The 54,753-nt window shown below is 39.7% G+C and overlaps 1 protein-coding gene across 3 annotated transcripts; it reads right to left on the minus strand.

The window, feature by feature from the left end:
* Positions 1-13,214: 13,214 nt before the first annotated feature.
* On the minus strand, positions 13,215-54,106 carry capn10 (calpain 10). 3 transcript variants are annotated; one of them, XM_041181897.1, is made up of 13 exons: positions 53,763-54,106; positions 51,810-52,030; positions 49,400-49,531; positions 42,861-43,048; positions 41,522-41,739; positions 41,256-41,397; positions 38,816-38,982; positions 35,692-35,987; positions 35,087-35,289; positions 34,398-34,650; positions 32,200-32,396; positions 28,556-28,601; positions 13,215-14,843 (listed from the first exon to the last, which is right to left on the minus strand). In XM_041181897.1, exons 2-13 carry the CDS (start codon positions 51,948-51,950, stop codon positions 14,814-14,816), a joined length of 2,013 nt encoding a protein of 670 aa, XP_041037831.1. In that variant the 5' UTR covers positions 51,951-52,030; positions 53,763-54,106; the 3' UTR covers positions 13,215-14,813. The 3 variants fall into 3 exon arrangements, with proteins under 3 accessions (XP_041037831.1, XP_041037824.1, XP_041037836.1); XM_041181890.1 differs by having other exon boundaries at positions 41,522-41,760; XM_041181902.1 differs by lacking the exon at positions 51,810-52,030 and having other exon boundaries at positions 41,522-41,760.
* Between the last annotated feature and the right edge of the window lie 647 nt (positions 54,107-54,753).

A 54,753-nucleotide genomic window follows, 5' to 3' on the forward strand; every position in this document is an offset into this window, starting at 1 on the left:
GCTTACAGCTGCCTTTTGATCTTACATTGCCTCTGCCCTGCACACCTGAAAACTACCCTACCACCACTGATTGTTTCATCAGCCTCATTAAACTCCACTTTTTAACAAATGAAACTCCTTTAATAGTACCAATTTTATTAGTAATATAAACATATGGCTTGGTATCTGCTGGATTAGCGTCAAGTTTTTACCCCATTTTTTGAATGCTCTATTCAAAAAATGCAAATGCCACTATCTCCCTTACTCATCAAAACTAGTACATATAGCATAGCACCCAAACTAGCATCCAATTCAGACAGACCCGCAGACTAAACCTCTATTTTAAAAGAAAAATATTTTCCAGAATATTATATACATTAATAGCTTCATGACATCCCCCTCCTTATCAAAAAATGAACTGTCATGATTCTAAAACACGACTTCATTTTAATAACCCATCTCACACTATCTCCTATACTCATTACACTAATACATTACCAGATGCATGCATTAACATAATATATACACAGAAGTAAAAATAGCTGGAAAAACTCAGCAGGTCTGACAGCATCTGCGGAAAGGAATATAGTTAACATTTCAAGTCCATATGACTCTTCTTCAGAGTTCTGACGAAGAGTCACATGGACTTGAAACGTTAACTGTATTCCTATATGTATATATATATATATGTATAGAAGTCCACGGTATCAACAGAAATCACTCCAGTGTCGAAGTTTTTTTTTCAATGTCCCAATTTCCTTTAAGCTTCAAACTCTTGATAATGCATCTGCGAACAAATTTCCTCTTCCAACAATATATATAATACGTAGATTAAATGGTTGTAACAATGGACTCCATCTGAAAAGCCTTGCACTTTTGTCACAAAATTTGTCCAAAATCTTCAAAGGATTATGGTCTGTATAAACAGTTGTTTCTGATGAATTGTTCGCAATATAAATTTCAAAATGCTACATTTTGAAACTCAAACTTCCCTTTTCAATCATTGAATATTTTCTCTGTTGTACATTCAGCTTCCGTGAAAAATACCCTATCGGTTTTTCAATTCCAGTGTCATCTTCTTGTAACAGTACAGCCCCAATAACGTTATCGCTTGTGTCAACGGCCAACTTGAATTGCTTGACATAATTGGGTACTGCCAATACTGGTGTCATAGTTAATACAACTTTCAAACTATCGAAAGACTTCTGATACTCCTGTGTCCATTGAAACTTCTTGTTCTTTTTTTAATAGTTCAGTCAGTAGAGGAACCACTTGGCTAAAGTTTGGTACAAATTTCCGGTAAAACCTACTCATGCCCAGAAATCTAAAAACTTCTCACTTTGTTGTAGGCAATGGGAAATCCACGATAGCCTTGACTTTTACATCTCTCAGAGTCACTTTACCATGTACAATGGTTTGGCCTAGATACGTAACTTGCGCTTTTGCAAATTCACTTTTAGCCAAGTTCATCACCAAATTAGCTTCTTGTAGTTGAGCAAATAACTATTCCAGATGCTGTAAATGCTCCTCCCACATCTGACTGAAAACAATTAGATCATCAATATAAACTGTACAATTGCTTAGACCCACAACTACTTTGTCAGTCTTTGAAATGTCGCTGGTGCATTCTTCATACCAAATGGCATGACTTAAAACTGAAATGGTCCACTTGGCGTTACAAAAGCTGACATCTCCTTTCCCTCTCCGACAATGGTACCTGCCAATATCCTTTTAGCAAGTCAATCTTTGTGATAAATTTAGATTGCCCCACTTTCTTACTGCAATCCTCCAACCATGGTATGGGATGTGAGTCCGCTTTTGTCACCACATTCATCTTTTGATAGTCCACACACAGTCTTTGCATTCCATCCAGTTTTGGTACCAGTACAACAGGCGAATTCCAGTTACTGCAACTAGGCTCAATGATATAATTTTGAAGCATGAAATCAATTTCTTTTTGTACTCTGATAACTTTGCGGGATTTAATCTATAAGGTTGTTGCCTCACTGAAGATGATATTTCTATAAATACATCACTTAAAACTAAATGTGTCTTTCCCAACTTATTTCCACAAATAGGTTTGTGTGACTGCAATAGCTTTTCCAAATCACTTTGACACTTGCTTGGAAGGTAACTCAATATTTCATTTAAATTTTCAAGCACCCCCTCATTATCCAATTTGATTAGAGGAAAATCAATTTCAGAGTCCTGCACTTCTACCTCTTTCTCATAATCCACCATCACTAACACCTCTTTTTGTTCCTCTTCCCTGTCAAAGTACTTTTTAAGCATATTTACATGACACATTCCCTGCTTCTTTCTTCTATCTAGAGTATTTATTAAATAATTTACTTCACCCAATTTCTTTTCAATCCTTTAGGGCCCGCTATATCTTGCATTTAATGAATCCCCTAGTAGTGGTAACAAAACTAATACTTTCTCTCCAGAAACAAAACTGTGAATTTTAGCCTTCTTATCTGATTTCACTTTCATCACTTGCTGTGGGATCGTTAAATGTTCCCTAGCCAACTCACATGCTCTGTTCAATCTTTCCCTGAAATCTGGCATGTAATCCAGGAGAGTAGTTTCTGAATTTTGATCCACCAATTTCTCATGAATCAATTTCAGTGGTCCCCTTGCCTCATGACCATAAACTAGTTCAAAAGGACTAAAACCAGTTGATGCATTAGGTGCATCTCTAACAAAAACGGAATTTCTGTATCCGATCCTGTGCATAATCAGACAGTATGCTCTTATCATAGTTTTTAAAGTTTGATGCCATCTTTCCAAAGCTCCTTGTGACTCAGGATGATAGGGTGTTGACTTAAACTGTTTTATTCCCAAACTGTTCATTACTTCATTAAACAGCTGTGACATGAAATTTGATCCCTAATCTGATTGTATTTCCTTAGGTAAAACATATCTTCTGAAAAATTTAATTAACTCCTTCACAATCTTCTTAGTTGGAACATTTCTTAAAGGTATCGTTTCAGGAAACCTAGTAGACACATTCATTATTGACAATAAATACTGATTTCCACTTTTAGTCTTAGGAGGAGTCCCACACAATCAATCATGTTCTTCAAATGCTGGTATTGGAATTAAAGGTGCAGGCTTAATCACTGCTTGTGTTTTTCCTGTTACTCGACATATATGACAGGTTCTACAGAATTTGACTATATCCCTATGCAATCCTGGCCAAAAAAAAACCTCTGTATCTTTTCCTGTGTTTTCCAAATTCCTAAATGTCCCCCCATTGGAATTTCATGAGCAATCCTCAGAATCTCATTTCTATAACCTAATGGGATAACAATCTGATGCACCTCCCTCCAGCTTTCATTTGCTGAGACGTAATCCAACCGCTACTTTCTCATTAATATATTGCCTCAAAGATAATAACATACTGGAATACACTTTGCTTTGGTTTCTGAATAAGTTTTCTGATATAACTGTTTTAATTCCAAATAATTTTTCTGTAACACCGCTAACCTCTTTGAGTTAAACTTCAACTGAACTGTCCTGCATTCCTTCCTCCTGAACAACGTTATCAAATACAGTGCCAGCTAATTGGATTTCGACACCACCTTCTTGCCTTTGAACTGCCTGCTTATTTTGTTCTTCCCTATGGGCTTTCGATCTCATTATAACACTTCTGTAGCATTTCTGTCGGAACACTTCTACAGACTGCTCAACTACCATAGGCATCATCCACATTTGCAATCAAACTATATCATTACCCAGAATAAATGGAACCCTGCAATGGGCAATTTTCCACCACTTCAACTATGACTTAACCGGTCTTCCATCTGCTCTGTAAATTTACCTTCCACAACGGAATAGATTTAGCATCTCCATGAATCCCAATTATTATTACCTTCTCCTGCAACACTCTCTCTGAAAAACAAATATCACTATCCCACAGCATTAAGAATTGACTGGCCCCTGTGTCTCTTAAAATAACAACTTTACCTACTCAATCCTGTACACATGGAAAGACTTTCCCGTCACATACAAAATCTTTAAACATTTCTGCAACCTGCTCTTCAGAATTCTCTTGAGTAAACTGTGAACACATTCCCACTTCTTTACCTTTCACTGATTCTCCATTTCATCTGTACACAAACCACTGGTTTCTCCTGTGCCTAAACCTCAGACCCCACAGTACTTTTACTTCCAGAGCTTTTCTGTACCTCAACAATTCCTACAGATTTTTCCTGCAATCTCCAACACACTGACTTTGTGTGCCTCACTTCATTACGATGAAAAGACCTCAATTTTCGAATGTCACTTCTACCTTCAGCACCTTCCTTTTTGTTCTGAGAAAAAAACTTTCTGGGAACTTCCAGCTGCTCCTTCTCTTCCATGACCACCTGCCATCCTTTCACCTTCCCACTTTTTATCCTTTTCCAATTTGAAAGTGTGATAGAAAAAAGGTTTAGCTCTATGAACTAACTTATAATCATCAGCTATCTCTGCTGCTCGTCCTACAGAATCAACCCTCTGTTCCTCCACATGAGTTCTCACTACCGAAGGGATTGAAAAGAATGACTTCCCTAACAGCTGCATAGGCTGTCTCTATTTTTAACGCCCATATCCACCGGTCAAAATTACTTTGTTTTACTCGTTCAAACTCAAGACAAGTTTGCCCAGGCTGTTTTCTCATATTCTTAAATTTCTGCCTGTATGCTTCAGGAACCAACTCATCTGCACTCAAAATAGCTTTTTTGGCCACATCATAATTCACCAACATTTCTTCTGAAAGCGAAGTATATACCACAAGTCCCGTACCTAACAACTTAGACTGTAATAATAATGTCCAGTTTTCCTGTGGCCATTTTATCTGTTTAGCTAGCTTCTCAAATGAAATAAAGAATGATTCAATATCTGTTTCCTCAAACTTTGGGAGAGCTTGTACAATTTTAAACATATCCCCACTGGGTTCTACTCAGAGATAAATCCTTCCTCACCTACTGAAATCCCTTTTCTAACTGCCAACATTTTCAACTCTTTCTCACTCTCCCTTCTCCATCTTCACAATTTCTAATTCCCTTTTAACAGTCATTTCTCTGTCCTTTGCTTCTAATTCATTTGCAACTCTTTCTCTCTCTCCCTTCTCCATCTTCGCAATTTTTAATTCCCTTTTAAAAGCCATTTCTCTGTCCTTTGCTTCTAATTCAATCTTCTTCATTTGTAACTGAAGTCTCACTATCTCCAGCTGTGACTCACTAGTGTCAGGTTTCACTTCCAACTGTAGATGCTGTGCTATACTTTTAACTATATCTGATTTCCTAGCTTCCGGCAGGTAACCCCAATTGTAACTTATCTGTCAACTCTGTTAACTTACTTTTGGTTATTTTCTCCAACCCACTCAGAGTTATCTCTTCAACTTCCAGACACATCTTAGCAATTGCCAAAGCCATATTGCAGTCTCACCACTTCAAAAATACCTCACCAACTCCTGAATTCAAAGAGCCTCTTGTACTCGTAAGCGTAAGATTCACCAATTCCTAACCAATCGAGGAATTAGAAATATAATTTATCCTGGTACAGCCCCCAATTGTTATGATCGATGCAATTGGTCAAGCAGAGTTATTTATAAAACCCCAGAGGGAAACTTTAAACAACTGTCATAACCTATAATTTAAGTGTTCTGTTTGAGATGTGACTCTAAACTCAGGAATCAGACCACTAGTTCTCAAGGTTTTACATTAAAATAAATGAAACATTTTATTAATTTACATAGGTTAAAAATATATATACACATAGCTACAAATTACTACTATTATAACTTTTAACAAATTCCCAAACTAATCTCCATTGAGGCAAAAGCAACCCATAGAATTAACCAAACACCAGGTAAAACATTTTCACCTTATGAATTCAAAATGAGGTTCTTTTCACTGTGGAGCCAGTTGGAGGCTTGCAGCCGCCTTTTAATCTTACATTGCCTCTGCCCTGCACACCCGAAAACTGCTGAAGTTATACCTACCACCACTGATTGAATTCAAATTCTCATTGTCTCATCAGCCTCTTTGAACTCCACTTTTTAACAATGAAACCTCTTTCATAGTACCAATTTTATTAGTAATATAAACATATGGCTTGGCATCTACTAGATAGGCATCAAGTTTTCACCCCACTTCTTGAATGCTCTTTTCAAAAAATGCAAATACATGCTATCTCCCCTACATATCAAAACTAGCTGGCTCTAATTCAGTTAAGACAGACCCGCAGAATAAACCTCTATTTTAAAAGAAAAATGTTTTCCAAAATATTATATACATTAATAGCTTCATGACAATGTCCAAAGCATGAGGTGTGAACAATAGTAAAGGCAGAACCTGTATCCACAAGCATAATTTGAATTTAATCCCCTGTATTTTAGCCAAAATCTCTGGTTGCCCATTCGCATAGTGCTGGAACCTCATTACCAACCAAGCAAGGCTTGCTTCTAACCTTGCGGCCTGCTGCTTTGACCTGCTGAGTCTGTCGAGGACCGTGTGGTAATTTCACACACTGGAGAGCCTTTGTCTCCTTTTGTCTGGGTCTGCATAGCCATGACCGCTACTAATTTTTACAAATTCTTTCACAGGACATGGGCACCGAGGCCAGGCCAGCATTTTTACTGCCCATCCTTAATGCCCCTTGAGAAAGTGGTAGTGAGCCACCCTCTTCAACCGCTGTGGTCCATTTAATGTAGATACACCCACAGTGCTGTTAGGAAGGGAGTGCCAGGATTTTGATCCTGTGACTGTGAAGGAATGGCGATATATTTCCAAGTCAGGATGGTGTGTGACTTGGAGGGGAACTTCCAGGTGGTGGTGTTCCCATCTATCAGCTGCCCTTGTCCTTCTAGGTGGTAATGATCATGGGTTTGGAAGGTGCTGTCTAAGGAGCCTTGGTGAATTACTGCAGTGCATCTAGTAGATGGTACACACTGCTGCAACTGTGCGTCGGTGGTAGAGGGAGTTAATGTTTGTGGATGTGGTGCCAATCAATTGGACTGCTTTGTCCTGGATGGTGTCCAGCTTCTTTAGTGTTTTGGTGGCTGCACTCATCCAGACAAGCAGGGAGTATTCCATTACACTCCTGACTTGTGCCTTGTAGATGGTGGACAGGCTTTGGGGAGTCAGGAGGTGAGTTACTCGTCGCACGATTCCTAGCCTCTGACCTGCTCTCGTAGCCATAGGATTTATATGACTAGTCCAGTTCAGTTTCTGGTCAATGGTAACCCCCCAGGATGTTGATAGTGGGGGATTCAGTGATGTTAATGTCATTGAACATTGAGGGGCGATGGTTGTACACCTGTACACCAACTACAAGGCACAAGTCAGGAGTGTGAAAGAATACCCCCCATTTGGCTGGATGAGTGTAGCTCCCATAATACTCAAGAAGCTTGACACCTTCCAGGACAAAGTAGTCCGCTTGATTGGCAACATGTCCACAAACATTCACTCCCGCCACCACCGATGCACAGTAGCAGCAGTGTGTACCATCTACAAGATGTACTGCAGAATTCACCAGAGCTCGACAGCACCTTCCAAACCCATGACCATTACCATCTAAAAGGACAAGGGCAGCAGAAAGATGGGAACACCCCCACCTAGACATTCCCATCCAAGTCACTCACCATACTGACTTGGAAATATATTGCCATTCTTTTGCCATCGCTGGGTCAAAATCCTGGAACCCGCTCCCTAACAGCACCGTGGGTCTACCTACACCACATGGACTGCAGCAGTTCAAGAAGGCAGCTCACCGCCACCTTTTCAAGGGCAACTACGGGTGGGCAGTAAATGCTGGCCCAGCCAGCAAAGGCAACATCCTGTGAATAATTTTTTTAAAAGTGTAGCCTAACGTAATTTTGGCCCGATCTGCTTAAGAAAAGTACTCTTGAAAGGACTCTGGTCAAACCCTGCTGCCAGTGTGGGAGGAGGCTGTCTGTGATAAGACATAGAACCCACATAACTGTCGGGCAAATGCTGCTTACGAGACCTCATCTTTTCATTAGTATCCATTTTCTCAACACCTATCACTTTAAAGGAGTGCATCTAATTCTTCATTTGCTGTTCTTTGATATATATCCGAATGAAATCTCATCTTTAATCTTGAATCGCAAGCTGCAAGAATTATTTGCTTACAATCCTCTTCCTCGAACACTGGGTGACCCAGCCTGAAATACTGATATTGCATGTACAGTCTCTGACTTAGGAATCCCTAGCTCCTGAACATAAGCCTGAAATGCATTAAGTATCAAGCTGTTCAAAGTCATCCTGTACCCCGCTATTCCTCTCTGAGGATTCATCTCATCCTGCATTTGTACCACCGCTACTGGGACTGAAGCTATTGAGGGAGACGAACTCTATCTCTATACATCTCCACGATATTCCAAATCTTCCTTATCAACTGAATCCTGGGACTTAGTAGTCACTGCTGAAAATGCCGCCTGCTGTCTTCCTCGTTTCTTTTTCAATGTCTACATGAGCTATTATCTGTTTCCTTGTGAGGCTGCTTAATCAATTCCTGGAGTGTCCTACAAGCATCCTCTACTTTCTGTCCGAGACCCTGTTTCCTTCTAACAATGTTTTAATGATTGCTTTGTGTCCTGCAACTCATGCATACCATTCCCTGCTTGTTAAGTCATCATCTTCTGACGCTGTAGTATCGCTGAAGATTGCGCTACATCCCTTTATAAATTCTGTACCTGCTTTTTTAGCTTTTCATTCTCCTCTTCCACCCTTCTATTGTGCACCTCATCTCTTTCTGCACAATAAAGAGCTGTGTATGTCATCAACCTTGGTGCCTTGTCTGTTCTAATTTTTCCTTGGTCCACCCATTTCTGAATTAACTTTATCGCTTCCTCTTAGGGTTCTCTACTCCTCTCACTTAAGCATTCCATTATTAAATCCTAGACTCCCTGCAAGTCCACTCTGCTAATTCTTCCAACTCTGCTATCACTGTTCCCATTAGAGCCACTATAGCTCCTATTACCCATGTAAACTCATACATTTTAACGAAGCCTAGCTCCATGAGACCCAAATGTCTAAAATTCTGAATTACTATCACACCAAAACTGTTTAAAACCCCGCTTTCCTCGTCTCATCTCTTAGAGAAGGCTGGTGATCAGGCAACCAACTCACAAGTTGGTTTGCTCTAGATAAGATACCTCTAGACTTGGAAAAGGCTGTTTTTTATTCATCAACTTGCCCTTGGAAAAATATTGTCCCTTTTTTCCTTGTCCTCTGTTGGGATTTGGACTCTGTTCTAAACCCCAGAGTAAGAAAATTCTTTATAGAGAATAACCTTATGGACAAAAAGGACAATCACTAATTTAGAATGCAAACTAACAAGGTTTATTGGACAACAAAGATTAATATTTAACTTCCACTAATCAAGGCACAACACAATACATTTTCTTCCTGTGGATCCTGGGACTTCGAAGGTCTTTTCTTCTTGGTTCCTTGAACCTGGTCTCTTGACTACCGACGTTCTTCGAAATTTTAACTTCGTCAAATCCCCTTTGTCGCTTTAAGAATTCAACTCCAATTTCTCAGTCTACCTTAACTGCTGTAGCTACATGTTTTACAGCTACTGCAATCCACAGCCTATGACAATTTAGTCACTTCTGGATTGGAGCGGCAATCCACAACCTAAGACAATTACCCATTGACTAGCAATGTCCTCCATAAATGCTAACTATGAACTCCTAACTTTCCTTCCCAGCAAGAGCCGTCCTTAGCAAGTGTCCTGAGACAATGCTATCTCCTGGAAAGTGCAAAGACTCTTGGCAAATGTCCTATTTTTAAACCCTTTTTGCAGGCAACTTTTGCAACATTCAACCAAGTTGTGCAACTGTTTCAACACTACCAAATGTTTGCAATCCTTGACCAATGGGAAGAGTGTTTCTGGCTTCCTACAAAAAACTAACCTGAGCTTTCCTTAAAATGCTAGCCCTCAGGCCATCCTTCTAGCCAATCAGCATCCCAGTTTTGACTCCTGTTTACTGTTAATGCTGAACTCACTGGAACCCAAATGTGCAAACATGCCCCAGCATGTCATTTCTTCAAGCGACATTACAATATTTAGGCACTTAGGGAGATGCCAACTCAAAGACTTCTCAACAACGTTCCAATAGTACATACAAATTAAGGCATTTCATCACTAAGCTTGTATATAATACAATTTGATAACTTTGGCCTTATTAATTACACAAATATGTCAATGAGGTGAATTCTAACAACTAAGACCGCCTCTTTCCACCTCTGTAACATTTCCCAACTTCTCCCATCTCAGCTTATCTGCTGCTGAAACTCTCATTCATGCCTTTTTACCTCTAAACTTGGCCATTCCAACGCACTCCTGGCTGGTGTCCCACATCCACTGACCTCTGCTACCCATGTCTTAACTCACAATAAACCCCGTTCACCTATAACCCTTGTGCTTGCTTAACTACGTTGGCTCCCAATGTTTAAAATGAGTTTAAAATGCCCATCCTCATTTTCAAATCCCTCCATGGTCACATGGGAGAAGATAGAAAATTAGAGTGGGGTGAGACCACAGGGAAAAAATAAAGAGATAAAAACAAAAAACTGCGGATGCTGGAAATCCAAAACAAAAACAGAATTACCTGGAAAAACTCAGCAGGTCTGGCAGCATCGGCGGAGAAGAAGAGTTGACGTTTCGAGTCCCTCGAAATGGACTCGAAACGTCAACTCTTTTCTTCTCCGCCGATGCTGCCAGACCTGCTGAGTTTTTCCAGGTAATTCGGGAAAAAATAGATTTTGGATGTGGATTTTACTTTGTGAGGAGGTGGTTAGTAATGAGACAATGTTTGGCAAGAATGGAAGGTTGAGCATGAGGATGTTTTAGGAGGCGATAGTGCAGGGATGATAATTAGGATACTGGTTATAAGGTTGAGATATTGGCCCTGAAAATTTGCAGGCATGTTCCCAGAAGAGCCTTCCAGTGCTGACTACCCTGGAGCTTGCAGGGTTAGTGTTGTTTTATGGGCCAGCAGGCTTTGTGTCAACATCCTGGGGGGTTACCATTGACCAGAAACTTAACTAGACTAGCCATATAAATACTGTGGCTACAAGAGCAGGTCAGAGGCTAGGAATCCTGTGGCAAGTAACTCACCTCCTGACTCCCCAAAGCCTGTCCACCATCTACTAGTCAGGAGTGTGATGGAAAACTTTCCACTTACCTGAATGAGTGCAGCTCCAACAACACTCAAGAAGCTTGACATCATCCAGGACAAAGCAGCCTGTTTGATTGGCACACCATCCACAAACATTCACTCCATCCACCACCGACGCATAGTGTCAGCAGTACTACCTGCACAATGCCAGGAACTCATCAAGCCTCCTTAGACTGCACCTTCCAAACCCACGACCACTACCATCAAGAAGGACAAGGGCAGCAGACACATGGGAACACCATCACCTGGAAATTCCCCTCCAAGCCACTCACTATCCTGACTTGGAAATATATCCCCGTTCCTTCACTGTCACTGGGTCAAAATCCTGGAACTCCCTCTCTAACAGCACTGTGGGTGTACCTTATGTTAACCATTAAATCAACAGGAAGGAAATTCATTCTCAATTACTTGTCTAGACCCATTTTTTGATCAATACCAGAGCCACTCAGTCTGACAACTTTACAGCTCTCATTTAATCCCTAGTACATGTATGCGATAACTTGATTGTGTGCGATATAGGATCATAGAAAACAGTTGGAATGTGTTGCAGCAGTGCTCAGTAACTGAAGATCTGAGAAAGATGAAATTGATTATAATATTTTTAAAATGTGGCTGCCCTCTCAAAAATAGGCAGGAGACTTGTCCACTGATGTCCCACTGTCTTCAATTTTAACCAACACTCTGAGCAAGTAGCCACAAGTCAAACCAGCAGGGTCCTTCTGCAGAGTACTGATGGCATAATTGAAGTCCAGCTGCAAATTTAACTGCTACCCTGTCTTGAGAAACCATTGTGGTTTTTCTGCCCAACAAATCTAGCATAAAGAGTTAGGGCCAGAAGTGGCAACTTTTAAAACTTTATTTTAAACCTGCTTTGTGGAACCAGGTATGCCGCAAAACTAAAGTTTAGCCACCCTCTGCCCAGGCATCCCCTCATTTCTGATTGTGAGACCCTCCTGAGAGTTGGAGACCATTTGCTCCCGCCAGGTAAGTTCAGGCCTCTGCTTACCTTGCTGCCAGAAGTCTTCTGCTGCTCTTAATTCTCCCCCACCGACAGCTGCTGCTTTCCACTAGAAACAGCAGAGCAGCCAACTGGCAGCATTCAAATGAAGCTCAGCAGTCAAAATCTGCTAGGCTTCCAACTCAAATTACTGAGTGGGATAGGAATCAAAATCAGCTTCAAGATGTGGGATTCTCCTAAGTATTGTACTACAGCATAAACATAGACAATCTCTTTAGTTTGGTACCATTTCGTTAAGGAGTCAAAGTCATTGTAGGGAATATTGGCCCAGGTCTAGAAAACCACTGATCCTGGTTCTCAAGTTATACATGTATATATATTATTGTTTGGTAGCTTCTTCTGAATTAAATTCTTAATTATTTAACTTTTGCTTGGTCCCTATTGGGAGTTCATCAACGTGTTCTTTTTGTTTAATCTGGCTTCTAGAGATTTCAAATAAATTAGTGAGTCCAAATATCCACCATCATTGGCAAAAAAACTTTCTGGTATTTTTTCTATTGAAAATACATGTTACCACTACTACTCATGTGTTCTTTCACTGTTTAATAAATTTGGCAGTTAAAGCCTAAAACAAAGCCTGATGTTATTCTGCCGCCTTATGAAGACAATAAACATCTCAAAGACACAAGGTGCAACCAGGCAAATTACTAATTTACCTAAATATGAGGCCATGAGAAAATGGTCTGGGACAGAGAGCTCGTACTCACCTATGAGAGTAGTCTGAAACATTGACACAAAAAAATCTTGTATGAAGTAAAAGGAACTCAAATATTAAGTCACTTTTAAGTTCAAAATGTCTAGCCACCACTGCTTACCATTTGTAAATCAACTGGGCAATGTGTTTAAGTCTTCTTTTGATTTGATGGAATGAGAGAAATGCAATATGCCATAAGTGCAAACATAAAAAGTACAAGAAAAGTACATAGAATGGACTTTAGTTATAATACTTAAAAACATTTTGATGTGGATGAATCTGTTGGGAACTAGTTGAGTAGATTTACCATTGACAAGATAAAGAAATGTATTCTAGAAGATTGTTTAATAAATATGATCTAATATAAAATTACAACTGAGAGAGAAATCTAGACCAGTGCATTACAACAACTTATGATTCAGTCTGTAAAGGAAAAGGCATTCAAATTTTTGCACAGGAACAAACGCAACTTTCTCCAATAAAAATTCACTGAAGTTTGTTCAGTTTTCAGTGTGTAAAATGTATCTATCCATAACATCCTCTAGCTAGCTAACTAACATCCCTGAACTAGGAGTAAGGAAAAATATTATTCATTGTGTTAGGAATAGATGAGATGAGCTAATGCCTTACATCATTAATTAGAATAACAGAACCTCTGTACCTTTTATTATAAGAAGGGGACAATATTTTTTCTAATATAGTTTCTACAAAATTGTTAGAAATATTATGATGATTCAGGGAAAAAACATGATTTTTCCACCTATGTGCTCTCCGGCCCACAATTTTCCTCCCATTCACTTTAATAGATCAAAAGTTTTGGCCTGACAAGTGCAGCAAGGTTAAACTTAAGCCAACGCTTGGTAGTTGTACAGTGCATCCTATTCAGGCTAGCATTTTGAAGTACTCACTTGTTATTAATAGGCAATTTCTAATTGAAATTTCCAAGTTTCTAGTTTAAAGGTTACTATTCTAGTATACAGCCTGACTTCACAATGATTTAAAGTACGCCATAAAGCTAGCTCAAGATTGGCATATAAAAGCACCAAAACTGTATCAAAGTAAGTTAGAACTCCGCACCAAGCAAGTAACCATATCAAACCTGTACCAGTGCAAACCATTTCTTTATTACACTGTTTGCAAGTATTAAGTGTGCACCAGTTCAGCTGATATATTATTCAGAAATGTAGTATTGTGCAGGAGGTCACATGCCCAATATTCTATGGAACAAACCCAAATATTCTTACTGTATGGTCAATACTGAATTAAAAATATCAGATATAATATTTTGTTATTAATCTGTCTCTAGCTGCAACTCAGGATTTACTCACTGAGAAAAAAATGCAAAGTTGCTCATGCACTAAAAGGGACTGTACCCTTGGTTAATATTCTACCTTAGTACAGTCCTTTGTCAAACAAATTAGGAGAAAAATAATGACATCAGTGAACAGCAGCCTAAGTTCCAGTTTTGTTTTTAAAATGATGGAAAAATCCAGCCCATAGGAGGTCACAACATAAGCAGAACAGAATCAGACCTTTAAAATTCAGTGAACTGTCTAATACGGTGTGTGCTGAAAGTACAAACTGAATTTAAATGTCATTCTCATTTGCCTTCAATAACATCAAAGCAGCAGGAGACTGATCAGCTCTTTGTCCATTACTGTGTGCAGAGCTGCTGGCTCTTTGAAGTAGCGTCCATTCTGAGGCAGCTTTTGTTCTTGCTGCTGCACATCAAGCACATCGCCAGTCTGCTTAAAGCAGAGTTGCTTATTTACAATGACGAGCCCTGTCACATTTTATTAGTGCCAAGAGGGTCGGGTTTTGTGATGTGCAAATTGTACAGAGTGAATGCCTCCAGATTGACTCTCTTCTGATTAATTTTCTTATTGTTTTCAGGCAGGCGTTTTGAAGGACTTTGTGTTGGTGTTCTACCTTTGCATCACTGAGGTATAGGAAACCTCAAGGAAAAATAAGAGAAAGTTATTGTTACTTAACAACTTGAAAGGTACCATATGTATGTAATTTGTAATCATCTTCACTAATATCACTGGTTGCTATGGGATCAGAAAATATTCAATTCAGAGACACCAAACAGGTATGCAAGCAGTAATTCATGAGTAGATGTGTAGATCATGAAATCTAATCTTTCACCCCATGCAAAAGTGAAAGTAATCCAATCTTATATTACAGTGCCACTTCATTTCACAACCTAAATGTTCATTAGTATGCAAATAATAGAAAAGAAATGTGCAAAAATGCATCACATTATTACAGAATCCACATTAATACTGCCAACAAAAACAAATATCTTACGTAAAGTGCCTTAAGCCCTTCAATTTCCTACAGGCATAATTCCTTCCCTTAACAATACAAATACAGTAAGTTTTCCCTGGGGAAATAAATGTTCCTGCCAAAGTCACTCCGTAAATGCAATGTATTTCTGCACTACCCCCACCTCTGCCACCCTATCAGTAAGACATAGATGCAATCTTCATTCCTGTTTTGAGAGATTAACAGTTTTACTTTGAACAACATAGCTCTTCTGCTCATCAATTTTGTACCAAATTTTGAACCATTGCAAGGCGAAGGAATGGATTTTCAATGGGAAATTGATATGTGTTTGTTGGAACTCTGTACAAGCAGACCAGAAAAGAAGAAATCCATGAAGTAGATTGCTACAAGAACTGACAGAGGGAAAAGTAAAATAACAAGAGCCTGGAATTTGTGGTTGTAATAACAACGAAACTATCAACGTTCACTATTATTACTGTGTAAAACTGATGGCAACTCCTGACGTTCACACATGTGCAGTTAAATACAAATTCAGCAGTTGCTGTCAGTGAAACCATGCTTCTCTACAGGGTTTGTCATTGCAGTCTTCTCTGATGCAATCAGCACCAAATCAATGATTGATGTGAACTTCAACTTTTTAAGCACTATTCTCACTGTTAAAATCATTGAAGTTATACCTTGTTGAATGAGATGTAACTTATACCAAGTCATAACTACTGTTGAACAACCTCTCTGGCCCTGGAAAACTAATATTCAAAGTCTGGTGTGTTATTCCCTCTATTCCATGATAAAAATTCCATAGATTTTTAATTTTAAGTTTACTTATATTTCAATTTCAGCCTTAATCACATATACATTCCCAAACTTTATTCATTAAAAAGTGAAGGACAATCCAAGATGGGCAACAAATGCTGGCCTAGCCAGCGATGCCAACATCTGATTGAAGTCATCAAGGAGGCTGAGCAGTTACTGTTCCTGGATACCAGAGATCCCCAGTAGATTGCGACAGAATGAAAGTGACATCGTGATAGGAGAAATTGATGCCACAGAGTACACTAAATCTTTGTGAGCAGCTTTCTTCGAAAGCAGCAGCGAGCAATGTCCCGTTATCCCTGGCTGCAAAATCCAGACTGAGGTCTTTTGCCTAGTTGTGGTTTTGATTGATCTCATGACCTGCTTCATTACATCTCTCTAAAGAATTGCTAAACACAACTAAAATGGGGAAAATTCTTGCTTTTAAAACTGTTGAAATTTTTAATTGCGTTCATTTGCATCAGTTGGATGTGTAGCTGATTCAATGGACAGCCAACTGTAAATCTCAATTTTACGCAGGACTCTTAACAACTGAAAATAATAAAAGCAAAGTTTCCTTTCATTGTTCATGGTCCTGTTTCATACTATTCAATACAAATTAGTAAGGATTCCTCAATCACTCAAACAACTTAATTGACAGTGATTCCACTCCATACAAATGAACTCTCAGTTCCTGAAAAGAGAACGAGAGAGAGAGAACGGGCTCACCAAGCAAAGATGCTGGAGATGAAATTAACAGCTCAAGAAGCAGAGGGGAAATTCCAAAAGGAAATGGAAAGGGGACAGAGGGAACTAGCTATATTATGGGGAAATAACTTGGTGAGGTCCCAAACACTGCTCCCCGAGAAGCCAGAACAGTCCAGAGAAGCTGGGCAACCATTACAATTTCAGCAAAACTCTGCAGTGTTGCAGAAAGCTGAAAAAATTTCAGAGACCCTGCAGGGGGGCAAAAGAACCCATCAGGGATAAGGTGGCTCAGGGAAAATAAGGCAGGATCTGGCTAAGGTGGACTGGGAACAACTACTTGTGGGGAAATCTACAGAAGAGCAGTGGGCGGGGGGGACGTTCAAAAAGGAAATGGGGAGGATTTCAGCAAAGCCTTTGACAAGGTCCCACATGGGAGACTTATAAAGAAGGCAAATGCACATGGGATACAGAGTAATTTGATAAGATGGATTCAAAATTGACTTAGCTGTAGGAGACAGAGGGTGATGACAGAAGGATGCTTTAGTGACTGGAAGCCAGTGTCCAGTGGTGCACCACAGGGATCTGGGCTGGGTCCCCTATTATTTGTCATTTACATAAACGACATAGATGACTATGTCGGGAGTAGGATTAGTAAGTTTGCGGATGACACAAAGATTGGCCAGGCGGTTAACAGTGAGGTTGAGTGTCTTGGGCTACAGGAAGATATAGACAGGATGGTCAAATGGGCAGATAAGTGGCAGATGGAATTTAACCCTGAAAAAGGTGTGAGGTGATACACTTTGGAAGGAGTAATTTGACAAGGAAATAGTCAATGAACGGCATGACACTAGGAAGTTCTGAAGAATGAAGGGACCTTGGCATGTGGTGTCCATAGATCTCTGAAGGCGGAGGGGCATGTTAGTGGGGTGGTGAAAAAGGCATTTGGGACACTTGCCTTTATCAATCGAGGCATAGATTACAAAAGTAGGGAGGTCATGTTGGAGTTGTATAGAACCTTGGTGAGGCCACAGCTGGCGTACTGTGTGCAGTTCTGGTCGCCACATTATAGGAAGGATGTGATTGCACTGGAGGAGGTGCAGAGGAGATTCACCAGGATGTTGCCTGGGATAAAACATTTAAGTTATGAAGAAAGGTTGGATAGACTTGAGTTGTTTTCGTTGGAGCAGAGAAGACTGAGGGGTGACCTGATCGAGTGTACAAGATCATGAGGGGCATAGACATGGTGGATAGGGAGCAGCTGCTCCCCTTAGTTGAAGGGTCAGTCACGAGAGGACACAAGTTCGAGGTGAGGGGCAGGAGGTTTATGGGGGATGTGAGGAAAAACTTCTTTACCGAGAAGGTGGTGACGGTCTGGAATGCACTGCCTGGGGGGGTGGTGGAGGCGGGGTGCCTCACATCCTTTAAAAAGTACCTGGATGAGCACTTGGCACGTCCTAACAGTCAAGGCTATGGGCCAAGTGCTGGTAAATGGGATTAGGTAGGTAGGTAGGTTAGGTATTTCTCATGTTTCGGTGCAGACTAGATGGGCCGAAGGGCCTCTTTTGCACTGTGTGATTCTGTGAAAGCTACTTGGATTTACAAGGGCTGAGATTAGGCCAGTAAAAGTTAAAGAGGTCAGGAAAATGGATTTCAATAGATGAAGGGAGTGAGCCAGAGACCAAATTGGCTAATACCTTCTTTGCTAAATTAAGCAGGGAACAGGACCATTCCCATGCAGCAAAACTAACTGTGAAATTGCTGCCTCATATGGTCAAAGAGCCACGTGGCAGGGCAATAGAAACTAGCCAGCCCCATGCCAGCCAGGGTGTTCCAGAGGACATGGGACCAAATAGGGACCAGCCCACACCAACAGTAACTACACTGGGGAAGTCGTTACCCTGTGAGCAAGTCCAAGCTTACCACCGGCCAAAAGGCAGAGCAAGTGTGGCAGATAACTCCCAGGCATTCAAAATGGGAGGGCAGTACTCAGTTGATGAGCCATGGGGAGGCAGAAAGGCTATGATGGGAGTAGCAAAGGGTGAAGGAGATGCAGCCAAAGAGGGGCTAGCGAAATTCTTCTCCCAAGGGTTAAGTAGGGGCACAGAAAGTCCCCAGATTCAGCCCGCAAATTTAAAAAGAAAGGAGAATGTACCCTGCTGGATAATCAGGAGGTCTGGGCTACCCAAACCTGCCTTTCTAAATTTGGAGGCAGATCCGAGAGATTCCCCAAGTATCCCAGAGGTAATTAGGGAGTGGAGATGTCCTAGAGCAAGGAAAGAAAAATTGAGGGCGATGCCCCACGTAGCCAAATAGCCTGAAAAAAGTCAGGTTATTAAGCCTGTAAAGGGTAAGGACTTGCCTAAAATATGGCCAGCAGAAATCTTCTTACTGACCTTAAATAGGGAAAAGGGGAGTTCCCAAACCCATAAGCTGATAGTGAGATGCCTCCCCCAGCTGAAAAGCCACCAGAGTGGGTCGCTGGAGCTGCACCTCCACTCAAGGGCAGCCGTATTCCAGACAAAATGGAACAATTTAGAAGGGTACCCCTTCCTAAGCCAAAGGCCCTGGCCAGAAAGCCAGTGATTGATTTCTTTGACCACTTTATAGCGAATTTAAATGTGGAGCAGAGAAGTTCCCAAATTGGCCCAGAAATGTGAGGGTGATGCCCCACCCAGTTGAGATGCCACCCAGAGGTACAGCCGGAGCTGGACAGCACCTGAGGGCAGCAGTGTCCCAAACAAATTGAGACAGGTTGCCTCTTGGCCTCTTGACTCTCCTCATTGCTGGCCAAGACCGGAAGGTGCAAAGGCTTCAGCGTAAAATGGTAAGTGAGCAGTTTAAACCACAGTCTACAGCAGGCGCACCTGCACTGTCGGTGACCAGAAGACCTGTGCCAATACGTCTTATAGATAAAAGCAGGTTGCAAACAAAACAATGAACTTTAGTCACAATTTAGCTGACAGGACAGCTTTTGCATAAGATCTTAACAAGTGAGTTGTACAGTGCAAGATCATGTTTGTTTATTTCATAATTAGATTACATAAACCAGGTGGTTATGCTACTCCTATATAGTTTGGTCCCAGCTGGAGTGTTGTGTTCAATTCTGGGCACCACACTTTTGGAAGGACATGAGCATTTTTGGAGAGGGTATGGAAGGGATTTACTAAAATGGTTTCAGGGATGGGGGAATTCCAGTTATGTGGATAGGCTGGAGAAACTGGGGTTGCTCTCCTTAGGTCAGAGGAGGCAAAGTGGAGATTTGATAAAGGTATTTAAAATCATGAAGAGTTCAGATATAGTGATTAAAGAGAAACTGTTTCCTCTGGCCGAAAGGCCAATAGCGAGAGGGCACAAACTTAAGGTGACTGGCAAAAGGACCAGAAGTGACAAGTGGAAAAACGTGGTTAGGATTTTGAATGCACTGACTGAAAGGGTGGTGTGCACAAATTCAACAGTAGTCTTCGAAAGGGAGTTGGATAATTATGTGAAGGAGAAATGTTGCTGGGATTATGGGGAAAAGAGTGGACTGCTCTTCAAAAGAGCTGGTGCAGACTTGATGGGCAAAATGGTATCCTCCTGTGCTATATTATTCTATGATCCAATATATGAAAGCCAGGTATTAAATTGGCATCAGCATAGCTGTATGTAAAGGACTCATTTAAAAAACTAGAAGGACTCCAATGGTACTTTGTAAATGACCAGACAAAAGAGGATAGATGACCATTGCAACAATTCCAGGCTGGCTGGACATCATTTGAACACCTGTCTACTTAACTTGGTTACATTGTGGACGCAGAAAACAAGTGAATTATCAATAATTGAATCTTGTCTTCATCGGGACCAGTTGTTGAGGTGTGGTTCTATGTTTTAAAGGTCTTTTAAAGCGAGGCAAAAGTTAGAATAAGAGACAAGACACAGCTCCACAAAAAACTATTCCAACCTGGCCTTTCATCTTCTGGAATCTTCATCACTGCTCATTACCTCACTGCTTCATGCCTGTTGCAAGTTTACAAACTGTGAAGCAGATAACCTGGCTTCAAGAGAAAGCCATACTACACTACAATGGTAGCCATCAAAATCCTTGAAATTTTGCAGACAAGCTGGAGCCAACCACAAGGAAATAATTTTAATTATGGGGTTAGTCTAAGATAGAATGTGGTAGTTGTGCTCTTATTGTTGTCCAAGCAATTATAAATTCATATCAATATTGTTAAAATTCTAATGTCAATTTTTCCAGTGTATAATCAATGATAGTCTTATAATGAAAACAATGGTTCATGCCTGAAGTTTCCTCAGGAACAAGACTCAATATAAAGTTAAAATGTGTGCAGATAAAAAAGCACTTCCCAAATTATTAGACTTGCAATTTATTACCAATTGATAAGCTTTATATTAAGTGGATAACGCTTTAAAATGTTTAAAATATTAATTGCCAATATTGAACAATGCAATTTCAATTCAAAATGAATGCAAAAGAATCATGCAAATGATAAAATTTCAAAGCAATAGAATATATTATGGTATTATTATTAAAAAATCACAGGGTCATAAACTTTAAAATTACCCGGGCCAGGAGTTTACCTTTGGTGCGCGGGCATGCGCCCAACACGCCGGAACGTAAAATGTCATACGATGATGTCGGGCGTGCATTTTGACGTCATCGCACAACGTCGCAATGTTTTGTTTGGCGGGCATGCGGCAGAGTCAGCTGCGCGCCCGCCGATAACTGAAAGGCCTTTTAAGGCCATGAAGAAGGTAATTAAGTTGAAATTTACGCTGTCCGCCCAACCTAACAGTTGGCAGGCAGGCGAAAAGGCCAAGCGGCCTTTACATTTTTTAGGAAACCTCATCCACAAACAGGATGAAGTTTCCTAAAGCTATTACAAATTAAGTAAAAACTTTCTTTTGAAACTAAAAACCATGTCCCATCTCATGTAACACAGTCACATGAGAGAAGACATGTTTCATTGAATTTTTATTGTATTTCTTAATTTTTCAAAAAGAGCTTCAATTTCGCTGAGGCAGCTCCGTGCCTCAAGGAGATTGAAGCGCTCCTTCGCGTGCCAGGCCCACTCTCCCTCCTCACCCCCGCCCGCACAGGTAGCACTCAGTGCTGCCGCTCGCGATCCTCGCAGGGTGGGCCTTAATTGGCCCACCCACGTGAAATCACGGTACGGAGCCAATTGCGGGCAGTGATCAGTTTCCCAACCGCCCCTGCCAGCTCCCGCCAAGCCTGCCCAATGCGGGAAAATTTCAGGCCCTGGTGCTGTTGGTATTCTCAAGTTTACAGCCTGAAACTCTACAGCACTGTACAGCTTCAGCTATCTTAGACCTACACTCTGCTGATTTAACAGCGTAGCTCAGCATTTGATCAGTTCCGTTGATTGTTGCTCTGCAATGAATGGCTTGTTATAAATCCTGAGCTAACTATCTTTCACAAAAGGTCAAGTTCACAATCAAATCAATTGTTTGCAAGAGATTTTCTAATTGAAGCAGCATTAGTGTTCATTGTAAGCAAAAGATTTGCCACAGCAAGAAAGACAGAACAGTTCAGGAAAAGGATCCTAAACTGTCAGGCCAAAATGGATAAAGGCTCTACAGTTGAAAGTGGAATGGAGGAAGGAAGGAATACAAAGGAGATCAAAGTCAGAGTGGTGTGGGAAGAGTGTGTAGGAACACAGAAATGAAGGATATTGAGGTAGGGAGATTTGAAATGAGGACAAGGAAATCAAAGCATGCCCTAGTATACCTTACTGCAGTGACCATTTTAGTTGGCTGTGATGAGCTGTCCAAATATCCAAGAGGGATATATCCTAATTTCATAAATTTTCAGCAGACATGCATTTGTGATATTCAGGTGCACCCAAAATGGATAGAGTCCCATGACAATCCAGCTAATGCAACTAATTTAAAATCCACATAATCATTTGGTTAATAATATTTGCAGATCTTTTATGATGCAGGCTTCTATCCTCACCCAAGCCTGTAAATATTTCACACTGATGGCATTGTAGATGGCAAATGGAAATTCAGATTACCATCAGCCACACACACGTCAGCATGCTCTTAACAGCAGGGTCTATTAATAATATTTATTTTTAAGATGGCTTTGAGAGTTCTTAAAACATTGATTCTGTTGTTTTTGCTGGTCTATTTTAAGGCTTGATATTTGTTGGTATTGTTAATGAAATGCAAGATTTGCCGTTATTCATGTTCTGCTTACTGAATGATTTATTTTCAATGCTAAGGTTTTGTTCCTCAACAGCCTAAATATAGACTCTGTTCACAGTTCATTGATAATATAATCCAGAGCGTTGACATTAAGTTAGGTCTAGGTTCTCACTGATAATACAGTCTCTACACTGGCAATTGCACCAACAAAATAACCCAAGGATCATCAGTAATGTAACTACCGGATGATCAGTATATTGGCAAGACCAGCACACCAATAATTCAGCCTTGCAGCTGGGGAGAACATGAATCGAACAGCTGGATCACACAGTGTACTAATGATTCCAATCTTGTGCTGTTTATACATTCTGTTGACATGAAGTCTTCACTGTTAAAACTATTGGCCAGGACCTACTGCTATAGTGCACTAAAGATGTTACCATCACAACAGCAGGTATGTAAACTTTCCTTATGCCCACTTTTGATATTGGAGCCATTAAGTTAAAAATCTTTTCTACTCCGTCCTTCAAATTCAAACTAGCATATGAGAATCAGAATCCAGTCCAGCATTTTAAAATAAAGTGGACTGAATTACATCAACATCCTAAGGATCAATTATTTCACTTCCTAGCTGCATCAAGTAGACATTAACAAGTAGACTACATTTTCTTACTCAAGCATTATAAATAAATCTACGCTTCAAGAGTGTAGAACATTAAACATCCACTACAGTTTTGGACAGACTCAGATCAAATGAGACTCATTTTTACTTAAAGTGAATGTTGTGTGGAGTGATAAAGATCTATTCCTATCCTAATTCTCCAGCAGCAGATAGATGGTTTCCTTTTTAAAAAAATAACTTAGTGCATTGATTCACCTCCTCAACATAAAAGTTTCATCCTCAGCTCCTAATGCACATGGACACACTTGCACTTCAGCTACACGTCCAAACCAGTTGTTGAAATTCATAATCCAGGCAAGCAGTAACCTATTTGGCTGCTAACTGAAACTTTAGTCATTCTATTTAAAGAGTGTGCAAGCCTGGATATACACAAAGCTCACTCCAAACAATTAGAAATTTAAATCCAGAGGATGAGGCGAACTCCAGATCTCTAAATATAACTAAATTTAAATTTAAAGGGTTTTCAAAAAGCATTCAGCAGGCCCAATAGTTTGGCTCTGCAGTGGATTTGTCCTCCATATGATGTAAAATGGTATGTTGGGAGATTACCACTTCTAGCAGGCACCTCAAAGTACTAGAGAAGTACCAACAGCAATGCCTTCGCAAGATCCTCCAAATCAGGTGGTAAGAAATGCGGTCCAAAGGCCGCTCCCAAACCAACATGCTCAGCATCCAGGACAAAGCAGTTCACTTGATTGGTACCCCATCCACAAACAATTGCTCCCTCCACTGCTGACGCACAGTAGCACCAGTGTGTACCATCTACAAGATGCACTGTTGGAACTCACCAAGGCTCCTTAGACAGCATCTTCCAAACCACGACCACTACCATCTAGAAGAAAAAGGGTAGCAGACGCATGGGAACACCACCACCTGGAAGTACCCCTCCAAGCCACTCACCATCCTGACTTTCTGACATTCTGAAATATATCACCATTCCTTCACTGTCATTGGGTCAAAATCCTGGAACTCCCTCCCTAATAGCACTGTGGATGTACCTACACCACATGGACTACAGTGGTTCAAGGAAGCTCACCAGCACCTTCTCAAGGGCAATTAGAGATGGGCAATAAATACTGGCCAAGCCAGCGAAGCCCACATCCCATGAATGAATATAATTTTAAAAATCAAGGTATGTAACACCTATGTCTGCCACCAGACTCCTGAAGCAACTGCTTTACTCAGTCATGCCTGGTGGCGCCCAGGAGGACAGCAGAAACACATTAGGGATGTCCTCAAAGCATCCCTGAAGAGATCAAACATCCTCAACAACTCATGGGAAGCCATGGCTTTTGACTGACCAAAATGGAGAAGGTTCATTTGGAAGACACTGAACAGATTAAGACACTTCATCGGGAACATGTAGAGGCAAAGTTGAAGCTTTGGAGAAAGCTCACAAACCTCCAGACTCCTCATCTGTCCGACCCTTCAAGCACCACTTGTCCCACATGTGACAGAGTCTGCAAATCGCGCATTGGACTTCTCAGCCATCTCAGATCCCTTCAAACCAAAGTGGAAGCAAGTCATCCTCGATCCCGAGGGACTGCCTAAGGAAAAGGCCACTTCCAGAGAAGCTTGTTCTGGATTTATACTGCAAGTTTAATATATTAACAGTTCCCTCTCCTCACGTTCTGTCTTCCTCTCCATCATCAGTTTATTCTTCAAAAAGTTCATCCTTAACCCCTTTGTCCTTACGGATACTGACCCAACTCAGGCCTCTCTTTCCTCTCCTGCCTTTGAATGTCTTGCCACCTTTCTCCATTCTCCCCAATGCCCCCACAAATCCATGCCCATCTTTTCTGCAACTCCATATTTGAACCCTGATCAGATTTCTGCCCTTGCCAGAGCCTTTATCAAAATCACAAATTACATCTCACGTGACTGTGCTAAGCTATTCTTCCTCAAGCTCTCCAAAGCTTTTGACCACACCATCCTCCTCCAATGTCACCCCTCTATTGTCCAGCTGGATGGAATTACACTCACCTGTTCTATTCCAATCTACCGAGGTAACCAGAGAATCAAATGCAATGGCCTCTCTTTATGCTTCTGCACCGTTACCTCTGAAATGACCCAAGGATTTATCCTGATGCCCTCCTCTTACCTTCATGCTGATCATGAGCAACATTATCCAAAAACACGTCAGATTACACATGTTTGCTGATGATACCCAGCTCTACCTCACCACCACCTGTCTCAACCCCTTCACTGCCTATGATTTGTCATGCTGCTTGTCCGACATCCAGTATCAGACAAGCAGAATAGCCTCCAATTACATACTGGAAAGACTGAATCCATTGCCTTCGATGCCCGCCACAAATTCTGTTGCCTAGCTAACGATTCCATCCCTTTCCCTTGCCTCTATCTGAGGCTGAAACAGACTGTTTGCAACCATGGTGTCATAGCCTCTCTATCACCAAGACCTTTTTTTCCACCTCCATAATGTCGCCCCTCTCTACCCATCTCAGCTCATCCATTGCTGAAACCCTCATTCATGCCTCTAGATTCAATTATTCAGATGCCTCCCACCTTTTATTCTCTGTAAATTTCAGGTCATCCAAAATACTACTGCCCATATCCATGTTCCGTTCACAGATTGCCCTTGTACTCACTTACACCAGCTCCTAGTATGGCCACACCTCGATATAAAAATTCTCATCCTTGTTTTAAAATCCCTCTATGGCTTCACCTCTGTTTATCTCTGGAACCCCTTCAGACCCACAAGCCTGGGAGATCTCGCTACTCTTCTGATTCTGGGCTCTTGCCCATCCATTTTTTTTTTCCGCTCCACCACTGACAACCTTTTGAGCTGCCTAGGCCCTAAACTCTAGAATTCGCTGTATAAACCTCTCTGCCTCGCTGTCCTCCTTTATGACGCTTCTCAAAATCTCTCTTTGACCAAACCTTTGGTTGCCTGTGCTAACATCTCCTTAAGTGGATCAGTGTCAATTTTTGTTCAATATTTGCTCCTATGAAATGTCTCAGGATATACAGATACAGTATAAATGCAAGTTGTTGTTGCTGGTTGCAAAATAGAAATTGGTTCACACCAAAGCTAAAGTTTCAGTGTAAATGTAACCTCAGACACAATCTCAAGAGAAAAGTGAAACTAAAACACTTGATTATAGATTGCAAGTGCAACACATTTCCTATGAATAAAATGGAAACAGTTCTGTCTTTCTTTTGATGAAATTCAAAGCCTAGTGTTGCTCCAAATCTTGCGCTACAGTGAGCCCTTCTGGTGGAAGTTGGTTACTACCAGCAAGGCAAACAAATGGACTTGTGTGAAGTGACACCAAAGTCTTTCCTAGCTGTCAATTGTCACTCCAGCCACCCATCTCAAAAGACAAGTGTGTAGATTTTCTTTTCATAGCCATTTTTCTTCAATTTTACATAATGAAATTAAAATCTAACTTTATTACTTGTCACAAAAAAGAAATATTGAACAATATTTGTGGGTTTACTTTGAGGTAAACCACATTGTGGAGGAAAAAAAAAAATCAAAGATTGATAATTAACTGAACAAAATTATGATCAACAGTTTACCAAAGACCTGACTGGAACTGTAAATAAAGTGCACAATCCTAGCCTTTAATAAGTGATCTGTATTATTTGCAGTAACCGTGGAGTCCACCTGCCTACAGCTGCTTCTCTGTAGCCTTTAACGGTAACAGGAGTTCATGCTATTGGATGCTTTGATTTCTCATGTGACTTCACTGCACAGGGACAGACTGCTTCTGTGGACCAACATACACTGAAGTACAAGTTTTTTGTTACTAAGCATAAGTAAATAACCACAGATCTTTCCTTAACCATCACTATGTCACTGATGAGTTACTTTGTTGGACCACAATTTTACTGCCGGGCTGCCAACGAGGAACTGTATCACCCAGAGGCACAACGGCTGTAAGAAAATCATGCCAAAGATTGGCCTGGTCATGTCTATAATATAATCAGGGAAACCTTTACTCAGTTAGTTCAAAAAATTACTTCTGGAATAGATTTTTTGGATTTTGCTCCTGCTCCAAAAGTAATATTGGGACTGAATAAGAAAGGTGTCTCAAAGTTTAAAGGTTTTTTTTATTTAAAAAATAAGATTGCAATAGCTAGATTAGGTTACATTTATTAACAAAAGAGTTAAATTGAAATAACAGAAACCTAATAAAGAGAATGTAGAACAAAATAGAATTTAAGAGAAAAAGGAAGGCAGGCAAATAGAAAAAAGGACCATGAATTGCCTGGAATGTAGTACATAGTATGAGAGCAAAGGAAATGGAGGAAGCCTTATGGGGCTGGAAAACTGGAGAGGACTCAGAAATACAAGGTCTTCATCCCAAAGAGCTCCAAAGGCGATTCCTGCTGGCATCTGAGGCAAATGGAATTTCTGTTTATCCCAAAGGGCCATGATGCCGAAAGGATGCGGGACCAATGGGTGAGCTTCCCCCACTAGAATTCTTGCAGCTTTAGACTCCAGAATATCTAACAATCTTGATGCTGGAAAGAAACAGGCACTCCTTTCCTCGGAGGAGCACAAGTGGAGCCCACCTGGACGGCCAAGCCTGAGCCTTGGTCTGAACATACCATAAAACTGCCAGAATGGGGTTAATTACGAGCAGGCTCAAGAAAATCTTTTAAGCCAGTACAACCAGGTCAACCCTGACTAGCTGTCTAGCGCCACATCTTCTTCCCATTCCCTCTAGCAGGTACACAAGTTGTGCCTAGTAAGTGCCCACCAAAGATATTTAAAACAAATCATTCTACCTTGACCCCAAATACTCTGGCAGGGTCGTGTGCAATGGTCAGTAGTACAAGCAGTATTCTTGTACAGTGGCAAAGGGGGTCTGAGAATTTTTGATCCCAAAGTAGTTTAATATCGCAAAACTAAAGCTACTACAGATAAGATAGAAATAAACCAATATCCACTGATAGCTAATGGTTTATAGGATACAGTTTAATACAAATTAATTTAGAACCTTTTCCCTCATTATATATATCTGTATACTTCAGCTTAATTAAAAAATTCATTACCTCATTGACTGTTTGTCCTAAGATCTCCTGACACTGGAATGGCTTCCTAAAGAGAGCAATAAACATTATTCAATATGAAATCATCTATTTTTCAATATATCTGTATTATATATCATACCGATGATCGGAATAAAGACTCAATAACATAAGCACTGATTTTAAATTAACCCAACTACTGAAACAGGACAGATTGGGGTTGGACACTCCGTCCGATTTTGCGCTCCACTGACTAGGTGTAAAAGAGGTGTCCAACCAGAACCCACTGTTATAGCTCGACATTTTGAGGCTTTAGCATACTATTGTAAATAACCTCATGAAAATAACTATCAGTAAGAAGAAACTAGCTTAGTGGATTGTTGTTCCTCTTTCCTCTCTGGGTCCTTTACATTAGCTACAAAAGCAAAATACTGCGGCTGCTGGAAATCTGAAATAAAAACAGAAAATGCTGGAAATACTCAGCAAGTCTGGCAGCATCTGTGGAGAAAGAAAGAGAGTTAATGTTTCAGATGAAGGACCTTTCATCAGAACCCTTTTATATCTGGCCCACCTTAGATGAATGCCTTCTCTCATCAAAAGATATTGCAACGTGTTGAAGCGTTACCTTTTCAAGCATAAGTTAAAATCCGTGACTAAAACAGAATGAAGCGCCTTTTCCCCTCCTAGGTGACTGGATGCAATACTGTCATTTTACTTCTGGGGCCAGATGATAAGAGCAGCAGTAGTCCCTTGAGCCTGCTCCACCTTTCAATAAGATCATGATTGATCTGATTATGGCCCTAATTCCATTTTTCTGCCTGCTCCCCCCATAATCCTCGACTCCCCGGATATCAAAAGTCTATCTCACTCAGCCTTGAATATATTCAATGACCCATCCTTCCCTGCTCTCAGGGTAGAAAATTCCAAAGATTAATGACCCTCAGAAGAAATTCCTCCTCATCTCCATCTTAAATGGGAGACCCTTTATTTTGAAACTGTGCCCTCTCATTCTAGACTCTCCCCAGGAGGGGAAACATTCTCTCAATATCTATCCTGTCAACCCCTCAGTCAGAATCTTTTCAATGAGATCACCTCTCATTCTTCAAAACTGTGATAAATATAGGCCCAATTTTCTCAATCTTTCCTCATAAGACAGCCCCTTCATCCCAGGAATCAACCTAGTGGACGTTCTCTGAAGTGCCTCCAATGCAAGTATATTCCTCCTTAAATAAGGAGACCAAAACCGTATGCAGTACTCTAGGTGTGGTCTCATCAGTGTGCTGTGCAATTGCAGCAAGACCTCCCCACTTTTATACTCGATCACTTTTGCAATAAAGGCCAACATTCCATTTGCCCTCATAATTACTTGCTAGCTCTGCATACTAACTTTTTGTGATCCATGTACGAGGATTCCTCTGTACTGCAGCATTCTGCAGTCTCTCTCCATTTAAAGAATATTGTTTTTCTTCTCTTCCCACCAAAGTGGACAACCTCACATTTTCCCCACATGAAATTCCAACTGCCAAAGTTTTGCCCATTCACTTAAATTTTCTTGATCCCTTTGCAAGCTCGTTGTCTCCTCCTCACAATTAGCTTTCCCACCTAGCTTTGTATCATCAGCAGGTTTGGCTACAAAACACTCACTCTGTCCTTTCATCCAAGTCATTAATGTAGAGTGTAAATAGTTGAGGCCCCAGCACTAATCACTTGGCATTCCAGTAATTACAGTTTGCAACCTGAAAAATCACCCATTTGTCCCAACTCCCTGTCAGGCTAATATATTACCCCACTGCTTGTCACATACTCAAAAGAGGTCTAATAAATTTGTGAAACACAAAATTTCCTTTCATAAAACTATGTTGATTCTACTTGATTGTATTATGATTTTCTGAATGTCCTGCTACAGTTCCCTTAATAATGGATTCCAGCATTTTCCCAACGATAGGTGTTATGATAACTGGCCAATAGTTTTCTGCTTTCTAACTCCTTCCTTTTTTTCAATAGAGGTGTTACATTTGTGGTTTTCCAATCCACTGGGACCTTCCCAAAATCATCCACTATCTCTGCAGTCACTTCTTTTATGATCCGAGGATGCAGACCATCAGGTCCGGGGGACATTTCAACCCTTAGTTTTCCTTGTACTTCTTTTTCTAATGGTAGTGACTGTTTTATGATCCTCCCTGCCTTTTGCCCCTTGATTTTCTACTATTCTTGGGATGAAGACATATTAAATACTTGTTCAAAATCTCTGTCATTTCCTTATTTCCCATTATTAATTCCCCAGTCTTATATTCTAATGGACCAATGTTTACTTTTGATACTCTCTTCCTTTTGATATACCTGTACAAGCTTTTAAGTTCTGTTTTTATATTTCTTCTACATATTCTAACTTCTACAGCTTTTTTTGTCAATCTTTGTCGATTTACAAAATTTTCCCAACCTTCCAGCCTACCACTCATCTTCACGACATTGTACACCTTTTCTTTCAATTTGATCCAATCTATAACTTCCTTAGTTAGCCACAGATGGTGCATCCTTCACGTAGAGTCTTCCTTTCTCAAGGGAATTCCTTTGCTGAGAGTTATGGAATATCTCCTTAAATGTCTGCCACTACATATCTTTAATCCACTGCAGCATACTCTGTCATCATAAACATAACAATTACAAGGGTAAGACACTAATTTCAGATGCAAGTTTCTCATCCTCAAACTGAATGTGAAATTCTACATGTTATGATCACTCTTGCCTACAGTATCCTTTACTATGAGATCATTAGTTTATCTTGTCTCATTACACATTACCAGGTCTAAAATAGCCTGTTCCCTGAGTCGTTCCACAATTTATTCTCAAAAACTCTCAGAATATACTCTATAAACTCATCTTCAAGGCTACCTTTGCCAATTTGATTCGTCCAATCTATATGAAGATTAAAATCACTCATTATGATTGCAGTACCTTTCTTACAAGCCCTCATTATTTCTTGATTTAAGTTTTGTCCTACAATGTAGCTACTGTTCGAGGACCCTATGAACTACTCCCACCAGTAACTTATTTTCCTTGCTATTTCCCATTCCCACCCAAACTGATTCTACATCTTGCTTTTACAAGCCAACACCATTTCTCACTACTGTACTGATCTCACCCTTTATTAACAGAGCTATTCTACCTTCTTTTCCTTTTTTCCTATCCTTCCAAAGTGTCAAAAAACCTTGAATACTCTTCAAATTATAGCTCAGATAGACAAGGATGGCATTATTCTTGATGTCTAGTAGGATCCCAAATTAAATGTTTGGATCTCTCTAACCTACTCACTACCCAAATCATAATTGCTAAATGTGCCAAGGACCAAGGAAAATATGAAAAGACACCAAGAATTGCAATTGTCACTATCTGAAATGGATCTGGTGCTGCTAAATTTTACTGGTACTTTTGTAACACAATTTATTTTTTAATGTGTATTTTAATTTAACATAGAATTTATATTGGCACAATGAGCTTGGCCAAAATATGTATGTCACCTCACACAAATGAAAAGTTACCAATGATTTATATTATATAAATAAATCCAGTGCTTGCCAGAAAAAAATTAAGTTATTGATATATTGATATCACAAGTCAAGGTCAAAGAATTTGGATCCAGTAAAATTAATAAGTAATTCTTTTCCCACCTGTCTATTTTGGTTTCTACAGTGACTGTAAATTGTGCCTCACTGTTGGGCAGGTATGTAGAAGGAATGATCTCATAATTCCCTGTTGGTAGAGTGCAAAGTTGAGTCATTTCCTGTGTGTAGCGATGAGGCACACAAGTCACCACAGGCTCGAGAAGCTGAGGGGATGCTTGATTCAAGTTTTTACCACTGTGTACCTGTGTGAAACAAGTAACATACCTGAAAGATCTACAAACAGTTAAGTTCAGAAACTAAGAAAGAAATGGTCTCTCAGAATAGGAACAGTAACAAGATTAATTCCTCCCTGGCTATGAAGAAACCTTCAACATGATGGGGATCAATGGTACACAATTCCATGTGGAAATAAATGAAATTTTTGGTAAATTATGCAATGTAGTACTGCTGCTAGTTGTTATTATGGGTTACTGGGACTGCAGCTGCTGCATTCAAGTACAAATGAAATAAAAATAGTAGAACATTAGGTGTTACACCATTATTGCTCATCACTACACAGTAGGAAAATAACGCCAAGCCACTAACAGGGAAAACCATTATTATTTGTATACAACACAAAAATGCCAGTTTCACCCAGTTGCTCATAGCTTTGCCTCTATGTTAGAAAGTTGTGGGTTCAAGCTCCTCCCTAGGACTTGAGAATATTTTTGAGGCTGCCAATCTTGTTATAGTGATGATAGACTTGATAACTCATCAAATCGCTTCAGAGGCAAGCACCGCTGAGTGAGAAAAGCTGCTTAGTTTGTCCAGGAGTTGCAGACCCTTCTGCAAGGTCTCAGTTAGAAAGGAACAAACTTAGAGACTAACACAAGTGTCATCTTAGCATTCCATGACGATCTTGGACAAGTGAGCAGTTTTGACAAAGGAGATTAGAGCCTGATAATGCTTGATGTGGTCCACGGAGATCTGGCGATGAACAGCTAAAGTAGCTGCGTGCCAAGTGGTTTCAAGTTTGAACCTCTCAGAGTGAGTTAAGATGGGGGCTGTTCCAATGGGAACAACCAGGATGAGAAAAAGCAAGAGTTTTACTAAGAACTAGTGCATCAAAGTTGGAAATGAGGGATTGATTGAGCAGGTAACATCTGAAGTATTGTACCCAATGACCTACATTGGAGGACCGCGATTCAATTTAAAATTCTAATCTTCAGGTTCAAATCCTTTCATGGCCTCTCCCTTCCTATCTCTGTAAACTCTCTCAGTCTTGCAACTCTCAGAGAACTCTGTGGTTCTCCAAACTCTGGTCTCTTTTGCATCTTCCACTTCCCTTGCCCCATCATTATTTGCCATGTTTTCAACTGACTAAGGCCAGGAATTATCTCTCTAAACCTTTTGACCTTTCTCACATCTTTTAAGACAATTGCTAAAGCCTATCTCATTGACCAAGCTTTTAGTCATCCTTCCTAACATATCCTCCTTTAGCTTGGCATAATATTTTGTATGATTATTCTTTTATGAAGTGCTTTGGGAGATCTTTCTAAATTAAGGTGCTGCATGAATGGGTGTTATTGTTGTTTATGAAGCCAGAAAATCAGTTGCTAAAGATAAACATAAAAACTCTCATATTGTTCAAAGTAGATGTTAGAAACTGCCAGAAGTTCATATTAAATGGGACAAATGGATCAGAATAAGATCAATATTCACCATATATACATGCAGCTTTTGCATTCAGTTATATTATAAAATCAGGGCATTGAGATTTATAAATAGGTATTCGTTATTCATTAAAAATGAGGGTTAGTATTAAGCAGAATTCACTGTAAAGATTATATTTAACTACAATAAAAATTTGGCAATATTGTAATGTATTGCCACACCACAATCAAGCCCAAAAGATAGCAATATAAATTTAAATCATTAACAATAATAAATTCAAATGATCAAACATGGTCTTAGAGATTATTTGACCTCAAAGTTCCACATTATTAAATCTCTTTGTGACATCACATAGACTTCATTACAATTTCCTGCTGAATTACAGAAATGTTTTCCAGATTTCTATTATCCAGCTTATATTCCTGTGGTTAGAAAGGCCACCAGTTAGCATTTCTAGTTGAACAGTTGGTTCACTTCAAATTCAACATAACCACTTTCAATCTAGGTCAATCAAAAGTGCTTTCAATTCGGATCCAAGGCCTTAATTCAGACCTGTTAGATTTCCAGTGTCATTCAACACATGGGATTACCTGATAAACATGAAATCCTATTGGCAGAAACTGTCCATCAAAATTTTCCTGGCAGAGTGTGATTCTAACATTCCCAGCACCAGTATCAGACAGGATTGAGAATGGCAAATGTGGATTAGTGTTGTATGTTGGGAAGTTCCTGCTTCCACCTGCACTCTTTCCATTGATCCATGAATCTGTGAACTGCATTATCTCCCACTCCCCTTCAGAATTCTCCTCAAACTGTGTAAGTGGATGAGCTGCTTTCACTACACTGAGGGCAGAAGAATATTTAATGAGTTACAGTTTTTGACACCATTATGAAGATTGTTTCATAATATTTGATGCAAAATATTATTAAAGGGGGAGGGGAAGTAAAAAAATGTTTTAAATTGCATTTCTTACACAGTCCACCATAGAACCGTTTGAGCATTCTCTTCCCCAGCATAATGGTGGTTTGTTTGTCATAAATAGTGAGGGCTGATCAGATAGCATCTGGTTGTCATTCACTATATTAAATGAAGCTGTTATTGTGCTTGATTATTTTTGTATTCCTCAGCTCTAATAATATAAAACCAATCCTGAAAACCTATTTCTAAAGATAAATTAGATTCCTTATTTTTATGTATTTATGCCTCTAAAATTAGCAAAAAATAATTTCTCTACTTCACTTATTTCACATCTTCAAGTTTGGTTCTCTTTGTTCTTACCTCAATGAAATTTTAGATGTTGAAAAAGCACGTAGTAGAAAATGTCCATCTTCATCTTTCATGAATGTACTGGGGATGACAAGATAGTAGCCAGGTGTTAGATCACAGTGCAGTTTCACTTCCCTGTCATATGTATGGCATTCTGTTGAAATGGTTGGTGCTTTGGCAACAGTTTTCTGCAAATTAAATCGTTTCTTCTCCACCTAAAATTTTAGAAAAAGATGATAAATGGTTGGTTGAAAGACAAAAACAAACCGAATTATCCATTCCCTTTCTCAAAAAATATCAAAACCAAACCCTCCATGTTGGCATACCGTTAGTCTTAAGGTCATCTCCTAATTGGGACTGGATTTTGCTTCCTTCTGGTTTCATAAAGATTGAAAAATCTTTCTGCTTCATGTTTCTATTCGTAATAGTAAGTTCTACATGTAAACTTTCCAATTTACATCATTGCTACTTAGGGTCGTCTTAGATATTCTTTCAGTACAGTGGTGCTCGTCACTACCATCACAATGCGACAAATGACTGACAAAAAACAATGATTTTGATGTTATTATATATTACACTTAATTCCTGCTTAGCTGTTTGTTTTGAGCTATAAGTACCTTCCATACATGTAGTCCTATTGCTCGGTAACGTTTCTGATGGAGGATATCAGTGGTGAGCCATTCTTCATTATTTTGACAATGCACAGCAGCATTCTCTGACCAAAAAGCTTTGCCATTTTTGCTGCTGGAATCGTGTCTCATTTGTAAAATTGCGATAACGACTTCACCTGGATCCAGAATTCTCAGCCAAAATTTGGGGTTGCTACAAAAACTGCTGTTGTTACGGCAACCACCTGCAGATTGACCTTTGACCCATTCTCCTGAAAGTTGCCGTGCATGGCACAAACTTTTACCTAAACAAAGAAAGCAAAATTCAAGCTACAAACACTATCACTGTAACAAATAAAAAGAGCCTTCTAAGATTTTACCAGTCAAGTTTATCCTGACACAGACATACTTTGTTCAGCATACTGACCAGGCATCATTCACTGAGTACCACCGTGAACATTTATAAATAGCCTGGCAGTAGGTACACAGATAATAAATGCTGATATAAAATTTCAAAATATATACACATACATAAAAGTTTGGTTTCCAGAAAAAAAAACTTATACAGAAAAACAGTAGAACTCAAAAAAAGAACTTGCATTTTATATTACAATTTCAATTTATGCTGTAATTTAACACAAAAAAAACCACTTCCTTAGCATCTCACAAATCATTTTACAACCAATGGGTTATTTCTGAGGTGCAGTCATTTCTGTAAGTAACCAGCAAGTGGAAGAACGACCAGAAAATCTGTTTTTTGTCTTGTTGCTGGACAAAGGATTGTCAACAATCGTAGAATCTTACTCTAGCTGGGGAGTAGTATTGTCTCCCTGACCAGTATTTCTGCACAAATGAAATTGTGGCGGTCAGCCTGGACAATGGGCCCCACAATGGCTGTCGGCCAAGTCCAGTCCAGCCCTGCCAGCTGGTGAGTGACGGTAAAAGACGCAAGGTTAGTGGATTTTTCTACACCCGGGGTTCCTTTGGAATTTTGAGTGAATTCAATTGAGGATCGTGGGGGCTCGGGACAGGGCCAACAGTTGGCCGGATCTCAACTGTTTTTTATTTTAGGTTGACAAACGAAAGTCAGCAACTGTAATGAATTTGTCTCAAGATAACTTTTTTATTTATGTACTTAATACGTTTGATGTCAATGGAATAAACAGTCACTGAACTGAAATCTTCATTTATTCAGTGTGCTTTTTCCTATGTTATATTACAGCAAAGAAGGAAGCTAATCAGCCTCTATAGCTCTTTGAAAGAGCCACACGGTATGTCCGACTTCCCTCTCTTTCCCCATTGCTATGCAAATATGTCCTTTTCAAGTAAATATCTAGTTCTCTTTTGAAAGTTATTACTGAATCTTCTTCCACCACCTTTCAGGTCGTGCATTCCAGATTATAATGCACTGTGTAAAAAAAAATTCTCATCTCCCTCTAGGTCTTTGATTATCTATCATTCCTGCCAGTGGAAATAGTTTCTTCTTATTTAGTCCCTGCTATGAACATTACCAACAAATTCATAATTTTGAACACCTTCAATAAATCTCCACTTAACATTCTGTGCTATAAGGATAACAATCCCAGCCTCTCTGATCACTCCACATAATTGAAGCCCCTCATCCCTGGCATCATTGTGTTAAATCCTCTGCATCCTCTCCAAGGCCTTGACATAATTTCAGGTGCCACTTTGACCACCCTTGGTTATAAGGGCATGGAGATAGTGTGGGTTTGAGTAGCTGTGTTACTAATGGTAATCCATGGGAAAGAAGATGAAATGTCATTTGGGTGTCCACGTAATTTCCCAGCATTCACTCCAGTGTAGCTTTCAGTCATTTACCACCCATATAAGACTTGGAACCAAGGCTTCCAAATGCAATCAAAGACTTTGCTGCTAAGATTCATAGCAGCACCTGAGGCTATATTTTCTATTTCGCTTAATGTCAATTGTTCTGGTAGTTGATGTTGAAATTGAGACAACAGGCTTCCTGATAGGGATATTCCTTTATTTGTTTTGGTACAAGAGGAGAAGAATGGAGGCATCCTAGGCAGGTCAGGCTGCATCAATGACTCTCAATGCCAGCCTCACTGTGGCTGGGAGCTCAGGCACATGATGTAACTGATGCTGATCCTGCAAAGTTAGGTAGGATCAGTTCACTACTACTCAGCTGGATGCTAACAGCACACTGGCTGGCTAATGCCTGATGGGAGCCCCAATCAGAAAATCCACCCTGTAAAGTCAGGTAATGAAAGAGGTTTAAGATTGTCTGAGGGCTCTTCTGCAAGGCCCACAAATGTATGGTAGGTTAACAGGCATCAATTTGTGACATGCTCAAATGTAATTTCTTCCCAGTGTCTGTTACTATTGTATAGCCTTACTTAGGTAGTTTTAAGATCAGCCATATTCTTCCACGTTACCAGATCCCGCAGGGTGTGACCATCATCTCTTCTCAGCTGGAGGGTGTCCTTGAGTGCAAAACAAGACAATCCTCATACAGACACCTCAAACAGTACTGCCTGCACGTCAGAGTCCATCAGTCAGATGGTTTGGGCCCTGCATCACCTCATTTTTATCTACAGAGTAATTTCCTATCTCTACATTTATCCACTGTTTTTGCCATCTCAGCCATTATTCAGTCCTTCCACCCACCATTTCCCCCAAGTTCACTTGCTGAAAACCTATTATATTTCTAACTTTTCCCAATTCTGATGAAAGATCACAGATCTGAAACAGTAACTCTTTCTCTCTTTCCCTCCCCATAGATACTACCAGACCTGCTTAGTATTTCCAGGATTTTCTGTTTTCATTTCAGAGGTCCAGGATGCACCATATTTTGCTTGCGCATGGTTCATTATTTTTATCTACTATTGACTTTTGGCCACTTGAAACTCACTTTCGGTCCCACTTAAAGCTATTCACTTTTAAGCAGTTTCATCCCTTTAAATAGTTGCTGCAATCCTTCAGGTGCAGGAACAATACAAGAATTCCCATTACCCCTGCACTGTATGAATTCCTAGCAGCGGGTTCACCTGACATAATAAGCCATGATCTGAGGCTAACATAAATCACATTGAAAAATATTGTAATGTACGTTGTTTGTAAAGCTGCCTAAGGTTTAAATATTTAACCCTACCTGTTAAAAGACTGAGGATGTGTCCCTCCATATTTACTGGGTAACCCACCGTTACCTCATCAAAATCCCTGAAAAACTCATGCTCCTCCACCCAGAACTCCCCCTCCTCTGCCGTGGACTGCAGTAGTGTAGCGATAGCAGGGTCCAATTTCTTCCAACCATCACCCCTGTAAAATAAATCACTGATCAGAAATTAGGACCAATTTATAATTAATTATTGGTCAATCTCACATGATGTAAGACCAAGTATAGACTTCAGGTGGAGGGAGATCATGAAGTGGAGGTGGTGAACTGAAATAATTTGTATTGCGGTGGGGGAGAAGAGGAGGGGAAAGCAGAGGGGCAGTTACATATGAGAGGAGCAAATAGAAGAGGGAAGAATAGAAGGAATAAGGATATGGGAGGAGAGAAGTTGGAGGGGAAGTTGTTACTTAGTAGTTGCATGTTGAACTTGCTGCTTAGTTAGGGAGATGACTTCGAGAAGTTTCACAGGTAAGGGTGGGTAGGAGGTCTGGATGATGTACACTGTGCTTGCTGGGTGGGATAGTATGTTGCTGAATGAAGGGGGCAGAGGTTTGGTTGCTGAGCTCAACTGTAATGGGCTGAATATGGAATGGTGGTGGAAAGGATGATCCCTTCCTGGTTATGGGTCTGCTGAGTAAGAAGGGGGCAGTTCAGGTAATCAAAACGGTGCTCAGTGGGGGAAGGGGGAAGCACTTCGGACATAAATTACTGAATGAGGAAGATTGAAGGTTACATACGGGAAGGGAAATCATGCACTTTCCATTAAGGTGGCTGAGTATAATTAATTGCTAAAGTTAATTCCTCTTCACATTAGGCTGTTAATTTTCAAGAAATTTCATTGGCTTTATCTTACTCCAACAAAACTTTTGTCAATTGGGAGAAACAGTTAGTGGGGAGGTGGAACATTGGTCAAGTCATCACACCGAGAATCTCAGATGCAAAGCCATGCCCATACTTTGGGGTGTGATTACAGGTGTTGAAAATGCAATTAATTTGCTTTAAATAAATGTGATAAAGATATGGAAGAACACTACCCTCAAAATTAATCCACTGAAATGTCTACTAACAGGAACAATTATTGTACAGATGTTAGGAAGGCACAGATTAATGCCAGGAAAGCTCTGAAAGAAGGATCTAGAAAAATCTTTATTCCTATTTTCAATTCAAACAAGAGAGAACAAGCTTACAGCTAAAGGGCAAAACCAAAACTTTTCCGGAAATAAAACAAAATGTCAGCCGGAGCTTCTGAACATTTTCGGACAAGTTCAGCAAGGATGTTCAGGCTGGGTACAAGCCCATCAAGCAGCCAAATTGTGCGATTACAGCATGAAATTTCAGAGGCAAAACACATTATATGATTTATGATAGGAAAAAAATGTTATGAAAACAGCACAACAGGAAGCCAAGGAAGACAGGAAATGCTCACAGATTTAAGACTTTTAAAAGATACAGATGAATTTGGACCCAACTACACATTTTGATAGAAGACTGAACTACTTAATATCAGGATGTTTTCTGTAGGAGGGAAACAAGAAAAATATAGGAAGAAACAGGTGTAAAGAGATGTGTAAAAGTTCAAAATGGACATAGAATCATAGAATGGTTCCAGCCATTCAGCCCGCTGAGTGCACACCAGTTCTCTGCAACAGCAATTCGGCTTTTCCTATTCCCTGACCCTTTCCCTGTAACACTACAATTTTTTTATTTAGCTTCAATGCCTATCCAATTTGTTTTTGAAAGCTACAATCGAATCTGTCTCCAGCATTTAGTAACCCACTTGCTGTGTAAATGTTATTTTCTCATGTTGCCTTTGGTTCTTTTGCCATTGTGTTCTCTGGTTCTTGGTTCCAACAAAGAAACAGTTCTCTCTATCTACTCTGTCTAGACCCCTCATAATTTGAATACTGCTCTCAAATCTAATCTTAACCTTCCTCTCTAATGGAGAACCACTCAGGTTTTCCAACCTATCTTTGCAGCTGAAGTCCCCTATCCCTAAAACCATTTTTGTAAATCTTCTTTCCATCCTCTCTAACACCTTCACATTCTGCCTCAAGTGTGGTGCCAGAATTGAGGCCAGTTGAGGCTCAACCAGTGTTTAAAAAGGGTCATCATAACTTCCTTGATTTTGTACTCTACACCTACATTTACATCACTTCTCTATCACTAAGCCCAAAAAACAATGGGTACTTATTTGACACGAGTCTTTTTGCTTTCTGGCAATGCTGGTGTGATGTCCAATCATCCAGGTACAGAACAGAAGTACCTTTAATATTCCAAAGTCTTTGCTGGTGTTGTTAAGGAGCCACTGGCTCCTTAGTCATGTGTTGAGGCCAATAAAATGATGTAGAAAGAAACACCACTGAGTTCATATCATTTGAACTCATTTGATTACATTGATATTAAATAAATGCATTACCCTTCCTGCCAGGAGCCATTCCAACATTGTCTATCCCATATATTTCTTATCTTCAGCAAACTGACATAATTGCCTTTGAGTCCACTAATTTGCTTCACATCAGTAATACTGAAGGCATGAAATTCTGCACGCTCACTGGATCCTGAAGGACAAATAGTATAAAATTAAATTATACACTTAGTTCAAATTTAATAAGTGCCCTTATCACACTGACTGATCATAATTTATTTTCTGTTATTTTGCATACTTGGAATTGTTGATTTTACCTTTAGCTGACCCATGAACAGAGCAACTAATAAAGCTCTTATCATTTAAATCCTTCATCAATTCAAACTTTGATCTTTCAGAAAAGCAGAAGCGAGCATTTTTTTCATTGCTTTGTTTATAACTCTTCAGAGACCATCTGTCAGCCAGGCCTCCTGTGACATCCACTAGAGCTTCGCAAACTTGACCAGCCCACAGCTGTTCATAGCATCCATGCAGTCTTTGAAAAACATATAAATACCTTTAAGCACAGTTATCACTAAATACTGCTCAATTCAAATTCATCTTACATCTTAGATTACTTACATCTTAGATTATAAACATTAAGTTGCTTTCAAAATCTAAGGTAAAAGAAACACAGTTGTCAAATCTTGCAAATTAAAGAAGTCATATAATCAAAATGCAATAACATTTCTGAACCTCTTCTATAGCCATGTGATAGCATCTATTTAAAATGGTGCTCCTAGATTGTGATCATATAAGTTTAGTGAAACGTTCAAATTACTTTCTGCAATATTTATACGTTTATTTAAATCATAAAATGGTGAATAAGAGTGAAACGGTCTATTGATTCACATCATCCAACTGATCATATGCAATGATACAGTCACCAAAAATCCCTGCACACAGCCCTTGGTGCCCTCTAGTGTTGACCCCAATGGAATCAGCAAGGTTGGCAGGAATTCATCTAATTTGCATTGGGCTGGCAGACGTAAGCACCACTATTAGTGCATCCTGGCACTTGCCTGCCTTGTGTAGTGAGAAAATCCAATGCTTGCATCCATTTGGAGAGAGGAATTACCCAGCCAGAACCACCCCCACCCCCTCAACCCACCCATGCTCCCTTTGGCTCCATGTTTAAGAAGGCCACTTAAGATTTTATTTTTAAAAATATAATATTTACAGGGATGTAGGGCATTTGCATCAAAGACAACTGCCTCTGTTGGATTCAGACGCAAATGCCATCAATTAAGGATGATTTTACTTGCATTAGCAATTGTCGTTCACAGTTACTTTAACATAACCTCAGACACTATAAACAATTTGAAACAATTACAGGAGAATATTGACTTCCCTAATTTCATGTGAAGATTAGAAAAGCACTAAAACAATCATGTACAACGTAATTCTATTTAACCAGTACATTCAAAGACTACTTGAAAAAAGGTTGGATTTTTTTTACTCATTTATATAAATGCAATGAAGGGAAACAGTACATTATAACATGCATGCATACAGGAGGGTGAACTGTCAAGTTTAGAAGCCCTCAATTCAATGTAAAACATGTGAATTAAAATGTCATATTGAAACTTTGCAGTTGGATCACGAAAAATTCCTTACTTGGCATATGCCTTTTCCAATAACGGCAACCAAAACACTTCTTCAGAGCGACAACGAGAAAAGCAGAGCCTGTGACCAATACATGGTAACCGATCATCTATCATGACTTCAACCCAATGTCCAAACTTCCAAAATCTGCATCTTAAACATCCAGATTGTATCCATGAGTCCTGACCTGAAGGTATCACCTGGATTAAACATCAAAGGAGTTAAAGTGTACCATGAATAACAGAAAAGTAAATGTTTTGATTAGAACTATAACAACATTACATTATGCTATTAAATGATTAAGGTAGTCTTTCAATGGATGGTTAATACCAATTGTACATTTCCTGATGTTGTTCATTCTCCCTTCATCCCCAGATTTCTCACTTTTCTATTATCTACCTCTCCACTGATAAGTATATAGAAGTTCTCAATAGTAGTAATTGTCTTCTTAAAACTGCTGGTTAGAGGGAGTCTAGCAGTAAACATATTGCCACCGAATGGCATCATAAAGTTTCTCTCCTGTGGTTTAGAAATAAGTGGCGTTGTCCACTTTCCACTTATCTTATTCATATCAATGAAAATGAACTCCATGTCAAATTAAATCACAATATGTCTGCTTCCAATATGTCCAGCTGTCCCAATGCATGCAACAGGGTCACAAGAGGCAACCAGGTCGTGGCGTTCTGACACCATGTCATCTCCAACTGATATGAAAACTAAGCCAGCAGTGTATATTCCACATGCCGTTTCCATGGTGTAGCAATTACTTTCTGTAACTACAGTAAATTTAGACTGACCAGGATTATTTTTAAGCTAAGCATATTATTCATCATCAAAGAGCTACAATAATACAGCTTTCATTAAATGAATTTAAATTTTCTAAAAATACCTTCCTTCTGTTCTCAGAATAAACAGTATAAGAACATAAAAATTGCAAGTCCGGGTAGTCCATTTGTCCCCCGATCTTGTTCTTCGATTCCATAAGATCATGGGTGATCCTCAACCCCAGCTCCACTTTCCCATCCTTTAACCAATCCCCTATCCATGCAATTAAGATTATCCACAACTTCATAATCCCTTATCTTTTGCAGCAATGTTTCGTATAGCATCTTATATAATCTCTTTTGAAAATCCAAATATACCGTATCCACTGGATCTCCTTTGTCTACCTGCCAAGCACATTCTCAAAAAACTCAAATAGATTTGTAAAACACAATTTCTCTTTGATAAAACCATGTTGATTCAGTTCAATCATATTATGATTTTCTGAATGTGTTGTTCCCACCCAGGACATCACTGAAAGAGTTTCTCAGTGTCCTGGGCTCAACCATCTTTAGCTGCTTTATCAACGACCTATTTTCTATCATAAAGTTAGAAGTGAGGATGTTTGCTGATGTTTCCACAGTGTTCAGTACCAATCGCAACTCCTTTGATAATGATGTAGTCATGTTAATGTGCAGCAAGACCTGGACAACATTGATGCTTGAGCTGAGAAGTGGCAAGTGACATTCAGGCAACACACATGCCAGGCAATGACCATCTCCAACAAGAAAGAATCTAACCACCTCCCCTTCACATTCAGCAGCATTACCATCCCTGAATCAACTTCCTGGGGTTCATCACTGACCTGAAACCAGACCAGCTACATCAATACTGTAGCTTCAAGAGCAGCTCAAAGACTGGGTATTCTGCAGAGACTAACTTAGCTCCTAACTCCTCAAAGTCTTTCCACCATCTACAAGGAACAAATCAGTGAGTGGGATGGAACACTCTCCACTTGCCTGGATTAGCACAGCTCCAACAACACTCAAGAAGCTCAATCTATCCAGTGATTTAGATATTCATTTCCTCCACTGCTGGCTCGCTGTGGCTGCAGTGCATACCATCCACAAGATGCACTGCAGCAACTTACCAAGCTTCTTTCAACAGCACCTTTGAAACCTGCAGCCTCTACCACCAGAAGGACTAGAGCAGCAGTTACACAGAAACATCACCGAACATTTCACTCCATTTCACTCACCACCCTGACGTGGAACTATATCACAGTTCCTTGGGTGTTGCTGGGTCAAAAGTTCGGAACTCGCTACCTACATCACACGGACTTCAGCAATTCAAGAAGACAGCTCACTACCACCTTCTTGAGGGCAATTAGGGACAGGCAGTAAATGCTGGCCTTGCCAGTGACGCCCACATCCCATGAACAAATAAAAAACTTCCTTAATGATAGATTCCAGCCATGTCCCAACCATTTATTCCCTCCCTCTTTTCTTGAACACTGATCTTACATTCCAGGATTTAGGGAATTTTGAAAAGTCACAACTACAGCCTCTACTATCTCTGCACCCATCTCTTTTCGAACACCAGGATGTAGGCCATCAGGTCCTGGCGACTTGTCGGCTTTCAGCCCATTAGTTTCACCAGTACTTATTCTTTACTAAGATTAGTTATTTGAAGTTCCTCACTCGCAGTAGATCCTTGGTCTCCTAATGTTTCTGAAGACCAACACAATATTTGATTAACCTCTGGTATTTCCCTATTCCTCATTATAATTTCTCATGTCTCAGCCTTTAAGGGCCCACATTCAACTATGCTATTCTGTTCCTTTTTGCATACTTGCATAAGCTCTTAGAATTTGTTTTTATATTTCTGGCTAATTTACTCTCATAATTTATCTTTTTCCTCTCTTTACCAATTTTTATCATCCTGGTATCTAAAAGTTTTCCAATCCTCAGGCTTATTTTTCTTCTTCACAATATTATAAGCCTTTTCTTTTAATCTGATGCTACCCTTAACCTCCTTAGCTAGCCACCGATGGCTCTCTTTTCGTGTGGGGTTTTTAATTTCTCAATGGCAAGTATATTTGTTGTGAATTATGAAATATTTATTCAAATGTTTGCCATTGTTCACCTACCTTCATACCTTTTAACCCAATTTTCCAATCTACCATAGTCAACTTGCCCCTTCTACCTATGTAATTAGCCTTAAGTTCGATACTGTAGTAGTGTCTGACTTAAGTCTATCTCTTTTAAACTCAATGTGAAATTTTATAAAATTGCTCTTTCCCATAGGACCCCTTATTATGAGATGACTCATTAACCCTGTTTTATTACACAAGACAAGTTGGTTTCAAGATATTTTGTTCCAGGAAACTATCTTGAATGCATTCCATCAACTCGTCCTGCAAACTATTTTTGCTGATTTGATTTGTCCAGTCTATAAGAAGATTAAAGGCCCCCATGGTTATTGCATTGCCTTTATTACAACCCCCTCTTATTTCTTGGTTAATACTCTGTGCAACAGCATAACTACTGTTAGGGAACCTATAAATTACTCCCACCAGCATTTTCTGACCCTTGTTATTTCTAATCTTCAAACATATTGATTTTTCTTGCTCTTCTAAGCCAAGATCCTTCCTCTCGACTGTACATATGCCATCAGGACTAGCCCTCTTTGTTTTACAATTTGTCTCCATTCACGAAACATCAACTACCCTGGAATATTTAGTTCCCAACATTGGTCACCAGGCAACCACATTTCTATAATGGCTATTAGATCAAACTCATCTATTTCTATTTGTGCCACTGATTCATCTATCTTGTTACGTATCGTGCATTTAGATAAAGTACCGTTAATTTTAATTTTGTCATTTTTCATTGATCTGATCTTCTTCACTGATGCACTGCTACTGTTAAAACATTTTGTCTCTTATCTTTAACCAAAACATTACACAGCTTGACTTTTTCTTTCAATTTATATACCTCCCTTCATTTGAATCCTTCCAACCCCCACTTTCAGTTTAAAGCCCTGTCCACACCCTAGTTATATAATTCACTGGGAAACTGGCCCCAGACCAGTTTTAGTGGAGCCCACCTGAATGGAACAGCTCCCTCTTTCCACAGATGTGGTGCCTGTGCCTACAGAATCAAAATCTCTGTCTGCAGCACCACTTTGAGCTAAGCATTCAACTTTCTGATCCGTATGATCCAACGCCAATTTGCTCATAACTCAGGTTTCAGAGTTTATTACCTTTGAGATTCTGCTTTTTCATTTGGACCTTATCTCCTCAAACTCCCTCAGCAGAATTCATTGCTTGTTCTATGTATGTTATTGCCTTCTCTATGTGGATTAACTAGAACTTCCCCCTTTCACTCCAAATTCTTTTCCAGCCACGAAATGTCTTTAACCTTGACTTCAGTAGGCACCACAACCTTCGGAACGCAAAGATCATGGTAGGGAAAACAGCGTCTATTCCCCTGACTATACTGTCCCTGATCATTACCAAATTTCTTTTTACACCCTCCTCTTAAATGGCCTCCTGTACCAAGGTGCCTTGGTCAGCTTGCTCATCCACCCAGGAAGCAAGAACCTCATACCTGTTGGATAAGGGTAAAGAATGAGGCTCCTCCAGCACTTCACCTGGATCTCCTTACCTGCTTGACTTGCCTGTCCTTGACCATTAATCAGACCTGTACCATTTCCTAACTACTGCACGTTTTGTGCAAGTTGACATCGTTGTCAGCATCGAGTAAAACAGCAAGGATGCTCCAAAATTAGCTTATTTTAATAAGCAGTAACAAAGCCATGCTGTATCATAAAGTTAAAATTCGAAAAGGAAAATTGTATGATTGCTGTAACCAATCTTACGTCACATGGCATGGTCTCAAAGGAAAACTACATCATGCAGAATTTTGTTTTTAAACGATATAATCTTTCTATTCAAGTATGAAATATTATACTGGGAATGTAGGACAATCTTCTAAAAATTTGGCTGCATTAATGTTTCTATACTGTATCATTATCAACTGATTTCTTTAAAAAATGAATAAATTTAAAAGTTTATAGTTATAGAATTTTTTGGGGGAAAAAACTCACTTAAACTTGCTACATCATGGGTGTTAAATGAAAGACTTGCATTCATATCATGCATTTCACACTCTCAGGCTTGAGGGGTCGAATGGCCCACCTCTGCTCACTCCTGCTCCTATTTCCTATGTTCCTATGTTCCAGTCATCCCACAGTGTTTTACAGTGAATGAATTACTTTTGAAGTATAGTCACTGTTGTAATGTAAGAAACACAGCCAGAGAAAGCAGCCAGTCTGTGGAACTTTGCTGTGCACAAGCAATGTGATAACGATCAGATAAACCTTCTTTAGGCTTTGGTATAGGACTAAATACTCCACATCCTTGCTCTTTTTCAAAACAGCGCCATGGAATTTTTTATATCCAGCCGAGGGATCAAATAGATCCTTGGTTTAATATCTCATCCAAAAATCAGCACTTCCAACAGTAAAGCATTCCCTCACTACCACACTGGAATGGGAGCCTAAAGTGCTCAAGTGGATTGGGACGTAAACCAACAGCCTGATTAATACGTGAGAATGCTACCAACGGAGCCACACTTGATACTGTTGAGTGATAACATTTATATTTTTACAATGATAAATATATTTGTCAGACAAGAATGACGTCAAAGATCATTGCAACATGAAATTTGCTATCTCAGATCAATCTCTGAATGTACAAGATTTTATATGTTTTGACTATTAATGATTGTTAGTTGGGGTAAAAATGGATTCATACAAAAACCTGAGAAATTAATTTCAACTAAGTTCAAAAGATTCTTATACTTATTTAGAACAGATCATATAATGCCCACGGTATTCATAAATCTAAGGGATTCTGCATCCATCAGTAACAACTATAAAAGCTAAGTAGACAGAACAGGTGAGTAACTTTGCATATCAGTGGATGGATAGGATGTCCAGGGAATAGCTAAGAAAAAAAGAATATTAATTTATATAACACCTTCCATGACCTCGGTAATACCAAAGCACTTCACAGGCAATAAAGTAATTTTGAAGTGTAGTCACTATTGTGATATAAGGAAGCCTGGTGGCCACTTTGCATAGCTAAGTCCCACAAGTAGAAATGAGATAAATTACTAGATGATCTGTTTTGGTGCTGTTGCTTGAAGGATCATTATTGGCCAGGACACTGGCAGAGCTCCTCTGATCAACATTGAATATGAGATTAGATTTTTTACATCTGCCCGAGAGGCCAGATATTTCATTCAAGAGACAGCACTACCAACAGTGCAACATTCCTTCAGTACTGCTTTAATGTGCGTGGCAAAGCATTGTGCTCAAGTCTCAAACTGGGGCTTGAATCTATAGTATTCTGAGGCAGAGATGCTACTGCTGAGCCACATGAGTAAGTGGATGAATAACAAACAGCTGTGGGAGTGATGGGCAAGATCTGCTCCCACTTGCACTAAAACACAAAATTGCTCCTTTCCTTGCCATACTATTAAGGAATCTCCACTTCTTCACCTGCAGCATTCAAATATTTTGGAAAGCAGGAAGTCCAGGCTCAATTAACATTCTGCCTATCAGTATCAATTGTTCTTGGGATTCCCAATTAAAACAGCCTCTCAAATCGGTACTCTATTCCTAGCTCCAAAACAGCTGCTGCTGCCAACTGGTAACTACATCACAAGTAAATATTTTGCATTCACTGATGAATATCATAATTAGGTTTGTCTTCTTTCTACCTTGTCCAACAGTAATCTGTTCTTGTGCAAAGCTTCACAAGCACACAAAAACCAGCAATCTCCCAAAAGGCCTTGTTTGATGTATCCATCCTGTGGGTTTTCTGGAAACAACCGAGGAGAACTGGAAATTTCCTGAAAATTGCAAGCAAATCCAGTCAAACAAAAGAGCATATAAAGGCAGCAAAAGACTCCTAACTCTACCTTATACTAGAGCATGCAGAAAAATCACCACTTCAACTCCCCCTTAAAAATATAGAGAGAGTAATTCAGGTTCTGGATTAGAAAATGAAGCTAGTCAACATTTATAACAGGGTTTACTCTATAGTTATTTTTTAAGAAGTGAAATTATTTTTATAGGTAATTTATATACATTAGAAAGTTTCCAGTATCATGCAACACAGGGGACCATTCAGCCATCATACTTGTGTCATATCTTTGAAAGAGCTATCCAATTATTCCAACCACCCTCATACCTCACAAATTTTTCCTTTTAAAGTATATTCAATTCCCTTTTGAAAGTTATGGTTGAATCTGCTTCCACCATCCATTCAAACAATGCATTCCAAATCACACTAACACACAGCACCCCCCCTCCTTCCCCCCCCCCACCCCCCCCAACACCCATCCAGCTTTTGTCGTCTCCTCTCGGGCCCTTCTGCCAATTATTTTAAATCTGCATCCTCTTGCTACTGTCCTTCTGACCAGTGGAAACAGTTTTGCTTTATTTACTCTATTTTGAATACCATTATTAAATCTCCCATAACCTTTCCTGTCCCAACAACAATCTGAGCATCTCTCATTTCTCCACTCATTCCTGGTACCATTTTGGTTGATTTCCTCTGCACCCTTACTTGACATCCTTTGTAAACTGGGCCCGAGAATTGGACAGCTAAGGACTAACCAGTGATTTATAAAGGTTCAGCATAACTTCCTTGCTTTTGTACTCTATGCCTCAATTTATAATAATTCCAAATGCTGTTTTTTTTTAAATCAGTTTTAGCAACTTGTCCTGCCAGCTTCAAAGATATGTGTATGCAAACCCACAGGTCTCTCCCTTCCTGATTCCCCTTTAAAATTGCACCATTTAGTTTATATTGCCTCTCCTCATTCTTTCTTACAAAATGTATGGCATTACAATTCTCTGCATTAAATTTCACATGCCATGTTTCAACTAGTTACTATCCCACTCTCTGTTTAATATATTTCCACAGTTTTGTCTCATCTGTAAATTTTGAAATTATGCCTCCTATACCCAAATCCAGATCATTAATGTACTTCAAAAAGAAGAGTCCTAATACCAACCATTTAACAGAGAAGATCGCCACTGTATACTTCTCTCCAGTCTGAAAAGTCCATTGTCTCCAAATACCCTCTAATTTTTGTCTCATAGCCAATTTTATATCCATGCTGCCACTGCCCTTTTAATCGCATGTGGGCTTCAATTTTGCTAACAAATCTATTATGTGGCACTTTATCAAGCACCTTCTAAAAGTCTACTTACAAATTCTCAACTGCATTACCTTTGTCAACCCTCTTTATTATCGAAGAACTCAATTAAGTATGTGAGACGCGATTTAATTTTTAAAAATCCCATATTGGTTGTCATATATTTTTCTCAAGTGAAAATAAATTTGTCCCAGATTATGGTCTCTAGAAGTTTCCTCACCACCGCCATTAGACTGACAAACCCTGAGTTTATCCCTCACCCAGCTTTTTGAATAGGATGTAACATTTGCAACCTTCCATTCATCTGACACAATTCCCATATCTAAGGAGGATTGATAGATTGTGGCCAGATCATCCCTTACTTCTCTTAGCAACTGCTTACAACATGAAATATAATTTCAACAGATTGGGTATTAACACATCATATCAGCTTTTGTACAAAACATTATCTGTCAATATCCCTTAGACAGCAATGAAAAGTACAAGGTCTCTTTAGAATTAGTTGTAAAAGTAGTAGAATTTAAATAATTATGCACTTTATATATTTACAGGGCAATATCATCACTGTTTTTAAGAAACATAACATTTTATCCATCGCATTTTTCAGATCTCCCCACTGTACTTCCCACCTAACATAAAAAACAGGATTGTGATGAGGCCTCTGCTGAAGACACTCTATAAGTGTCTGCTCTAAAGCCTAACAAAGTCCCCTAAAATGTCATGAACTTAGATTACCCACCCCCACCTTGGGAAATATATTTGATCTGATCTATTCACAGCATCACAGATGATATCTGATTTGACAGTTATTGACAAAAAACTATATAAAACACAGTAAATTTAAAACATTACATAAACATGCACATGTAAGCAACATAACTACCCATCAGCCACATGACAAACTATATATTTAGAGCCTGTGTAATTGCTTGAGATGCTTTCTAACCAGACAATAGATCCTCACCTGTGGTCGTAGCCAAGTAATTTTACCTCTAAATTTGGCAATGGGTGTAGAGTAACTTGAAAAAAGAGACGTGCTAGAAGCAGGGAAGTCATTATCTTCAAATAGTTTCTTCTCTGGGATCTCCATATCCCAAACAGTCATTGTCACAGAAGCCTTCACATATGCTCAAAAATATTCCAGCAGAATGACATTTTAATCTCCATCAGTTTTTTTCCTTTAGACTGAGAAATAATTATTCAAGTAAAATTATTACAAGACTAGTGACAAAAGCACTCATTTATGTTTCAATAATAGATGTGATCCATGTAAAAATCATGCCATCACAAGGGTAAAGAGAGCTCACTTAATTCTTATGGCAACACAGGATAATTACCCCTCTCCCTCTGGACATAAAATTATTTCGTCAGTAATTCCAGAGGTTTCACCTCTACTAGAAGTCCATTTTAAATTTTGATTGCAATTACCTTTTTGGTGCTTTTCTACACTTGTTACCCGAGGTTATTTTGGCCCTTGCATTTTAGATGTTTGATCTCCTCTTCCCAAATCTTCAAGAGTCTATCCTAGTCTCTAGGTAAGCAGTCAGTAAGGTCTAGGTAGGCTGCTGTAATGCACCTGAGGTAAAGAATATCAAACACTGTCTGATAATTTATCTTAAAATTACTGGAATTCATCTTTTACCTCCATCTCTCCTAGTCATCAAAAAGTGGTACAGCATATCAAGCCTGGTTTTAATTTTAAAACATTAATAAGATATATTAAAAATAAATGAATGAATATTTTAAGTGATATGCAATTACAAGTTTATAGCACTAAGGTTGTGAGTGGGGAAAAAATAATAAAAGTTGCAATCTAATGCTAAGCCATTCTTTTATAAATAGCAACTCAGTCTTTATTTCTTGCAATCTTGTGACTGTGATTATCTCACGAATCTACCTTAACATTCCCGATGAAAATTCCAATTGGTTCAGCTATCAACTAACTCAGCTCAGTGAACAGATCCAGGTCATTCACGACACCTTTTGACTGTTTAGACTCCAAGTTCTGGAATTACTTCCTTCCCAACACATGTCTCTCCACTTTCATCTTCTCCTTTCAAGACCACCCTTAAAATCCATATTTTAGTTCAAGCATTTAGTCACCCCTCCTAACATATCATTCCTTGGCTCAGTATTGTCATATAATTGCAAGTAGTTGCTCTATAATTTAATCACAGGAAGCAACTGTCCACCACTGTCTGAAATACCACATTACATATTGTGAGCAAAGAGAAAACAGACTGCTAAAAGGAAATGATCTCTGGATCAAAACAAATTCCATTGATGCTTGAAGCATAGATTGGAGTGCTTTTCAAGTCAGTAACTCATCAACGTGTTGAGATAACGTTTATAAATACTGTATTGCAATGTATGACCTCTCATGCTTGGATGGATGTATTAGTGCCTTATAACATGCTTCACCCTGTGCATTATCTTGTGTAATACAGTAGTACGCTGCAGGAACTGAGATACTCTTCATCATACACTGCAGCAGTGATTAAAGCGAGACATTCTAATGAAGTGCAAAAAGCAACCCTTTATTAGCGGAAGCTCGCTTCCAAGATCGTGCAAGTCAGCATCTTGTTATTGGACAAGAGTAGTTGGACTGGTTGTAATTTTTATATTGAATTGTACTTGCTGTTGTTTAATGTCACTGAATCATGCACTTCCTGTAGATCCCCTACATTTTTCTTGTGCTTGTGTCACTGACCGCGGTGAGGAAAGTGCTAAAGAGTCGTCTAACCTGCATACCCGCCTCTGCTCGGCTCCCAGCCGGCTTTAGTTTCAGACGAGCGCCGGGGACTCGGGGCCCGGAGTTCCTCCCTCACAGCCGGAGTCGGATATTTCAGAATTGGGTCAGTCGTTCAAAATAGAACAAGAAACGAACAAGCGGGATTGTGAAATTGAATAGACTTACCTGGAGGAGGGACAGTCTGTCTTCCTGCTTGAAGAGAAGTGTGACCGGTTTCAATGTGTGTCTCCCTCATTTCTACTCGCAGCTCCGCCTGTTTGAATGGTGTAGAAATGGCCAAATGCTGAGGCTCACATCACTCTCAAGGCTGAAAATGCGGCCAATCGCCCAGCGTGGATGAGGAAGGAAGCAAAGATTCGATTGTTTATGGTGCCACTTATAACCTCAGGACGTCCCACGGCTGTAAATACAGTCACTAAGGCACTTTTTGAAGCGTAGCCACTGTTGTAATGTAGGAAATGCACCAAACAACATCACAAAAACAGATTCTCTGGTCGTTACCACATTGCTGTTGGCAAGAGGCTTGCTGTGCATAAACTGACTGCTTTGTTTCCTGCAAATTACATCATTGCATGTAAATCACTTTGAGACATCTGGAAAGTGCTATATAAATTCAATTTTTTTTATTACTTGCACACAAGTTTCCACACACAAGTGTAATAATAACCAGGTGAGCAGGGAGGAGAAGGTCTCCGCTGGTGGACCTCACAAACGGACAACTTGGGTTTGCAATAAATGGAAAAATATTAGGATTTAGTCAAACACCCAAACACTCCTTTCAAGTGAAGCAGCATTTCACTTGCATTTCCCCCAACTTAGTCTACTGCATTCGTTGCTCCCAATGTGGTCTCCTCTACATTGGAGAAACCAAACGTAAACTGGACGACCGCTTTGCAGAACACCTGCGGTCTGTCCGCAAGAATGACCCAAACCTCCCTGTCGCTTACCATTTTAACACTCCACCCTGCTCTCTTGCCCACATGTCTGTCCTTGGCTTGCTGCATTGTTCCAGTGAAGCCCAACACAAACTGGAGGAACAACACCTCATCTTCCGACTAGGCACTTTACAGCCTTCCGGACTGAATATTGAATTCAACAACTTTAGGTCGTGAGCTCCCTCCCCCATCCCCACCCCCCTTTCTGTTTCCCCCTTCTT

Source organism: Carcharodon carcharias, chromosome 2 (genome assembly GCF_017639515.1).
Source record: "Carcharodon carcharias isolate sCarCar2 chromosome 2, sCarCar2.pri, whole genome shotgun sequence".
NCBI classification, from domain to species: domain Eukaryota; kingdom Metazoa; phylum Chordata; class Chondrichthyes; order Lamniformes; family Lamnidae; genus Carcharodon; species Carcharodon carcharias.

Coding starts and splice junctions, on each gene's coding strand:
- capn10 (XM_041181890.1), bottom strand. CDS start 51,950: ATGACTGTTTGGGATATGGAGATCCCAGAGAAGAAACTATTTGAAGAT. Junction 38,983..41,255: donor AATGGCTCCTGGCAGGAAGG/GTAATGCATTTA, acceptor TTTATTTTACAG/GGGTGATGGTTGGAAGAAAT. Junction 35,988..38,815: donor CATCCTCAGTCTTTTAACAG/GTAGGGTTAAAT, acceptor TTCTTTGTTTAG/GTAAAAGTTTGTGCCATGCA.